We start from the raw sequence: 55,676 nt of genomic DNA on the forward strand, positions 1-55,676 counted from the left end.
ATATCAACCATAGTTTCTGCACTTAAGGCAGACTTGCCATTAGAACAAGATGGAATTAGGACAACTGTAAAGCTCATTAAACGTAGGCTAAAATGAACCTTACCTGGCTGTCGTCAGCCATTATGTGTAGCCCGTTAATTAAGGCTCTGAGCCTCTGATACTGCAGCTGTTCTGATAGGCTACTGTAGCTGTTCAGTAACTGTTAAACTAGTCTAATCGTATCCGTTGGAAACTGGTCAGTGAACCGTCCTCAAACACAATGAACTGATGTCAATATGGACATGAACCTTCACATAAAGATATCAAATACATGACGTCAGATATATCGACAGTCCAGCAGGCATCAGCTTTGTAGCCAAGTGATAATAGTGTCCAGAAGGCAGCAGTAGATGGAACAGGGAAGGCGCCATTACGCTAGCACGCGGGCTACACGGCGTTTAAAGTTAGTAGCCCTCCGACGGAGGCCGGTTGAAGGCACAGCGGATGGAGTATTCGTCGGCAGACCAGTCGTGGTGGTGCGGCGGGGGGCCTTGTCGACAGAGAATCCAAGCCAGATGGCGAAAGAGGTATTGTAGAATTTAGAATGCTAGCAGGGAGATGCGCCTGGCTCACGGCTAACTGGTGCTACCTTCTTGGCAGTGGCGTTATCCACTATAGATCCACTATAGCCAATCGGTAGCAGCGATGAACCGGTGCCAAGGTCCAGAGTTTGCAGCAAGGATCAGGTGGAGTATTGGGCTCTAGCCGTGTATGAGTGGGGTTCGGGAGAACAGCTGAGTAGGCCGGGAGGTGGGCCTCAGGGATAGCTTCGGTACTGGATGCCACGATGAGTGCAAGCTAGCTGTGAGCTAGTTAGCTGCAAGTTGTGATCTAGCTGTGAAGATCAGAAGTAGAGGTCCAGGGATTACGGCAGGAATCCGGCGTTGTTGTGGAGAGACAGTCCGATACTAGTAGACTGGCGAGTATTATCCAGGCTAAGAACAGGGCTGGTATCTGTGCAGAAGGTAAAAGCCGCTAGCATTGGCTAACTATGACTAAATAGCTTTTAGCTAATTAGCTAGTTAGCTTCTGGAGGTTCTTGAATGTGTTCTAAAAATTTTAAAAAATAATAATAATAGCGATACCGTATCACATTGGGTGAAGCAGGGTACCGGAACAAAGAGTGTTACCTCTTTACTATTAAAGTGTATTGCTCTCTGTTTATGACTGATAATAGGACGTAACACAGGGATGAGGAGAAAACAATCATTTGGATCCTACACAACACGTTGTTGTACCTAAATAATTCCACAAGAGGGCGACATATAAACATTTCTTAAAACCAATTAACCTCTACTGCCTTCAGTCCATGACGTCCCCGATTAACTAAAAGTCTGCGTCTGCAAAAATGCTCTTTTATCATAACTCGACATGAAAGTAGCAAAGCCAAAACAGTCAATGACATGCTTTTCGGGATATACAATTCGCTATGGTGGAAGAAAACGTAAGTGAAATATAGGGGAAGGTAGAACATGTTTTACAGTAAGTTTAAAGTTGTTATCACCAATTTAGCTCTGATAGGCCTTCTGCAATCCAAGCTTTTGGGATCGTACTCAAGGCTACTTGGTTTAGGCCTGGCTATAGCCTAGGGATACAGTCCAATAATATCTCCCTTCTCCTGAAGTGTACACTCGTTCGCTTCTTCCTACAAATCTAAAATCATTGGATTGGTGGAGGCATGGGCTAGAGAGGAATATGCTACCAAATAGCACCTTATTCACTAATGTAGGCCTACTTTTAAGGAATGCACTATAAGGAATAGATCAATCAACTGGCTCACTAAATGGGGTACCGAAATAAATCCAAAAGAGGTCGACACGAAATTAGACTAGGTTTATTTCTGTTTTGACCTGCTGAGTCGCAGTGCTTAGTGAACAGATTTTGGGCCTAGCTGTATCGAAAACGGTTGATGGGGAAAGTGTGTAATCTGATCAATATATTTCCCCCCAATATTAATGAGAGAATGGGAATGTGCATAAAGGTCTAACATTCCATGACGTGGTATGAAGTTCTTAATTCGTCAGTGGCTGCAATATTGTCCTCAGTAAACTCAACATGAGTGAAAACAACACAGACAAGGACAAGTTTTTCGAGATATAAAAAATACTGTATGCTATTATGGATGAAGAAAAGGTAGGTTAAATGACACTAAATATTTGGGAATGTAACTAAGGAAAACGTCATTTAAGATAACATAGTCTATTGCAAAACAAATGTCTAATTCTCTCTATTAAGTCAATCACCAGTTTAGCTCTGCTGTGGCTGTAGCTCTATGATGTCCTTTGCAAGAATCTAATCTGACATTGACATGAAATTCCTATGTCCTTCAGGTAGTACAGAGAGATGATGATGATCCCCAGAGGGAGGGGAGGGAGGTTGTTGAGGAAGAACCAGTGGCCCAGCTCAAGAAGGAGCCCAAGAAGACAGGAAAGGTAAAATGTCAGGAGTGACAGGGCAACTACTAGACTAGTAACACTCAATTGTCACAATAGCTGCATTGACCTGGATAGTTTTATTCAATAGTCCTATTGTAGCAATTTTATCAAAGTATTGTATTAAGAGAAAAGCGTCTGACTTATCCTGAATTGTCCTATATGGTAATAACATATTTAGGATTGTGGAATAAACACCCGGACAGAGGATCTGTTATTGAGCTCTTGGAGAAGAATGCTCTTAAGGCTGCATTCGGCCCAGGCAACAAAGATGAGATGGAGGACTGCTACCCAATCCTCATCTCATTCATGCGCAATCTTACTGATAGTATGTTAGAACCATGTTTTGCTCTAGCCTCACATATTTTGTGCAGAAGGAAATAAAAAGTAAGTAAAACACATTTCTTTTTTCTTTTCTAGGCAATGGCAAGTGATCTATAAAGGATTTTAAAAAACCTGTACGTTTCTCCATCAGCCTTTGACCTTTGATTTGGGAATGTTGTGTTGAATCAAGAGAGAGGAATTAACCATAGTTCTATTCTGCTATTACGTTCATTAATCTGTCATACTTCATCCAACTTTGAATTCAGTCACAGATAAGGAAAACGATGTTGGTGAAATGCATTCTGTTCAATCTAGAATACTTTACATCAGTTTCATTGCCAAACCTGCTGTGTTCTGTTTTTGTTTGTGCAATGCAGATGACAAAGGAACAGCTTGCAAAATTGTGCAAGACCATTGTCAACTTCATTGCACAGACCACCCTGCAGATCCTGCTGCCGGCCCTGGCCCGCATTCTATGGGTGACGGGCTTTTATGACAACGCTGACACACTCGAGGGGTGGATCCTTCACTGCCTTTGAGCAGAAAAGACTGGAGCTCATCCAGGAAGTTAAATATTTGGCGAAGTAACTGTGGCGGCAGGGTTCTCCGACCAAGGTCTAGCACACCCTCTTCCAAGAGGTACTGTATGTTCCCCATAATGTGTGTGTGTGTGCAGTTAATCCTAACCCTCAAACTGATGAACAATAATTTCCCCATTTCAATATTTTCCAGCTTTCTAACAGGTGTGTTTTGCAATATCTAATGCACACATATAAATTACATTTAGAATACTCAATTATAATGCTTGTTAGATTTGTTAGCACTAAGATATCGATTTTCCAACTTCAGACAGCAATTAACATGCTTTGCTTGTTCATTTTAAAGTTCCCAGACCTCACTGAAAGTCCACCTGGGAATGCCAGAGGACAGTATCATCAGCAGTGTCCAGGAGCAACTGTCAAAATCTGACCAAATGGTGGCTGCAGGACAGCTTTCACAAATAGATAAAGTGGTTGGAACTATGCTGGAGAACATTGAGAAGATAAGCAGCGAATGTGGCGAGGAATTGGTCTATCAAGAGTCACTGCGGTCTTCCTCCTCGTTGTCATTCTCAACTGCCAAATCACAGAAGACAGAGTGGGAATTTGCACTCCCATTCCTTCTGAGTTACCCGAGAGTACTGCTCAGCCCATTGTAAGATGCTCAGTCATTGACATGAGCGAATCTACTAAGCCAAAAACAATGGTGTGTGATGCCAGAACAAGCATGTTTGCCATAGCCGATACCATCATGAAGAAGGTATATCCAGAGGCAGAAGGGCAGGTTACATCTCACCCTGATCTAACAGATCCAATAGCTAGACTGGAGGAGCTCATATCTCAGGGTAGGATTGGTGCTCTCTCCCGTGATCTCAGTCACCAAGTCAACCGCATAATTTCCGATAGCAACTTGACCCCTCTGGGACTGACAGTGGCGGCTGGAAAGAGTGCATCTGATACCATCCTTTCGAAGCTGAAGAGGAATGACAAGGTGGGGAAGCCCACAACTTACGAGCTGGTTCAGCTGTTTGTAGAGGAGTCTGTTAAGTGCCTCCTGCTTCCTAGTTTTGTGCCCTATTCAACTTCAATGAGTTTGGCTCAGGGGGCCAAGGTGTTGGCTAGAGTGTCTGAAGATAGAATTTCATGCTCTTCTTCTTCTTCATCAGTATTTAGTGACAGTCAGTCTCTTTACCAAAGTTATGGTAAGCCAGGTCATGTACTCTGTGGATTCTGATGCAGAAAGTAGAGGATCCTCTCCAACTGAATCTCTCCAAACATCTGAACCCACTATATCTGATGTAGGCAATCTATTGAGTGGCAAGTCCTCCCCTCGGCTGTCTCCTTCTGGCACCATTATGGCAACAAGCGAGACCTCCAATGCAGCACAAATCTTGAAGGCCAACATTGATGGAGAGGAAGTGGATACCACCAGTCATTCTGGTGTAGCTCAAAACATTGTCAGGGACGATATGTCAACCAGCCCAGACATGGTCAAAGATGTCACACTTCCAACCCCATCCTCTGATAACTTGGGCAGTGATGATGACGTCACCTGCCTCATCAGCATGTTAGTAATGAGAATTCTAACAGAAATCCAAACCCCAGCAGAAGATTACCCAGTTGACGTCACACGCAAGTCACAAGACCTGATCCCTAAAGTTATGGAGGTCTTCTGTGCATGGTCAGGCTGCTCTGAGACACAAGCCTATCCAGAGAACTTGAGGATTCATAAAGTCTACAGAGTCGTCTATAAAAATCTGTTGGAGGAGTTTGGCTCGGAGAAAATCCTCCAACAGGCCGTGTCGACTCAGGACTCTTCATTTGATAGGATTCTTGTCAAGTCTTTGAGTGAAGCGCTTCTCCACAGATGTAATGAGGCAGTGAGGGCAGCCTCAAGAACATCAGTCAAAACCACCGGGCCTAAGGCTCTTCCACTGGCTGAGGATGTGAGGGCTAGCAGCGGGAAACTATCTTTTCTACAAAGGCTGGTCAGGCTGACAAGCAACTTAAAGGTACAGCGAACGTATTTAAATGAACAGTTGTGGGAGATAATGTGAGTAAACAATGCTATTCAGTGTAAAAATATAAAACCATCCGTTCATTCCAAAACCAATCATAAATGTTGTTGTGCTGGTGTGGTAGGTGTGATTGTTATCATCATGAGGTTGGTCAGCTGTGACATTTTTTAAAACATGTTTTTCTCTTTAAATACTTAGCTATTCAAGAAGGGGAACAAGAAGGATTCCCACCTCTCTGAATCAGAACAAGTACGGACCACTGCTGAATATGGCATGCGTAAGTTCACACAACAGGACAACAGTCTGTTTGAGATATTGGTGTACAAAGAAATGCCATTTCAAAATAACCTTACAAAGGTTATATACGCAATCATTAGTCATCTCTTATGTAAAAGTAATTATATTCTCCAAAACTCAAGCTGTTGGTTCTCATTTATCAGTGTCAGTTATGTTGAGTTGTAACATACATTACATCATTTCTGAATTAAAGTGCATGTAAACGCTCTCTCTCTCTTCTGTAGTGCCCAGCATAGTGCCACATGCTGCCATGTCTGCACTGCCAAACGATCTCCCCGCCAGCTCCCGACAGGAGACGCCTCACAAACGTCCACTTCTCGTCAGGATGTTTTCTGCCATTTCCAAAGGCCTGTTCAAGCCCTTCAAACAGTCCTTAAAGACCAAGTAACTTCAGACAATTTATTAAACGTCATTCATTGCATTAAATTGGCCTTTGTCTTCTTATGTGCTCCCGTTAACAGACCAGATTACAATACTGGTCTTTTAAATGTTAGCAGTGATAGCAACATTGACTATAGTGGTGTGTGTATAGCCCTTCTACACAGTCTGACTCTTCTGACACTGTGTGACATGCCCTCTGATCCAGTGATCTAGGATCTTCTGAGTGGCTTTAGGCCTGAATCTCTGCCCTCCTGCCCAAATAAATGTTTTCTCTTCTGATATATCTGCCACTGTCAGCAGCCAGCAGGGGAAAACAGACAGCGCTGTTGAGAGCTTTCTTTTCTCCCTCATGACTAAAACACTGAGAAAGGCTTTTATCTATTGCAGCATATTCCATCTTTTGATTTAACCTATTATACGGTAGAAGTACCCGTTATTTCCCAACGGTTATATCACAGGAAATGTGTTATAAAAAGTAAACTTACAGTGCATCCGGAAAGTATTCAGACCACTTGACTTTTTCCACATTGTTACGTTACAGCCTTATTCTACAATTGATACAATTATTTTTTCTTCTCATTAAGCTACACAAAACACCTCATGACAAAGCGGAAAGTGTAGAACATTTTAGCAAATTTATTAAGAATAAAAACAGAATTACCATATTTAAATAATTATTGAGACCCTTTGCTATGAGACTCGAAATTGATCTCAGGTGCATCCTGTTTCCATTGATCATCCTTGAGATGTTTCTACAACTTGTTTGGAGTCCTGTGGTAAATTCAATTGATTGGACATGATTTGGAAAGAAACACAGACCTGGGGGAAGGGTATGAGAAACAATATTCTCTGATCTGATGATACCGAGATTGAACTCTTTGGCCTGAATCAGGATCCTGGGAAAGGAGGAGCAAAGTACAGAGATCCTTGATGAAAACCTGTTCCAGAGGTTCACCTTCCAACAGGACAACGACCCTAAGCACACAGCCAAGACAATGCAGGATTGGATTTGGGACAAGTCTCTGAATGTCCATGAATGGCCCAGCCAGAGTCCGGACCTGAACCCAATCGAACATCTCTGGAGAGACCTGAAAAAACTGCAGCGACTCTCCCCATCCAATCCGACAGAACATGAGAGGATCTGCAGAGAAAAATGGGAGAAACTCCCCAAATACAGGTGTACCAAGCTTGTAGCGTTATACCCAAGAAGACTCGAGGCTGTAATCGCTACCAAAGGTGCTTCAACAAAGTACTGAGTAAAGGGTCTGAATATTTGTAAATGTGATCAGTATTTTATTTTTAGTACATAGATTTTTGATTTAAAAAATCAGTTTTTAATTTCTTATTATGGGTTATTATCTGTAGAAGGGGGGGACGATTTAATCCATTTTAGAATAAGGCTGTAACATAACAATGTGGAAAAGGTCAAGGGGTCTGAATACTTTCTGAATGCACTTTATGTAATGAAAATATCAGCTGGTTGCCACTAGATAGCTAGGTTATCCAGTGCAGTGGTAATACTGCCTGCCTTGGGAGATAACGTAGGATGCGTGCTTATCCGGGTGCCAGAGACACAATCACAAGCTTTCTTCAGAATACATAGCTCGATCTTACAACGTAAAGATATGATTATCACTACATAGGTTTTTTTAACAAGAAGGGTGTTTTCTATATCTACCAACTATGAAATTACAGACATCATAAACGGTAAGCATGAGAATAATATCATCAAGGCGGACAGGGACAATGTATGAATACACAAAACATTATTCAAATGGACATTCCCCAAATGAGCTATGCACCAGCCCATAGCCACAGGATATCTATGGAGTAACATTAATATATTCATCAATTTAAAAAAAGGCATGAATATTGTTTTTCTGCTTTTCTGATCTTAAATCTCCCCCTGGATGTTGGTCCAGGTTTCCTCCAGGGGAGACCTTCTGAAACAGTCGCGAAGGAAACAGCCGACAGTTACAGTACTGTGTTGAAGATAGATGATGACACTCTTAAAATACAGGTCATTCCTTTACATGGAGCAGTTCCTTAAACCAGATTAGATTCAACACAGCCACCTCAAACTGGACTCCACCACTCCTTCATAACGCTGGATCTCTTCATAATGCTGCTCCTCAGTCACTGAGTGCATTTACACTGATGAGATGTCCTGCTTAGCCTAGCTGAAAGGGGAGTTCTAACTAGTCCTGTGGGCACCTAGCTGCTGCCCCCGCTGGGCTTGGACTGGGTCTTGCCCCTCATGGCCCCTCCGCGAGCCTGGCCCTTGGCTGGCTGCTGCTGTACTGGGGACTCTGCTGCAGCGGAAACTGGGGCCTGTTGGGCCGGGCTGTGAGGAGGGGGGGTCTGTATCTGAAACGAGGCAGCTGCAGTCACCACCTGCTGCTGGAGGAGCCTGTGCTGAACTACCTGGGCTGGGCTGTGCCTGCTGGAATCATCTGGATCTGGGGATGTAGTCTGGGTCAGGGCAACCGTCAGGGGCTGGATCTGTTACGAGACAGGAAGAGGGTCACATTAAATCAACTATGACAGACAAAATGAGAAATTGTAGGATTTTTAATGAATTTATTTGAAATTATGGTGAAAAATAAGTATTTGGTCAATAACAAAAGTGTATCTCAATACTTTTGCAATGACAGAGGTCAAACGTTTTCTGTAAGTCTTCACAAGGTTTTCACACACTGTTGCTGGTATTTTGGCCCATTCCTCCATGCAGATCTCCTCTAGAGCAGTGATGTTTTGGGGCTGTTGCTGGGCAACACAGACTTTCAACTCCCTCCAAAGATTTTCTATGGGGTTGAGATCTGGAGACTGGCTAGGCCACTCCAGGACCTTGAAATGCTTCTTACGAAGCCACTCCTTTGTTGCCCGGGCGGTTTGTTTGGGATCATTGTCATACTGAAAGACCCAGCCACGTTTCATCTTCAATGCCCTTGCTGATGGTAGGTTTTGTTACTTTGGTCCCAGCTCTCTGCAGGTCATTCACTAGGTCCCCCCGTGATCATTTTGACCCCACGGGGTGAGATCTTGCATGGAGCCCCAGATCAGTGGTTTTGTATGCCTTCCATTTCCTAATATTTGCTCCCACAGTTGATTTCTTCAAACCAAGCTGCTTACCTATTGCAGATTCAGTCTTCCCAGCCTGGTGCAGGTCTACAATTTTGTTTCTGGTGTCCTTTGACAGCTCTTTGGTCTTGGCCATAGTGGAGTTTGGAGTGTGACTGTTTGAGGTTGTGAACAGGTGTCTTTTATACTGATAACAAGTTCAAACAGGTGCCATTAATACAGGTAACGAGTGGAGGACAGAGGAGCCTCTTAAAGAAGAAGTTGCAAGTCTGTGAGAGCCAGAAATCTTGCTTGTTTGTAGGTGACCAAATACTTATTTTCTACCATAATTTGCAAATAAATTCATTAAAAATCCTACAATGTGATTTTCTGGATTTTCTTTTCTCATTTTGTCTGTCATAGTTGAAGTGTACCTATGATTTAAATTACAGGCCTCTCTCATCTTTTTAAGTGGGAGAACGTGCACAATTGGTGGCTGACTAAATACTTTTTTGCCCCACTGTATGTATGTATGTATGTATGTATGTATGTATGTATGTACACTGCTCAAAAAAAGAAAGGGAACACTAAAATAACACATCCTAGATCTGAATGAATGAAATATTCTTATTAAATACTTTTTTCTTTACATAGGTGAATGTGCTGACAACAAAATCACACAAAAATTATCAATGGAAATCAAATGTATCAACCCATGGAGGTCTGGATTTGGAGTTACACTCAAAATTAAAGTGGAAAACCACACTACAGGCTGATCCAACTTTGATGTAATGTCCTTAAAACAAGTCAAAATGAGGCTCAGTAGTGTGTGTGGCCTCCACGTGCCTGTATGACCTCCCTACAACGCCTGGGCATGCTCCTGATGAGGTGGCGGATGGTCTCCTGAGGGATCTCCTCCCAGACCTGGACTAAAGCATCTGCCAACTCCTGGACAGTCTGTGGTGCAACGTGGCGTTGGTGGATGGAGCGAGACATGATGTCCCAGATGTGCTCAATTGGATTCAGGTCTGGGGAACGGGCGGGCCACTCTGAAACACTCCAGCCACATGAGGTCTAGCATTGTCTTGCATTAGGAGGAACCCAGGGCCAACCGCACCAGCATATGGTCTCACAAGGGGTCTGAGGATCTCATCTCGGTACCTAATGGCAGTCAAGCTACCTCTGGTGAGCACATGGAGGGCTGTGCGCCCCCCCCCAAAGAAATGCCACCCCACACCATGACTGACCCATCGCCAAACCAGTCATGCTGGAGGATGTTGCAGGCAGCAGAACGTTCTCCACGGCGTCTCCAGACTCTGTCACATCTGTCACGTGCTCAGTGTGAACCTGCTTTCATCTGTGAAGAGCACAGGGCACCAGTGGCGAATTTGCCAATCTTGGTGTTCTCTGGCAAATGCCAAACGTCCTGCACGGTGTCGGTGTTGGTGTAAGCACAACCCCCACCTGTGGACATCGAGCCCTCATACCACCCTCATGGAGTCTGTTTCTGACCGTTTGAGCAGACACATGCACATTTGTGGCCTGCTGGAGGTCATTTTGCAGGGCTCTGGCAGTGCTCCTCCTTGCACAAAGGCGGTGGTAGCGGTCCTGCTGCTGGGTTGTTGCCCTCCTACGGCCTCCTCCACGTCTCCTGATGTACTGGCCTGTCTCCTTGTAGCGCATCCATGCTCTGGACACTACGCTGACAGACACAGCAAACCTTCTTGCCACAGCTCGCATTGATTTTTCCATCCTGGATGAGCTGCACTACCTGAGCCACTTGTGTGGGTTGTAGACTCCGTCTCATGCTACCACTAGAGTGAAAGCACCGCCAGCATTCAAAAGTGACCAAAACATCAGCCAGGAAGCATAGGAACTGAGAAGGGGTCTGTGGTCCCCACCTGCAGAACCACTCCTTTATTGGGGGTGTCTTGCTAATTGCCTATCATTTCCACCTGTTGTCTATTCCATTTGTACAACAGCATGTGAAATGTATTGTCAATCAGTGTTGCTTCCTAAGTGGACAGTTTGATTTCACAGAAGTGTGATTGACTTGGAGTTACATTGTGTTGTTTAAGTGTTCCCTTTATTTTTTTGAGCAGTGTATGTGTGTGTGTGTGTGTGTGTGTGTGTGTGTGTGTGTGTGTGTGTGTGTGTGTGTGTGTGTGTGTGTGTGTATGTATGTCCTCTCACTGTCAACTGCAATTATTTTCAGCAAACGTAATACGTGTAAATATTTGTACGAACATAAGATTCAAAAACTGAGACAAACTGAATAAGTTCCACAGATATGTGACGAACAGAAATTGAATATTGTGTCCCTGAACGAAAGGGGAAGGGCAAAATCAAAAGTAACAGTCAGTATCTGGTTTGGCCTCCAGCAGCATTAAGTACTGCAGTGCATCTCCTCCTCATGGACTGCACCAGACTTGCCAGTTATTCCTGTGAGATGTTACCCCACTCTTCCATCAAGGCACCTGCAAGATCCCAGACATTTCTAGGGGGGAATGGCCCTGTCCTCTCCATCCGATCTAACAGGTCCTAGACATGCTCAATGGGATTGAGATCCGGGCTCTTTGCTGGCCATGGCAAAACACTGACATTCCTGTCTTGTAGGAAATCAGCCATACTGCTCGTTCTGTGCGTTGTTGCATTGTCATGCTGCAGGGTCATGTCAAGATGAGCCTGCAGGAAGGGTACCACATGAGGGAGGATGATGTCTTCCCTGTAACGCACAGCATTGAGATTGCCTGCAATGACATCAAGCTCAGTCCGATGATGCTGTGACACATCGCCCCAGCCCATGACGGACCCTCCAACTCCAAATCGATCCCGCTGCAGAGTACAGGCCTCTGTAACGCTCATTCTTTCAACGATAAACGCAAATCCGACCATCACCCCTGGTGAAACAAAACCGCGAATCGTCAGTGAAGAACACTTTTTGCAAGTCCTGTCTGGTCCAGCGACGGTGGGTTTGTGCCCATAGGTGACGTTGTTGCCGGTGATGTCTGGTGAGGACCTGCCTTACAACAGGCCTACAAGCCCCCAGTCCAGCCTCTCTCAGCCTATTATTCAGTCTATTCAGTCTGAGCACTGATGGAGGGATTGTGCTTTCCTGGTGTAACTCGGGCAGTTGTTGTTGCCATCCTGTACCTGTCCCGCAGGTGTGATGTTCGCATGTACCGATGCGGGTGTTGTTACACGTGGTCTGTGCAGGTGTTACACGTGGTCTGCCACTGCGAGGACCATCAGCTGTCCGTCCTGTCTCCCTGTAGCGCTGTCTTCGGCGTCTCACACTACGAACATTGCAATTTATTGCCCTGGCCACATCTTCAGTCCTCATGCCTACATGCAGCATGCCTAAGGCATGTTCACGCAGATGAGCAGGAACCCTGGACATCTTTCTTTTGGTGATTTTCAGAGTCAGTAGAAAGGCCTCTTTAGTGTCCTAAGTTTTCATAACTGTGACCTGAATTGCCTACCATCTGTAAGCTGTTAGTGTTCTACAGGTGCATGTTCATTGTTTGGCGCCCCGGATAAACCTCCAGTAGCCGGATGGACAGGTCCACCAGCTGGTCGAAGGTGAGGATGGTGTCTCTGCAGACCAGCTCCCGATGGAGGTCCTTACGTAGACTACAGCGGTAATGGTCGATCAGGGCCCTGTTGCTCCATCCAGCGCCGGCAGCCAGGGTCCTAAACTCCAGCGCAAACTTCTGTGCGCTCCTCATCTCCTGCCTCAGATGGTAGAGTCGCTCACCCACCGCTCTGCCCTCGGGTGGGTGGTCGAATACTGTCCGGAAACAGCGGGTGAACTCCTCAAAATCGTCCAACGCCGCATCTCCCCCTCCACACACAGCGCTGGCCCACTCCAGGGCTTTCCCAGTGAGGCACGAGACAAGGGCGAAACTCTTCTCACGGTCCGATGGAGCTGGGTGGACCGTGACCAGGTACATGCTTAGTTTTTGGAGGAAACCCTGGCATCCGGCAGCATCTCCGTCGTATCCCTGTGGTATGGATAGATGGATCCTGCTAGGTTCAGGTGGGAAAGGGGTGTTCAGGGTAGACCCCGGTTGTGCTGGTAGAGGCGCTGGGAAAACTCCCTGTGTCTCCCAGCGGTCCATATTCTGGACAACGCGATCCATGGCTGCGCTCAGTTTGGAAATCATCGCCACATGTTCCATGACGCGCTCCTCCACCTCCACGGCTGGGGTACCTTCTCCTGCTGACTTCATTTTGGTCAGAGATTCTATCACAGTCGTGTGTATAGGTGGCAGGGAAGTCAGGCACAGGATAATTAAAACTTGGTGGAATGGAGTAGTTTAATAACTTAAAACACATAACTCCAAAACCATGAAATACAATGAAACAAAGTGGGTACGAGGACCCGTCGCGCACCAAATACAAAACACGAATACTGAACATAAAACAATCTCTGACAAAGACATGAGGGAAAACAGACGGTTAAATACACAACAGGTAATGAATGGGATTGAAACCAGGTGTGTAGTAAGACAAGATAAATCCAATGGAAAATGAAAAATGGATCAATGATGGCTAGAAGACCGGTGACGTCAACCGCCGAGCACCGCCCGAACAAGGAGAGGCTTCGACTTCCGCAGAAGTTGTGACACCCACAGGGTGGGCTTTTTCATACATGCAGGATTTTCTTTCCCAATGTACCTCTAAATGTATTCTGCTCAACCAGTATCTCCATCTCAGACAGATGACAACAAATCCCCAGCCGCGATGCTATCCTGACTGAAGCAGTAGGGTATGTGTCAACACAAATATTGATAATATCTCTCTGACTGGAATAAGGTTCTCAATGGCAAGGCTTTTCTTCGGCAAAGAGAGACATCCATACAACGGTAAAAGAGCAAACTGACTCTGAAAGCCCCACCAGCTCTACCCAGTACTGCTTTATCTGCTACGTCGTTATGCGGGAGACTCTGTCAAAGGAGATGAGGATACCAAAACACAATGCTACACTCCAAAGTGCTGCCGTGGGGCCTTCCTGAGCTGAACAAACTAGCTGTAAAACCTCTCGCTTTCACTGGCTTCTAGATCAGAGCGCTTGCATCATTGCTATTTTACAAGAGAATGAGAAATCGACTGAAGGGAAACAGTCAACCATGTTTCTTGTTTGAGAAATTTGACTTCATCTTGCCTCATTCTTAAAAAGTTAGGGATGAAAATGATCTAATACAACAATAAAAAGCTACAACAAACGAACGCACAATTCTGTATTTCATCACTTTCTACCTCTGTCAAGACACACACACACACACACACACACACACACACACACACACACACACACACACACACACACACACACACACACACACACACACACACACACACACACACACACACACACACACACACACACACACAGGGAACAAGAGCAAAAAAGTGCGGTGATTCATCTACTGTCCTTAACACCATGTCAGCTCCTGTCCTCTGAGGTCTGCTCAAACTCCTCCCCCAGGTTTAATGGGACCAGCCATTATGACCCTCAGAGGTTTCCTCTGTGCTGTGGTTTCTGGTTTTATGTCATGCCACAAAAATCCTTCATGCTTAGCTCTGCATTGACCCACAGTGAAATCCTCAAATCCCTCTCTAACACTCACACTCATAACTACAATGACCTGTTACTCTGTTCATGCCTGTGATCAGCCTGATCTCATAGACTAGACATAACATAGTAAATGTAAATCCGGGACACTCAAATTAGTATAATATGTTATGTTTGGTATGGTTATATAAGACAAATGGTTATTTAAGGCAAAAACGAAAGTAGGGTGGTTGGTCAGGGTGGAGGGGTGGGCATACAGTATAACACGGATGTCTAACGATCCAAAGGTTATGATTTTGAATCTCATCACAGACAACTTTAGCTAATTAGCAAACTTTCAACTCCTTACCACTTTTTAGCTACTTTGTAACTACTTAGCATGTTAGCTAACCCTTCCCCTAACCCTTATAGCTAACCCTTCCCCTAACTCTAACCTTAACCCTTTAACCTAACTCCTAAACTTAACTCTAACCTTAACCCTAACCCCTAGCCTAACTAACTTTAACCAGGTAATTTGTTTTTGATGGAAGAGGGAGGTGCAGACATGGGATAGATGGTAGAAGAGCAATGATAGACGCTGCCATCGGTTTTCTGAAAAAAAGTGCCTGATTTTTATTTTTATTTCACCTTTATTTAACCAGGTAGGCTAGTTGAGAACAAGTTCTCATTTACAACTGCGACCTGGCCAAGATAAAGCATAGCAGTGTGAACAGACAACAACACAGAGTTACACATGGAGTAAACAATAAACAAGTCAATAACACAGTAGAAAAAAAAGAAAAAAAGAGTCTATCTACATTGTGTGCAAAAGGCATGAGGAGGTAGGCGAATAATTACAACTTAGCAGATTAACACTGGAGTGATAAATGATCAGCTGGTCATGTGCAGGTAAAGATACTGGTGAATAAGTAGTTCTTCATGCAGCGTAACAGGTTACAGGTTCTTCTTGGTGAAGCGCCTGAATGGCTTCATCATTGCTGAAAAGACCCTGACAATCAAGGATCGTTTTTTGACACGCTGAGATATGGAGGGAGAAACCGCTCCAACTGGAGCTAGAAACACAAGAGAAATGGATGGGGTAAGAGAGAGAGAGAGAGAAAGAGAGAGATGCAGTATAGTAACGTTGAAAAATAACAGTGCTATGAGTTTGGTAGGCATTCCTATGTTTCTAACACACACCTAAACAAAACTACAAGCTATAGCAGAGCTCTAAAACATCCTTACCTATGCAATGTCCATCAGTAGAGGGAATCTCAGTCTGGTCCTGGACTGAATGGCAGTCATTTTTGTTTCCTCTCTTGGAACGCTAACAAAGAAAGGTAAAGAAAATGGTACAGAGAATAAATAAATGGAACACTTCTGAATCCAAGGCAACAATTTAGTGGTGAATAAAAAATATTTATTTCATGTATTTGTCTTATCATAGCCACATCAATAACATCAGCACCTAACTGGAACAAAAAACATATGCTAACTCCCTGCTATACCTTGAAGTTGATCCTGAGTTTGGTCATTGAAAAGCAAAGGAAGCTCCTTCTTGCTTTCTGCTCAGCCCCCCTCTCTGTCTCAGCCTGGTCTGATGGGTTTGGTCTTGACGCCTCCTTGCATCCCTGTACCAGCTGCTGGGTCAAGGACTTTACCAGGACTCTGTCAAATGCAGGGTCCTGGGAGGAAATAGCTGCTTGCAGGGTGTTATAAGAGCCAAACTCCTCCATGAGGTTTTTATGTACACCTCTGAACACCCTTTGGATGTTCAGGTTCTGGGAATATGCCTGTGTCCTGGATAATCTGGATGCAGCACAGAACTCAGACAGGACTTGTCTGATGAGTTGCTGAGATGTTTCTGTCAGATCTGCTGCCTGTTGGGAGGGTCCATCTAGGGCTGAGGGTCTGATCTCCGATAGCAACCTTATCACCAGTATGGTGACAAAACAGATGCCATCATCTTTGCTGGAATCCATCAAGTACTGCAGTGGGAATGCAGTGGCACTGCTGATGTCCGGGATGATTAAGAGCTCCCTCAGATGGCCAGAGCTGCTAGGGATACACACCTCCTTCTCTTCAATGTCAATCCCCTCTCCCTTTGGTACCAAAAAGGTTCCCTTGCTGGTGAAAGACGGAGTGGAGGATCGAAAAGAGACTTTAGCACTCGGTGGTCGGCTGCTGTCAGTCATTGGACTGTTACGATGCAGGGGTTCATCTGTGTGTGCCATCATCTTTGTCTTTAGGTCACTTGTAGAAATCTCTGGCATTTTAGATTCCCTGGTGTCGATGCAGGAGCTCCTGACGATGGGGCAGGTCAGATCAAAAGGCACTTCAGGATGGGAGTGCCAGGGAGGTTGATCTCTAACTCACACTCTGACCTAGGACCCTTTGAAGAGCTGGACAAGGAACTACGACCATTTAAAGAAGTGGATAAAGATGAACAGGTTCGAGGGATGTCTTGGCAGACTTGTTCACTGTCATCCTCACTTTTCTCAATCTCCTTCAGCATAGTTCCTACCATATCATTGATCTGAAGGAGCTCCCTGGAATCCTTCATTCGCCCGAAGTTTGAGATTTCACTCTGGATAGCAACCAGGATTTCCCCAAGGGTCTCTTTGGAAGAAGCCATTTCTGTCCTTTCGGATCCGGATGGCTTCAGCCCTGTGAAGAAATCCTTAAGTGTGTTCTTCATACTGACGCAGATGTTCTTAGCTGTTGACCAAAGCTTCTCCTCTGATATTTTAACACTCAATTCAGTATCATCCAGTTGGGAGCCCCCGTGGGAGCACTGTGAAACTCTCCCACTTCTTTCCAGTAGCACAGTGTCAGTGGACTCATTTTTCTGGAAAATAGTCGCCATTCCTTTGACAAAGGTTTCCACTAATCCAGAGGCTGTATTCTCAGAGGACATGGAGGACATGGATTCTGAAAGGACATGGATCTCTGATGGTGAGCTAGATGATAAGCCAGCCTGCAGACTTTTCTGAAGACCAGTATGGCTGATCTGTGTGATAAAGGAATGACTGGATCTCATCAGCACTTTACTCACTGCCTCTTCTGCCTGAGTCTGAAAGTCATTGCTAGAGAGCTTCTTAATGCTCTGAATCAGACTAGTTGAGGACTCTGTGATTCTGACACTCTCTTCTGAGCTCAGTTGAGAATATTGAGTACTCACGCTCAAGCCTTCATTGGGTGAGGGTGACTGGGAAATAGTATAGTCATCAAGCTTTGATAGGACACCATCAACAAACCAATCAAGCCTCTAGGGACTCATCAGATGAACTGACAACGGCTAAGGATTTACTCTCCACTTTTGATAACTCTGACTTGTAGATGGAAAAAACACTGCTAAGAACTTCTTGAGTACTGGTATCCAGATTGGAGAGACAGAGAGCTGGTATTGGTTGGCTCTCTCTGGGAACTCTACTGTGTTCGGTGCTGGGTAACTGGACCTCAACAGTTGAAACAGTTGCCTTTTCCAGGGTGTCTGAAGACTCCCGAAGAGAAGCATCCTTTGACACACCTTCTTCTCGAGCGGCTAGAGTTAAAAGGTCCCTCAGCTTTGCTCGTATACGGCCATAGAGTGTGCCGGCTAGAGAGAAGGTTATCTTCTGTGAAGACCCTGTTTTGTGGTCATTTACAGGAACTGGCCAATCAACTGCTTCACATGTGTCTTCAAATGATGCTATCGTCTCCATGCCTCCCACAAATGCCTTAACAATCACTGTGGCAGTGGAGGTTACAGATGTCAGGGCTGTGCAGCTGGTATTCAGCGGGGCTTCAGTAAGGCTAGGAGCAGCACTAGAAGGCCTAGAGGAAGGAGCCATGCCAGAAGAGCTGCTGACTTTCCTTGTAAGGATGGTGCTCACCGCCTTCAGGGCTTTAGACTGAAAGTCGGGGCTAGAGAGGGTCTGAATCTTTCTGGCCACCACACTGGTAGAGGATCCAGTCTCTTTGAGAAAGTGAGTGGTCCCTTCCTTCCCAGATGGACACTCAACATCTAGGTCACATTGAAGATTGGTCAGAAATTTAGACCCCAAGATTGTCATCTTCTTGGCCAGATCCAATAGGATGTTGAAGTCCTGTGCCATTTTGTCCATTGTGCCGACAATGGCCTCCAGCACATCATCGGTCACAGGGTCCATGAGGGGCTCGATAAACCCTACCCACTCTGGCTCAGATGTTTGGCTCTGTAGCTCGGCCAGGATCTGAACCGAGGCTACCCGAATGACCTCCTTGCCTGCTGCTATGTCCTGACTGTCCATAGGGGGGCAACTCCCCGGGCTGGCCTGAATGGCCACTGAGAGGCCAGAGTTAAGCTGGTGTACCACCTCCCCCACGATAGCACAGCTCAACTCGGAGGAGCTGGAGGAGGTGGGGTTGGAGTGACCCTCAACCAGGGATATCAGAAGGCTCTCTTCCGTTACCCCAAAAAGAGCCTTCAGAGGCTCCTCCATGAGGGGAGCCTCTCTAGTTGCAGGCAAGCTCTGCAATGAGGTCTGGGACCTTGAAGATAAACACACAATCACCACTTAAGCCATGCAAATGTAACCAACTGTATCTAATCTGGGTCATTAGTGAGCCTGAAAACCAAATTAGAGCAATGATGGATTACTTCTCATACCACCTTAGTTCTAGAAGCCTAAAGCCAACTGACACGATTTTTTGCCTGATTTTTATGTTTGTACGACATCAGAATATGATTATTTCTGAATGGCATGTACCTGATCTATTTATTCATAGATGACTTCATGGCTTACCCAGTTAAAAATGACTTTCACCTGGACCCACCCCCAGTGGCAACATTTCTGAACAGAACTTAAAACTACAAGGTGTGAATTCCAAGTTAATAATGTATGATAAGTATGGATCAGGTCTTGCAATTATTATGTTGAAATATTGCTGTGAACATACCTCTTAGGCGAACAGCATGGTGATGAGGTTCTGCGAGTGGATTTTTGGCGGCATCCTGCACTGCCATTACTCCTCCTCTCCTTAGTCCAGTAGTTCATCTCACTGATCAGCAGCCTTTTCTCTCTCTCATCCAGACCGCCTAAGGAATCCTCAGACCCTGTCAGAGAGCACTGTGATTCTGGGGAGGTTGCCCCACTCCTCAGGTTCACCCCCATGATACGAGCTAGCGCTGGTAGGAGAATGCGGAGGGCTGTCTGGGTCACGACTTTAACAATCTTCAGACACAGCATGGAGAGCTGCTCGAATGTGAGCTATGGCCAACAAACAGAGTAATGTTTTTGTCAATCAAGCAATTCCATGACACCATTCCCTATATAGCGCACAACTTTTGACCAGAACCTTATGTGGAGAGACTTACATTATTTTTCATGCCCTGCTGAATCACTCTCCATTGGCTAGAGAAAAGAAAGGAAACATATTTTACCTGCACACTGGTGTTGAGTTAGTGGAGTCACTAGATAGCCATGTCAGGGAAAATAAACGTGTATTTATTTAAGCAATTAGCAAGTCCATGAGATATTTTGTTCTTGATTTACAGGAAGAGTTAGGTGTGTGGTTACAGTGATGTTAGGGTTAGGTGTAGTGTTTGAAATCCCATTTGTGGTTAGAAGGTGCACTATGACTATAAATTCAGAGTTGTTGTATGTGAGGTTGGAAAAAGACATGGGACTTGCTCATCAGTTAGACTCCTCAGGAAGGAGAGGAGGATTGGGGCACAGCATGTCCCAATCTTGAGAGAAGGCATTAGAGTCCTCTGAGCCTCCTTCTCCAGCTGCTCAATGATAGATCCCCTTTCCCGGAAACCACACCCGGGTGTCTGAGAAGACTCTGGGAAACCGCAAAGAGAAATCTAAAGTTGAATCTGAACTTGATCCCTAATTTCCTTCACCTTTAGGGATTTGATTGCACTGGACAGGTAAAAGCACATCTCTCTGCAGGCCTCCACTATATTGCTTTCACCTATATAGATACTATCTACTCAGATCGGTGCTGATGAATTTGAACACAACCTGCACCCAACATGAAGTAATCTCGGACCTGCACCAATGCTGCTGTCCTCCTCCACGGAAGTCTTCTTGGCACCGCCACTGGACTTACGTTTAGCCTACATGACAACAGATTATAGGTCTAATAGCAGATCTAAGGTCAGTGTAGCGTCTCCTCCTAATGCTTTAAGGCTAGGATTTAGTGATAGTAAACTAATCCTAGATCTGTGCCTAAGTAGGCAGAGCATGTGTAAAGGACAGCATATTTCTTACCTTGCCTCCTGTCCTGTTCTTGTTGGTCTCATGTGTCTCTGTTTCATCCTTCATGTTCTCCACGACTTTATTTTGGTCATCCGGGGGATCGTCCCATTTCACGCTCTGGTGGATAAATAAGAGGTCAATATCAGTCCTAGGTTGTGACTTTATGAAACAACTTATTCGCTCCTATTTTAAACAAAACGGCAATAGTGGTCAGATTTCAGGCCATGGATCAAACCAGTGAGACCTATTGCTGTGTTGGTGACCTACTATATTGTTAGTAATTTATCCTCTAAACTCAAAATAGGCAAATGAACTATACCTTGCTGTCATCTGACATGATGAGTGGCTTATTGTTGTAGGCTGTTTAGAGGAAATACTAATACCTCCTTTGAAAAAACGTCAGTGAACCATCGGCAGACAACTGAAGTGAATATGAACGTCCTTGAATTATGCCAAAGCATTGTTGAATACTCGATTCTGATTGGCTGAAGCCAGAGCATTCTTCAAAGATGTCATACACACATGATGTCACAATTAGGCCTAAGTCTAATATCTATATGAATTGTCAATTTCATTAGAAAACAAATCAAAGCTTGTCAAAGTTCTGCCAAACGAAAATATGTCTAAGTGCACGTTTTTGCGTTTAATTTATGGTTTATCATGCATCGTCATTCATAACCATATACAAAAACGTAACTCGCTGCCATCCATTAGCTATAATTCTGAGGTTGTAGATCTGCAAAACTAGAACGTGCAATAAATTATAACCACTTGCAGAATAATTTCAAATCAAAGACGTTCCGCTGCATAGAGCTGACACGTTTCTTGGCGTCAGGGGACAGTGCCATGGTTCTGAAATGTTTCGAGTCTGGGCAGCACCTGAGACCGCGGCATGGTGCTGAAATGGAGCAGGGCTCAGTTCTATGGATATCTCATGCGGATTTTCCTGCTAGCCTATGTATAACGATACTATAATTACATTATTTTCATCCATCCGTCAACACAAATGGCATGTCAACGTTCCCCAAATAATAATGCAATGAAGCCAAGCCGAGATGTATGGTTCTTCATCCAGAGTACGAAGCACCACTGTATCATCTAAAACCTTCAGAGAGATCCCTTAAAACTGTAGTATAAATTCTCCACGGCTGTTATGGTAGCTAGGTTAATTTAGCGAGACATGGACAAATCCAACACATAGCGTTTCTACTGAGTCCTGCTTAGAGGTGACTGACCGTCATGTTGCTAGTTGTAATGACGCTTTTAAAACAAGAATAGTTATTTGTAATTGCTCTGGGAGCTAATTATTGCAGAGCCCAGCTACACATCCTGCTCGCTGGGCTCATTATGGACAGCCATTGAGCAGTTCAGGTGAAAAAGTCAGCCAGATCTGATCCCTATAACATACATGATACTAGGATCCTGTAGCAACCTGCCGGCCTGCACAATCCTCCATGGCACGAATGCTACACGCGCAATATGGTATGCTAACATCCCACAACAATTCCCCAATTGGAATTACTTGCCTAAACTTCCAATCATACTTATTTTCTAATATCAACCATAGTTTCTGCACTTAAGGCAGACTTGCCATTAGAACAAGATGGGATTAGGACAACTGTAAAGCTCATTAAACGTAGGCTAAAATGAACCTTACCTGGCTGTCGTCAGCCATTATGTGTAGCCCGTTAATTAAGGCTCTGAGCCTCTGATACTGCAGCTGTTCTGATAGGCTACTGTAGCTGTTCTGTAACTGTTAAACTAGTCTAATCGTATCCGTTGGAAACTGGTCAGTGAACCGTCCTCAAACACAATGAACTGATGACAATATGGACATGAACCTTCACATTAAGATATCAAATACATGACGTCAGATATGCCTAGAGGTATTGTTGACTTATCATAGTGTCACAGTACGTGCTGTTGACAGCCTGCCCCGAAATCAAAAAGGAACATGGATTTTGTGAAATCTGTTGTGAATGTATCGGGAATGTTTTTGCAATTATATAACTGCCTTCATTTTACTGGACACCATGAAGAGTAACTGCTGCAGCTAAAGGGGATCCACAATAAATACAAACCCAATGCACCATGTATCAACTTGTTTTGACATATCACATGGGATATGACAGTTCCTGATTCTGAGATACTGTAAATCAACAGACCTTGAGAGGAGATAAAACATCATCTGTTGATCTATTTCACAGGTTGCCATGCATGTGATAATGTTATGCACCACGTAAATATACATTGCCTAAGGCTGCAGTGCTATACTCCATGGAGACAGTGCTCAATGTTCATTTTACATGATGGATATATGCTACTCCATTTCATACAATCAATCATCAATCAATCAGTACAATTTATTTATAAAGCCCTTTTTACATCAGCAGATGTCACAAAATGCTTATTCCGACACCCAGCTTAAAACCTCAAATAGCATGCAATGCAGATTTAGAAGCACGGTGGCTAGGAAAAACTCTCTAGAAAAACAGGAACCTAGGAAGAAACCTAGAGAGGAACCAGGCTCTGAGGGGTGGCTAGTCCTCTTCTGGCTGTGCCGGTGGAGATTATAAGTGTACATGGCCAGATCGTAAGGCCAGATCGTTATTCAAGTACTGTAGTTCAAACATTCTTCATAGATGACCAACAGAGTCAACAACATAATGTGGTTACAGAGGGTGCAACAGGTCAGCACCTCCGGAGTAATTGTCAGTTGGCTTTTCATAGCCGAACATTCAGAGGTCGAGACAAAAGGTGTGGTAGAGGGAGAGAGAGAGGTGGGGGAGAGGGAGAGAGAGAGCGAAGATCGAAACAGCAGGTCCATGACAAGGTATCACGTCTGGAGAACACACATGCCTCTTCATGTGATACATGATGTTTGGCTGTGCTAAGTGTTATCTTATGGGTTTGGTGATTGTTCTGTGTGAAGCCGTATTCTGCATTGCATCATGGAATGTGATGTGAAATCCCTGGGCCTATGGCTGTTGAAGATACTCCACTGCACTGCCCTTCTCCCCCGATTGCTCAGTTTGGCCTGGCGGCCAGCTCTAGGAAGAGTCTTGGTGGTTCCAGACTTCTTCCGTTTAAGAATGATGGGGGCCACTGTGTCCTTGGGGACCTTCAATATTGCAGAAACGTTTTGGTACCCTTCACCAGATCTGTGTCTTGACACAATCATGTCTCTGAGCTCTGGACAATTCCTTCGACCTCATGGCTTGGTTTTTGCTCTGACATACACTGTCAACTGTTGGACCTTATAGTTTCAACATATAGAAAACATCTCAGAGGGTTGATCTAGCTGCAGATAGCTAATTCTCCTCTATGTGTTTTCCCCTTGCTGCTAATAAGCTCTTACCAATCTAACTAAATTAATAGAGAACATCTGGTTATCTGACAGTCTATGCAGCAACTATTGTATTAGAGTCAAGCTGTGGTTATTTTATTTATTTTCCTAGACAAGTCAGTTCAGAACAAATTCTTATTTACAATGACAGCTTAGGAACAGTGGGTTAACTACCTTGTTCAGGAGCAGAACGTCATATTTTTACATGGTTAGCTCAGGGATCTGACCTAGCAACCTTTCAGTTACTGGCCCAATGCTCTAACCACAAGGCTACCTGCTGCCCCAAGTCCTGCCAACTCAAAAACTGCACAATAAATGTGTAACCAAGGGGGAACTAGTGCATTTCTCTGAGAAAATCTGCTTCAGTATTATCAATCTTCCAAAACACTTGAAATTCTTGTAAAATCAATGGCATTTATTTGATCAAATAGACTTTGAAAGGGTAGACATGCAGAAATTCCTCTTGTCAAAAGTCTTGCTGTTACATAAGTAGTTCTTCATGCAGCGTAACAGGTTACAGGTTCTTCTTGGTGAAGCGCCTAAATGGCTTCATCATTGCTGAAAAGACCCTGACAATCAAGGATCGTTTTTTGACAGATATGGAGGGAGAAACCTCTCCAACTGGGGGGGGGAAGAGATGCAGAATAGTAACGTTGAAAAATAACAAGTGCTATGAGTTTGGTAGGCATACCTATGTTTCTAACACACACCTAAAGCAAAACTACAAGCTATAGCAGAGCTCTTAAACATCCTTACCTATGCAATGTCCATCAGTAGAGGGAATCTCAGTCTGTTACTGGACTGAATGGCAGTCCAGCTGAGTAGGCCGGGTAGGCGGGGAGGTGGGCCTTAGGGATAGCTTTGGCACTGGATGCCACGATGAGTGCAAGCTAGCTGTGAGCTAGTTAGCTGCAAGCTGTGATCTAGCTGTGAAGATCAGAAGTAGTGGTCCAGGGATTACGGCAGGAATCCGGCGTTGTTGTGGAGAGACAGTCCGATACTAGTAGACTGGCAGTGACATGCTTTTCGGGATATACAATTAGCTATGGTGGAAGAAAAGGTAAGTGAAATATAGGGGAAGGTAGAACATGTTTTACAGTAAGTTTAAAGTTGTTTTCACCAATTTAGCTCTGATAGGCCTTTGGCAATCCAAGCTTTTGGGATCGTACTCAAGGCTACTTGGTTTAGGCCTGGCTATAGCCTAGGGATACAGTCCAATAATATCTCCCTTCTCCTGAAGTGTACACTCTCGTTCGTATCTTCCTACAAATCTAAAATAATTAGATTGGTGGAGGCATGGGCTAAAGAGGAATATGCTACCAAATAGCACCTTATTCCCTAATGTAGGCCTACTTTTAAGGAATGCACTATAAGGAATAGATCATACAACTGGCTCACTAAATGGGGTACCGAAATACATCCAAAAGAGGTCGACACGAAATTAGACTAGGTTTATTTCTGTTTTGACCTACTGAGTCGCAGTGCTTAGTGAACAGATTTCAATGTGGGCCTAGCTGTATCGAAAACGGTTGATGGGGAAAGTGTGTAATCTGATCAATATATTTCCCCCCCAATATTAATGAGAGAATGGGAATGTGCATAAAGGTCTAACATTCCATGACGTGGTATGAAGTTCTTAATTCGTCAGTGGCTGCAATATTGTCCTCAGTAAACACAACATGAGTGAAAACAACACAGATAAGGACAAGTTTTTCGAGATATAAAAAATACTGTATGCTATTATGGATGAAGAAAAGGTAGGTTAAATGACACTAAATATTTGGGAATGTAACTAAGGAAAACGTCATTTAAGATAACATAGGCTATTGCAAAACAAATGTCTAATTCTCTCTATTAAGTCAATCACCAGTTTAGCTCTGATATGGCTGTAGCTCTATGATGTCCTTTGCAAGAATCTAATCTGACATTGACATGAAATTCCTATGTCCTTCAGGTAGTACAGAGAGATGATGAGGATCCCCCGAGGGAGGGGAGGGAGGTTGTTGAGGAAGAACCAGTGGCCCAGCTCAAGAAGGAGCCCAAGAAGACAGGAAAGGTAAAATGGCAGGAGTGACAGGGCAGCTACTAGACTAGTAACACTCAATTGTCACAATAGCTGCATTGACCTGATGTAACATGTCTATTATTTGTGATCTGGAATCTATTCTATTCTATCCAAGGCGAAGAGGAAAAGTAGTGCCAAGAAGTCAGGGGAGCAGGGCACTGATACGGATCCAGGTCATAGATTTTCCCTCTGTAGTATGTTGGTTCTCTAAACTTTAATATCATAGATAAAGGTCATGTTAGAAACTGTAGTCAGTAAGAAATGTTGCATGGGTAGTTTTATTCAATAGTCCTATTGTAGCAATTTTATCAAAGTATTGTATTAAGAGAAAAGCGTCTGACTTATCCTGAATTGTCCTATATGGTAATAACATATTTAGGATTGAGGAATAAACACCCGGACAGAGGATCTGTTATTGAGCTCTTGGAGAAGAATGCTCTTAAGGCTGCATTCGGCCCAGGCAACAAAGATGAGCTGGAGGACTGCTACCCAATCCTCATCTCGTTCATGCGCAATCTTACTGATGAGTATGTTAGAACCATGTTTTGCTCTAGCCTCACATATTTTGTGCAGAAGGAAATAAAAAGTAAGTAAAACACATTTATTTTTTCTTTTCTAGGCAATGGCAAGTGATCTATAAAGGATTTAAAAAACCTGTAAGTTTCTCCATCAGCCTTTGACCTTTGATTTGGGAATGTTGTGTTGAATCAAGAGAGAGGAATTAACCATAGTTCTATTCTGCTATTACGTTCATTAATCTGTCATACTTCATCCAACTTTGAATTCAGTCACAGATAAGGAAAACGATGTTGGTGAAATGCATTCTGTTCAATCTAGAATACTTTACATCAGAGTCTCATTGCCAAACCTGCTGTGTTCTGTTTTGTTTGTGCAATGCAGATGACAAAGGAACAGCTTGCAAAATTGTGCAAGACCATTGTCAACTTCATTGCACAGACCACCCTGCAGATCCTGCTGCCGGCCCTGGCCTGCATTCTAGGGGTGACGGGCTTTTATGACAACGCTGACTCACTCAAGAGGGGTGGCAGTGCAAGATCCTTCACTGCCTTTGAGTAGAAAAGACTGGAGCTCATCCAGGAAGTTAAATATTTGGCGAAGTAACTGTGGCGGCAGGGCTCTCCGACCAAGGTCTAGCACACCCTCTTCCAAGAGGTACTGTATGTTCCCCATAATGTGTGTGTGTGTGTGTGTGCAGTTAATCCGAACCCTCAAACTGATGAACAATAATTTCCCCATTTCAATATTTTCCAGCTTTCTAACAGGTGTGTTTTGCAATATCTAATGCACACATATAAATTACATTTAGAATACTCAATTATAATGCTTGTTAGATTTGTTAGCACTAAGATATCGATTTTCCAACTTCAGACAGCAATTAACATGCTTTGCTTGTTCATTTTAAAGTTCCCAGACCTCACTGAAAGTCCACCTGGGAATGCCAGAGGACAGTATCATCAGCAGTGTCCAGGAGCAACTGTCAAAATCTGACCAAATGGTGGCTGCAGGACAGCTTTCACAAATAGATAAAGTGGTTGGAACTATGCTGGAGAACATTGAGAAGATAAGCAGCGAATGTGGCGAGGAATTGGTCTATCAAGAGTCACTGCGGTCTTCCTCCTCGTTGTCATTCTCAACTGCCAAATCACAGAAGACAGAGTGGGAATTTGCACTCCCATTCCTTCTGAGTTACCCGAGAGTACTGCTCAGCCCATTGTAAGATGCTCAGTCATTGACATGAGCGAATCTACTAAGCCAAAAACAATGGTGTGTGATGCCAGAACAAGCATGTTTGCCATAGCCGATACCATCATGAAGAAGGTATATCCAGAGGCAGAAGGGCAGGTTACATCTCACCCTGATCTAACAGATCCAATAGCTAGACTGGAGGAGCTCATATCTCAGGGTAGGATTGGTGCTCTCTCCCGTGATCTCAGTCACCAAGTCAACCGCATAATTTCCGATAGCAACTTGACCCCTCTGGGACTGACAGTGGCGGCTGGAAAGAGTGCATCTGATACCATCCTTTCGAAGCTGAAGAGGAATGACAAGGTGGGGAAGCACACAACTTACGAGCTGGTTCAGCTGTTTGTAGAGGAGTCTGTTAAGTGCCTCCTGCTTCCTAGTTTTGTGCCCTATTCAACTTCAATGAGTTTGGCTCAGGGGGCCAAGGTGTTGGCTAGAGTGTCTGAAGATAGAATTTCTAGCTCTTCTTCTTCATCAGTATTTAGTGACACAGTCAGTCTCTTTACCAAAGTTATGGTAAGCCAGGTCATGTACTCTGTGGATTCTGATGCAGAAAGTAGAGGATCCTCTCCAACTGAATCTCTCCAAACATCTGAAACCACTATATCTGATGTAGGCAATCTATTGAGTGGCAAGTCCTCCCCTCGGCTGTCTCCTTCTGGCACCATTATGGCAACAAGCGAGACCTCCAATGCAGCACAAATCTTGAAGGCCAACATTGATGGAGAGGAAGTGGATTCCACCAGTCATTCTGGTGTAGCTCAAAACATTGTCAGGGACGATATGTCAACCAGCCCAGACATGGTCAAAGATGTCACACTTCCAACCCCATCCTCTGATAACTTGGGCAGTGATGATGACGTCACCGGCCTCATCAGCATGTTAGTAATGAGAATTCTAACAGAAATCCAAACCCCAGCAGAAGATTACCCAGTTGACGCAAGTCACAAGACCTGATCCCTAAAGTTATGGAGGTCTTCTGTGCATGGTCAGGCTGCTCTGAGACACAAGCCTATCCAGAGAACTTGAGGATTCATAAAGTCTACAGAGTCGTCTATAAAAATCTGTTGGAGGAGTTTGGCTCGGAGAAAATCCTCCAACAGGCCGTGTCGACTCAGGACTCTTCATTTGATAGGATTCTTGTCAAGTCTTTGAGTGAAGCGCTTCTCCACAGATGTAATGAGGCATTGAGGGCAGCCTCAAGAACATCAGTCAAAACCACTGGGCCTAAGGCTCTTCCACTGGCTGAGGATGTGAGGGCTAGCAGCGGGAAACTATCTTTTCTACAAAGGCTGGTCAGGCTGACAAGCAACTTAAAGGTACAGCAAACGTATTTAAATGAACAGTTGTGAGTAAACAATGCTATTCAGTGTAAAAATATAAAACCATCCGTTCATTCCAAAACCAATCATAAATGTTGTTGTGCTGGTGTGGTAGGTGTGATTGTTATCATCATGAGGTTGTTCAGCTGTGACATTTTTTAAAACATGTTTTTCTCTTTAAATACTTAGCTATTCAAGAAGGGGAACAAGAAGGATTCCCACCGCTTCTGAATCAGAACAAGTACAGACCACTGCTGAAGATGGCATGCGTAAGTTCACACAACAGGACAACAGTCTGTTTGAGATATTGGTGTACAAAGAAATGCCACTTCAAAATAACCTTACAAAGGTTATATATGCAATCAGTAGTCATCTCTTATGTAAAAGTAATTATATTCTCCAAAACTCAAGCTGTTGGTTCTCATTTATCAGTGTCAGTTATGTTGAGTTGTAACATACATTACATCATTTCTGAATTAAAGTGCATGTAAACTCTCTCTCTCTCTTCTGTAGTGCCCAGCATAGTGCCACATGCCGCCATGTCTGCACTGCCAAAGGATCTCCCCGCCAGCTCCCAACAGGAGACGCCTCACAAACGTCCACTTCTCGTCAGGATGTTTTCTGCCATCTCCAAAGGCCTGTTCAAGCCCTTCAAACAGTCCTTAAAGACCAAGTAACTTCAGACAATTTATTAAATGTCATTCATTGCATTAAATTGGCCTTTGTCTTCTTATGTGCTCCCGTTAACAGACCAGATTACAATACTGGTCTTTTAAATGTTAGCAGTGATAGCAACATTAACTATAGTGGTGTGTGTATAGCCCTTCTTCACAGTCTGACTCTTCTGACACTGTGTGACATGCCCTCTGATCCAGTGATCTAGGATATTCTGAGTGGCTTTAGGCCTGAATCTCTGCCCTCCTGCCCAAATAAATGTTTTCTCTTCTGATATATCTGCCACTGTCAGCAGCCAGCAGGGGAAAACAGACAGCGCTGTTGAGAGCTTTCTTTTCTCCCTCATGACTAAAACACTGAGAAAGGCTTTTATCTATTGCAGCATATTCCATCCTTTGATTTAACCTATTATACGGTAGAAGTACCCATTATTTCCCAACGGTTATATCACAGGAAATGTGTTATAAAAAGTAAACTTCCGGAAAGTATTCAGACCACTTGACTTTTTCCACATTGTTACGTTACAGCCTTATTCTAAAATTGATACAAATATTTTTTCCTCTCATTAACATCTCATGACAAAGCGAAAAGTGTAGAACATTTGAGCAAATTTATAAAGAATAAAAACAGAATTACCTTGTTTAAATAATTATTGAGACCCTTTGCTATAAGACTCGAAATTGATCTCAGGTGCATCCTGTTTCCATTGATCATCCTTGAGATGTTTCTACAACTTGTTTGGAGTCCTGTGGTAAATTCAATTGATTGGACATGATTTGGAAAGAAACACAGACCTGGGGGAAGGGTATGAGAAACAATATTCTCTGATCTGATGATACCGAGATTGAACTCTTTGGCCTGAATCAGGATCCTGGGAAAGATGAACGGAGCAAAGTACAGAGATCCTTGATGAAAACCTGCTCCAGAGGTTCATCTTCCAACAGGACAACGACCCTAAGCACACAGCCAAGACAATGCAGGAGTGGATTCGGGACAAGTCTCTGAATGTCCATGAATGGCCCAGCCAGAGCCCGGACCTGAACCCAATCGAACATCTCTGGAGAGACCTGAAAAAACTGCAGCGACTCTCCCCATCCAATCCGACAGAACATGAGAGGATCTGCAGAGAAAAATGGGAGAAACTCCCCAAATACAGGTGTACCAAGCTTGTAGCGTCATACCCAAGAAGACTCGAGGCTGTAATCGCTACCAAAGGTGCTTCAACAAAGTACTGAGTAAAGGGTCTGAATATTTGTAAATGTGATCAGTATTTTATTTTTAGTACATAGGTTTTTGATTAAAAAAATAAAACTGTTTTTAATGTCTTATTATGGGTTATTATCTGTAGAGGGGGGGGAAAGATTGAATCAATTTTAGAATAAGGCTGTAACATAACAATGTGGAAAAGGGGTCTGAATACTTTCTGAATGCACTTTATGTAATGAAAATATCAGCTGGTTGCCACTATAGACAGCTAGGTTATCCAGTGCAGTGGTAATACTGCCTGCCTTTGGAGATAACGTAGGATGCGTGCTTATCCGGGTGCCAGAGACACAATCACAAGCTTTCTTCAGACTACATAGCTCAAACTTACAACGTAAAGATATGATTATCACTACATAGATTTTTTTAACAAGAAGGGTGTTTTCTATATCTACCAACTATGAAATTACAGACATCATAAACGGTAAGCATGAGAATAATATCATCAAGGCGGACAGGGACAATGTATGAATACACAAAACATTATTCAAATGGACATTCCCCAAATGAGCTATGCACCAGCCCATAGCCACAGGATATCTATGGAGTAACATTAATATATTCATCAATTTAAAAAAAGGCATGAATATTGTTTTTCTGCTTTTCTGATCTTAAACCTCCCCCTGGATGTTGGTCCAAGTTTCCTCCAGGGGAGACCTTCTGAAACAGTTGAGAAGGAAACAGCCGACAGTTACAGTACTGTGTTGAAGATAGATGATGACACTCTTAAAAGACAGGTCATTCCTTTACATGGAGCAGTTCCTTAAACCAGGTTAGATTCAACACAGCCACCTCAAACTGGACTCCACCACTCCTTCATAACGCTGGATCTCTTCATAATGCTGCTCCTCAGTCACTGAATGCATTTACACTGATGAGATGTCCTGCTTAGCCTAGCTGAAAGGGGAGCTCTAACTAGTCCTGTGGGCACCTAGCTGCTGCCCCTGCTAGGCTTGGACTGGGTCTTGCCCCTCATGGCCCCTCCGCGAGCCTGGCCCTTGGCTGGATGCTGCTGTACTGGGGACTCTGCTGCAGCGGAAACTGGGGCCTGTTGGGCCGGGCTGTGAGGAGGGGGGGTCTGTATCTGAAGCGAGGCAGCTGCAGTCACCACCTGCTGCTGGAGGAGCTTCTGCTGAACCACCTGGGCTGTGCCTGCTGGAATCATCTGGACCTGGGGATGTAGTCTGGGTCAGGGCAACCGTTAGGGGCTGGATCTGTTACAAGACAGGAATCAGACAGAAGACAACATGTTATAAAGTGTAAGTTGATCACTCGTGGTTGTAATCTGTTGATCACTCGTGGTTGTAATCTGTTGGCACCGTCCCTGGGTGTCACTTCTGTAGCAGTATTGTTAAGAGTGTATGATTGTTTTTTTAAATTTTAACCTTAGGCAAGTCAGTTAAGAACAAACTCTTATTTACAACGACGGCCCTAGGAACAGTGGGTTAATTGCCTTGTTCAAGGGCAGAACGACAGATTTTTACCGTGTCAGCTCGGGGATTTGATCTGGCAACCTCTCGGTTACTGGCCCAATGCTCTAACCACGAGGCTACCTGCCGCCCCACATACATGTATGTATGTATGTATGTATGTATGTATGTATGTATGTGGGTCAAAAAACTATTTAGTCAGCCACCAATTGTGCAAGTTCTCCCACTTAAAAAAATGAGAGGCCTGTAATTTTCATCATAGGTACACTTCAACTATGACAGACAAAATGAGAAAAAAAATCCAGAAAATCACATTGTAGGTTTTTTTATGAATTTATTTGAAATGATGGTGGAAAATAAGTATTTGGTCAATAACAAAAGTTTATCTCAATACTTTGTTATATACCCTTTGTTGGCAATGACAGAGGTCAAACGTTTTCTGTAAGTCTTCACAAGGTTTTCACACACTGTTGCTGGTATTTTGGCCCATCCGGAGCAGCTCCTCCGGAGCAGTGATGTTTTGGGGCTTTTGGGGCTGTTGCTGGGCAACACGGACTTTCAACTCCCTCCAAAGATTTTCTATGGGGTTGAGATCTGGAGACGGGCTAGGCCACTCCAGGACCTTGAAATGCTTCTTACGAAGCCACTCCTTCTTTGCCCGGGCGGTGTGTTTGGGATCACTGTCATACTGAAAGACCCAGCCACGTTTCATCTTCAATGCCCTTGCTGATGGAAGGAGGTTTTCACTCAAAATCTCACGATACATGGCCCCATTCATTCTTTCCTTTACACGGAGCAGTCGTCCTGGTCCCTTTGCAGAAAAAACAGCCCTAAAGCATGATGTTTCCACCCCCATGCTTCACAGTAGGTATGGTGTTCTTTGGATGCAACTCAGCATTCTTTGTCTTCCAAACACGACGAATTGAGATTTTACCAAAAAGTTATATTTTGGTTTCATCTGACCATATGACATTCTCCCAATCTTCTTCTGGATCATCCAAATGCTCTCTAGCAAACTTCAGACGGGCCTGGACATGTACTGGCTTAAGCAGGGGGACACGTCTGGCACTGCAGGATTTGAGTCCCTGGCGGCGTAGTGTGTTACTGATGGTAGGCTTTGTGTGTGTGTGTGTGTGTGTGTGTGTATGTCCTCTCACTGTCAACTGCAATTATTTTCAGCAAACGTAACACGTGTAAATATTTGTACGAACATAAGATTCAAAAACTGAGACAAACTGATATGTGACGAACAGAAATTGAATAATGTGTCCCTGAACGAAAGGGGAAGGGCAAAATCAAAAGTAACAGTCAGTATCTGGTGTGGCCACCAGCAGCATTAAGTACTGCAGTGCATCTCCTCCTCATGGACTGCACCAGACTTGCCAGTTATTCCTGTGAGATGTTACCCCACTCTTCCACCAAGGCACCTGCACGATCCCAGACATTTCTAGGGGGGAATGGCCCTGTCCTCTCCCTCCGATCCAACAGGTCCTAGACATGCTCAATGGGATTGAGATCCGGGCTCTTTGCTGGCCATGGCAAAACACTAACATTCCTGTCTTGGAGGAAATCAGCCATACTGCTCGTTCTGTGCGTGGTGGCATTGTCATGCTGCAGGGTCATGTCAGGATGAGCCTGCAGGAAGGGTACCACATGAGGGAGGAGGATGTCTTCCCTGTAACGCACAGCATTGAGATTGCCTGCAATGACAACAAGCTCAGTCCGATGATGCTGTGACACACCGCCCCAGCCCATGACGGACCCTCCAACTCCAATCGATGCCGCTGCAGAGTACAGGCCTCTGTAACGCTCATTCTTTCGACGATAAACGCAAATCCGACCATCACCCCTGGTGAGACAAAACCGCGATTCGTCAGTGAAGAACACTTTTTGACAGTCCTGTCTGGTCCAGCGATGGTGGGTTTGTGCCCATAGGTGACGTTGTTGCCGGTGATGTCTGGTGAGGACCTGCCTTACAACAGGCCTACAAGCCCCCAGTCCAGGCTCTGTCAGCTTATTATTCAGTCTATTCAGACTGAGCACTGATGGAGGGATTGTGCTTTCCTGGTGTAACTCGGGCAGTTGTTGTTGCCATCCTGTACCTGTCCCGCAGGTGTGATGTTCGCATGTACCGATGCGGGTGTTGTTACACGTGGTCTGTGCAGGTGTTACACGTGGTCTGCCACTGTGAGGACCATCAGCTGTCCGTCCTGTCTCCCTGTAGCGCTGTCTTCGGCGTCTCACACTACGAACATTGCAATTTATTGCCCTGGCCACATCTGCAGTCCTCATGCCTCCTTGCAGCATGCCTAAGGCATGTTCACGCAGATGAGCAGGGACCCTGGACATCTTTCTTTTGGTGATTTTCAGAGTCAGTAGAAAGGCCTCTTTAGTGTCCTAAGTTTTCATAACTGTGACCTGAATTGCCTACCATCTGTAAGCTGTTAGTGTCTTAACGACCATTCTACAGGTGCATGTTCATTGTTAGGCGCCCGGGATAAACCTCCAGTATAAAGGATAAACCTCTAGTAGTTGGCAAACTCTAAAAATCACTGCACCTCTTTTACCGTGGTGGGAGTCAGCTAATTACGCACGGCTGCAACCCATACGGCATGACGAGGTACTCATAATGCCCTGAGGTGGTACTAAATGCCGTCTTACGCTCGTCTCCCTTCCGAATACGCACCAGATTGTACGCACTCCTGAGATCCAGTTTATTGAAGAAGCGAGCCCTGTGCATTGACTCAATCGCCATAGCAATAAGAGGTAGGGGGTAACTATACCTCACAGGCACAAACCTCCATCCTTCTTCTTCACAAAAAATAAACTCGAGGAGACAGGTGAAATGGAGGGCTGAATGTACCCCTGACGCAGGGATTCGGAGACATATGTCTCCATAGCCACCGTCTCCGCTTGCGACAGGGGATACACGTGACTCCTGGGAAGTGCAGCGTCTACTAGGAGATCTATTGCACAATCCCCCCGTCGATGGGGTGGTAATTGAGTCGCCTTCTTTTTACAGAAGACGAGAGCCAAATCGGCATATTCTGGGGGAATGCGCACGGTGGAGACCTGGTCTGGATTTTCCACCGTAGTAGCACCAACGGAAACCCCTAAACACCTACATGAGTACTCTCGCGACCACCCCGTGAGAGCCCTCTGTGGCCAAGAAACAGTGGGGTTATGACAAGCTAACCAGGGTAGGCCAAGCACCACGGAATACGCAGGAGAATCAATAAGAAAAATACTCATCTTTTCCCTGTGACCCCCCTGCGTTACCATACTCAAAGGAGCGGTTGCCTCCCTGATAAACCCTGACCCTAATGGTTGACTATCTAAGGCATGAACGGGGAAAGGCATATGCACAGGAACAATGGGGATCCCTAAACTATGAGCTAATCCTTTATTACTGAAATTCCCAGCCGCGCCTGAATCTACTAGCACCTTATGCTGGGAACACAGGGAAATTTCAGGAAAAGTAACAGAGACAAACATATGTGCAACAGAGGGCTCTGGATGAGAATGGTGCCTACTCACCTGGGGTGACGCCAGAGTGCCCTGTCTGCTACCTCGATTCCCAGAGGAACCAACCCGGCACCGACCAGCAGTGTGACCTCTGCGGCCACATATGGTGCACGAGAGGGAACCCCCTCCGGTCTCCCTGTGCACCGCACCTCCCAGCTCCATGGGTATCGGAGAGGGTGTGCGGGAGGATGGAACAACCAGACCCCGATCTGGACGTCCGCGAGTAGCCAGCAGGTTGTCCAGCCGGATGGACAGGTCCACCAGCTGGTCGAAGGTGCGGGTGGTGTCTCTGCAGACCAGCTCCCGACGGACGTCCTCACATAGACTACAGCGGTAATTGTCGATCAGGGCCCTGTTGCTCCATCCAGCGCCGGCAGCCAGGGTCCTAGACTCCAGCTCAAACTTCTGTGCGCTCCTCATCTCCTGCCTCAGATGGTAGAGGCGCTCACCCGCCGCTCTGCCCTCGGGTGGGTGGTCGAATACTGTCCGGAAACAGCGGGTGAACTCCTCAAAATCGTCCAACTTCGCATCTCCCCCTCCACACACAGCGCTGGCCCACTGCAGGGCTTTCCCGGTGAGGCACGAAACGAGGGCGAAACTCTTCTCACGGTCCGATGGAGCTGGGTGGACCGTGGCCAGGTACATGCTTAGTTTTAGGAGGAAACCCTGGCATCCGGCAGCATCTCCGTCATATCCTTGTGGTATGGATAGATGGATCCTGCTAGGTTCAGGTGGGAAAGGGGTGTTCAGGGTAGACCCCTGGTTGTCCTGGTAGAGGCGCTGGAAAAAACTCCCTGTGTCTCCCAGCGGTCCATATTCTGGACAACGCGATCCATGGCTGCGCTCAGTTTGGAAATCATCGCCATATGTTCCATGACGCGCTCCTCCACCTCCACGGCTGGGGTACCTTCTCCTGCTGACTTCATTTTGGTCGGAGATTCTATCACAGTCGTGTTTATAGGTGGCAGGGAAGTCAGGCGCAGGATAATTAAAACTTAAAACAACTCCAAAACCATGAAATACAATGAAACAAAGTGGGTACGAGGACCCGTCGCGCACCAAATACAAAACACGAATACTGAACATAAAACAATCTCTGACAAAGACATGAGGGAAAACAGACGGTTAAATACACAACAGGTAATGAATGGGATTGAAACCAGGTGTATAGTAAGACAAGATAAAACCAATGGAAAATGAAAAATGGATCAATGATGGCTAGAAGACCGGTGACGTCGACCGCCGAGCACCGCCCGAACAAGGAGAGGCTTCGACTTCCGCAGATGTTGTGACACCCACAGGGTGGGCTTTTTCATACATGCAGGATTTTCTTTCCCAATGTACCTCTAAATGTATTCTGCTCAACCAGTATCTCCGTCTCAGACAGATGACAACAAATCCCCAGCCGTGATGCTATCCTGACTGAAGCAGTAGGGTATGTGTCAACACAAATATTGATAATATCTCTCTGACTGGAATAAGGTTCTCATTGGCAAGGCTTTTCTTCGTCAAGAGAGACATCCATACAACGGTAAAAGAGCACCCGGATCCCACTTTCTCTCACATTTGACACCGTTCAGAGGTAAATCAGGCACTCCTGAGATAAACAGTTCATAGGATGCCTGCCCTGTGCCTGAGCAGAAAGATGAAACTGACTCTGAAAGCCCCACCAGCTCTACCCAGTACTGCTTTATCTGCTCTGTCGGAATGCGGGAGACACTGTCAAAGGAGATGAGGATATCAAAACACAATGCTACACTCCAAAGTGCTGCCGTGGCGCTTTCCTGAGCTGAACAAACTAGCTGTAAAACCTCTCGCTTTCACTGGCTTCTAGATCAGAGCGCTTGCGTCATTGCTATTTTACAAGAGAATGAGAAATCGACTGAAGGGAAACAGTCAACCATGTTTCTTGTTTGAGAAATTTGACTTCATCTTGCCTCATTCTTAAAAAGCTAGGGATGAAAATGATCTATTACAATAATAAAAAGCTACAAAAACGAATGCACAATTCTGTATTTCATCACTTTCTACCTCTGTCAGACACACACACACAGACACACACACACACACAGGGAACAAGAGCAAAAAAGTGCGGTGATTCATCTACTGTCCTTAACACCATGACAGCTCCTGTCCTCTGAGGTCTGCTCAAACTCCTCCTCCCCCAGGTTTAATGGGACCAGCCATTATGACCCTCAGAGGTTTCCTCTGTGCTGTGGTTTCTGATTTTATGTCATGCCACAAAAACCCTTCATGCTTAGCTCTGCATTGACCCACAGTGAAATCCTCCAATCCCTCACACTCATAACTACAATGACCTGTTACTCTGTTCATGTCTGTGATCAGCCTGATCTCATAGACTAGACGTAACATAGTAAATGTAAATCCGGGACACTCAAATTAGTATAATATGTTATGTTTGGTATGGTTATATAAGACAAATGGTTATTTAAGGCAAAACGAAAGTAGGGTGGTTGGTCAGGGTGGAGGGGTGGGCATACAGTATAACACGGATGTCTAACGATCCAAAGGTTATGATTTTGAATCTCATCACAGAGGACTTTAGCTAATTAGCAAACTTTCAACTACTTACTACTTTTTAGCTACTTTGTAACTACTTAGCTAACCCTTCCCCTAACTCTAACCTTAACCCTTTAACCTAACTCCTAAACTTAACTCTAACCTTAACCCTAACCCCTAGGCTAACTAACTTTAACCAGGTAACTTGTTTTTGATGGAAGAGGGAGGTGCAGATATGGGATAGATGGTAGAAGAGCAATGATAGACACTGCCATCGTTTTTCTGAAAAAAAGTGCCTGATTTTTATTTTTATTTTATTTCACCTTTATTTAACCAGGTCGGCTAGTTGAGAACAAGTTCTCGTTTACAACTGCGACCTGGCCAAGATAAAGCATAGCAGTGTGAACAGACAACAACACAGAGTTACACGTGGAGTAAACAATAAACAAGTCAATAACACAGTAGAAAAAAATAGTCTATATACATTGTGTGCAAAAGGCATGAGGAGGTAGGCGAATAATTACAATTTAGCAGATTAACACTGGAGTGATAAATGATCAGATGGTCATGTGCAGGTAGAGATACTGGTGTGCAAAAGAGCAGAAAAGTAAATAAATAAAAACGGTATGGGGAAGAGGTAGGTAAATTGGGTGGGCTATATACCGATGGACTATGTACAGCTGCAGTGATCGGTTAGCTGCTCAGATAGCAGATGTTTAAAGTTTGGTGAGGGAGATAAAAGTCTCCAACTTCATAGATTTTTGCAATTCGTTCCAGTCACAGGCAGCAGAGAACTGGAAGAAAAGGCGGCCAAATGAGGTGTTGGCTTTAGGGATGATCAGTGAGATACACCTGCTGGAGAGCGTGCTACGGGTGGGTGTTGCCATCGTGACCAGTGAACTGAGATAAGGCGGAGCTTTACATAGCATGGACTTGTAGATGACCTGGAGCCAGTGGGTCTGGCGAAGATTATGTAGCGAGGGCCAGCCGACTAGAGCATACAGGTCGCAGTGGTGGGTGGTATAAGGTGCTTTAGTAACAAAACGGATGGCACTGTGATAAACTGCATCCAGTTTGCTGAGTAGAGTATTGGAAGCTATTTTGTAGATGACATCGCCGAAGTCGAGGATCGGTAGCACCCCCATAGAGACTGCCAGAGGACCGGACAACATGCCTTCCAATTTGACACACTGAACTCTGTCTGCAAAGTAGTTGGTGAACCAGGCAAGGCAGTCATTAGAAAAACCGAGGCTACTGAGTCTGCCGATAAGAATATGGTGACTGAAGGAGTCGAAAGCCTTGGCCTGGTCGATGAAGACGGCTGCACAGTACTGTCTTTTATCGATGGCGGTTATGATATCGTTTAGTACCTTGAGCGTGGCTGAGGTGCACCCGTGACCGGCTCGGAAACCAGATTGCACAGCGGAGAAGGTACGGTGGGATTCGAGATGGTCAGTGATCTGTTTGTTGACTTGGCTTTCAAAGACCTTAGATAGGCAGGGCAGAATGGATATAGGTCTGTAACAGTTTGGGTCCAGGGGTGTCTCCCCCTTTGAAGAGGGGGATGACTGCGGCAGCTTTCCAATCCTTGGGGATCTCAGAACATCTGCTATCTGGATTTGGGTAAAGGAGAAGCTGGGAAGGCTTGGGCGAGTAGCTGCGGGGGGGGTTGGAGTAGCCAGGAGGTTGGAGTAGCCAGGAGGAAGGCATGGCCAGCCGTTGAGAAATGCTTGTTGAAGTTTTCAATTATCATGGATTTATCGGTGGTGACCGTGGTACCTAGCCTCATTGCAGTGGCATTGTGGAGGAGGTGCTCTTGTTCTCCATGGACTTTACAGTGTCCCGGAACTTTTTTGGAGTTAGAGCAGGATGCTAATTTCTGCTTGAAAAATCTAGCCTTTGCTTTCCTGACTGACTGCGTGTATTGGTTCCTGACTTCCCTGAACAGTTGCATATCGTGGGGACTATTCGATGCTATTGCAGTCCGCCACAGGATGTTTTTGTTCTGGTCGAGGGCAGTCAGGTCTGGAGTAAACCAAGGGCTATATCTGTTCTTAGTTCTGCATTTTTTGAACGGAGCATGCTTATCTAAGATGGTGAGGAAGTTACTTTTAAAGAATGACCAGGCATCCTCAACTGACAGGATGAGGTCAATATCCTTCCAGGATACCCCGGGCCAGGTCGATTAGAAAGGCCTGCTCGCAGAAGTGTTTTAGGGAGCGTTTGACAGTGATGAGGGGTGGTCGTTTGACTGCGGACCCGTAGCGGATACAGGCAATGAGGCAGTGATCGCTTGAGATCCTGATTGAAGACAGCGGAGGTGTATTTGGAGGGCCAGTTGGTCAGGATAACATCTATGAGGGTGCCCTTGTTTACAGATGCAGGGATGTACCTGGTGGGTTCCTTGATTATTTGTGTGAGATTGAGGGCATCTAGCTTAGATTGTAGGACTGCCGGGGTGTTAAGCATATCCCAGTTTAGGTCACCTAACAGAACAAACTCTGAAGCTAGATGTGGGGGCGATCAATTCACAAATGGTGTCCAGGGCACAGCTGGGAGCTGAGGGGGGTTGGTAGCAGGCGTCAACAGTGAGAGACTTATTTCTGGAGAGAGTAATTTTTAAAATTAGTAGTTTGAACTGTTTGGGTATGGACCTGGAAAGTATGACATTACTTTGCAGACTAACTCCTCCCCCTTTGGCAGTTCTATCTTGACGGAAAATGTTATAGTTGGGTATGGAAATCTCAGAATTTTTGGTGGCCTTCCTAAGCCAGGATTCAGACACGGCAAGGACATCAGGGTTGGCAGAGTGTGCTAAAGCAGTGAGTAAAACAAACTTAGGGAGGAGGCTTCTGATGTTGACATGCATGAAACCAATGCAATCACAGAAGTCAACAAATGAGGGTGCCTGGGGACATGCAGGGCCTGGGTTTACCTCCACATCACCCGTGGAACAAAGGAGGAGTAGTATGAGGGTGCGGCTAAAGGCTATCAAACTGGTCGCCTAGAGAGTTGGGGACAAAGAATAAAAACACCACACCTTCCAAACCCCAGGAAAGTTACTCTGTCCTCTTCCACCCTAACTTTGAAAAAACTGTGGATACCCCTAAAACAATATTGCATTAACCCTCCACCATAGAAAATAACATGTAAAGAAAATAATCAAAGAAAGTTAGTTAGGATAGAGCCCTCCACACCAAACACTCAAACTCCAAAAAACTCCCAGCATGCATTGCAAGAGAGAGAGAGAGAGAGAGAGAGAGAGAGAGAGGTGGGGGAGAGGGAGAGATAGAGCGAAGATCGAAACAGCAGGTCCGTGACAAGGCATCTCGTCCGGAGAACACACATTTCTCTTCATGTGATACATGATGTTTGGCTGTGCTGTGCGAAGTGTTATCTTATGGGTTTTGGTGATTGTTCTGTGTGAAGCCGTATTCTGCATTGCATCATGGAATGTGATGTGAAATCCCTGGGCCTATGGCTGTTGAAGATACTCCACTGCACTGCTGCTGTGAGCAGGAGTGGGAGGAAGTCATGCTTTTATTATACTCTTGTTCTGTCACTCCTTCTCCTGCCTCTCCATCTCAAAGGCTGCCAAATATTTTGAAGAGTGGTTAAAGAGGTGGCTGTGTGTACACACACTCAGACTCCAACTCTATGTATAGGGTTTGTCTTATTCCAGATACACCCATAATTGTGATCAACACAGTATGGTTCTATGTTTTCCACTCTGTGATTAAAAGTAGTTCTCAGAGTAGAGCTATTTTGAATTGACCAAAGCCCTTTCTCCCCCGATTGCTCAGTTTAGCCTGGGTGGCCAGCTCTAGGAAGAGTCTTGGTGGTTCACAAACTCTTCCGTTTAAGAATGATGGAGGCCACTGTGTCCTTGGGGACCTTCAATATTGCAGAAATGTTTTGGTACCCTTCACCAGATCTGTGCCTTGACACAATCATGTCTCTGAGCTCTACGGACAATTCCTTTGACCTCATGGCTTGGTTTTTTGCTCTGACATACACTGTCAACTGTTGGACCTTATATTTTCAACAAAATGCTCCAAGATGACATAGCAGTCAGACGCCTTTTGTCCTCGTCTTGTCGTGTCCCGTGTATATACATATATATACATATATATTTACAACTTTCTTCCTTGTTATATATATATTTTTTTTCCATAAACTCATCTTCAAAACACTCTCCTGCAACCCGCCTCACCAATTATATTTAAAAAAAAGAAAGTATTATTTACCTCAAATCTGTAATCCATAGAAGCTAACCAGAAGCCATGCCAGAAGCTAGGCCAGAAGCTAGCCTGAAGCTAACCAGAAGATAGTTAGCTTCTTTACTGGCTAATCATTAGTATTCAGCTAACCACGGTTTGTGGTCATCAGTTATCCTTTAGCTCGAAAATCTATCGTCAGTTTTGTACGGCGCGGCTCGGACCGGAACATACCGGACCTTATTTTCTCTCCATGTCCCGGATTTCAACCGCTAACTCTGGACATTATACCTGGATCTCGCAGCTAGCTAGCTGCTATCCATGTGACTATCGGCTTACGTCGATTCCGGAGCAAACATCAATTATTCCGGAGCTAGCCAGCTGAAGAGTTCCATCAGTCACTCCTGGGCTACAATCACCTATCCGGACCGTTTTACTGCCAACGTGGAGCCCCACCGGGCCATCACAACTGGAGTACTGACGTTATCTACCCAAGGGAGTTATCCGGCTGGCTCCTCCGTCGCGACGTTACCTGAACTTCCATCTGCGGTCCGCTAATCGTTAGCTGTCTTATCGGCTGCTATCTGAATAGACCTATCGGACAAAAAAATGTATAATGTTTTTTTTTTTCTCTTGGGCTTCTATAACTATATCTATTTTTTTTTGCGAATTGGATTGATCCCCGCTAACCACAAGGAACCCCCACTAATCCTACTGACGAAACGCACGAGGTGGCTAAAAACAGACCTCCATCCTATGCTAGCTTGCTACCGATGGCCCGGCTAGCTGTCTGAATCGCCGTGACCCCAACCAACCTCACTACTTTCTGGACCCTTTTGATCATTCGACTAAGCATGCCTCTCCTTAATGTCAATATGCCTTGTCCATTGCTGTTCTGGTTAGTGTTTATTGGCTTATTTCAATGTAGAGCCTCTAGTCCTGCTCACTATACCTTATCCAACCTATTAGTTCCACCACCCACACATGCGATGACATCTCCTGGTTTCAATGATGTTTCCTAGAGACAATATCTCTCTCATCATCACTCAATACGTAGGTTTACCTCCACTGTATTCACATCCTACCATACCTTTGTCTGTACATTATACCTTGAAGCTATTTTATCGCCCCCAGAAAACCTCCTTTTACTCTCTTGTTCCAGACGTTCTAGACGACCAATTCTTATTGCTTTTAGCCATACCCTTATCCTACTCCTCCTCTGTTCCTCTGGCGATGTAGAGGTGAATCCAGGCCCTGCGGTGCCTAGCTTCCACTCCTATTCCCCAGGCGCTCTCTTTTGATGACTTCTGTAACCGTAATAGCCTTGGTTTCATGCATGTTAACATTAGAAGCCTCCTCCCTAAGTTTGTTTTATTCACTGCTTTAGCACACTCTGCCAACCCGGATGTTCTAGCTGTGTCTGAATCCTGGCATAGGAAGACCACCAAAAATTCTGAAATTTTCATCCCAAACTACAACATTTTCAGACAAGATAGAACTGCAAAAGTGGGGCGGTGTTGCAATCTACTGCAAAGATAGCCTGCAGAGTTCTGTCCTACTATCCAGGTCTGTACCCAAACAATTTGAACTTCTACTTTTAAAATCCACCTCTCTAAAAACAAGTCTCTCACCGTTGCCGCCTGCTATAGACCACCCTCTGCCTCCAGCTGTGCTCTGGACACCATATGTGAACTGATTGCCCCCCATCTATCTTCAGAGCTCGTGCTGCTAGGCGACCTAAACTGGAACATGCTTAACACCCCAGCCATCCGACAATCTAAGCTTGATTGCCCTCAATCTCACACAAATTATCAATGAACCTACCAGGTACCTCCCCAAAGCCTTAAACACGGGCACCCTCATAGATATCATCCTAACCAACTTGCCCTCTAAATACACCTCTGCTGTCTTCAACAAGATCTCAGCGATCACTGCCTCATTGCCTGCATCCGTAATGGGTTCAGCGGTCAAACGACCTCCAGTCATCACTGTCAAACGCTCCCTGAAAACACTTCAGCGAGCAGAGGCCTTTCTAATCGACCTAGGCCGGGGTATCCTGGAAGGATATTGATCTCATCCCAGTCAGTAGAGGATGCCTGGGTTATTTTTTTTTAAATGCCTTCCTAACTATCTTAAATAAGCATGCCCCATTCAAGACATTTAGAACCAGGAACAGATATAGCCCTTGGTTCTCCCCAGACCTGACTGCCCTTAACCAACACAAAAACATCTCTATGGCGTTCTGCATTAGCATCGAACAGCCCCCGTGATATGCAGCTGTTCAGGGAAGCTAGAAACCATTAACACAGGCAGTTAGAAAAGCCAAGGCTAGCTTTTTTTATTTGTTTGAATTTTTACCCATTTTTCTCCCCAATTTCGTGGTATCCAATTGTTGTGGTAGCTACTATCTTGTCTCATCACTACAACTCCCGTACGGGCTTGGAGAGACGAAGGTTGAAAGTCATGCGTCCTCCGATACACAACCCAACCAAGCCGCACTGCTTCTTATCACAGCGCGCATCCAACCCGGAAGCCAGCCGCACCAATGTGTCGGAGGAAACACCGTGAACCTGGCAACCTTGGTTAGCGCACACTGCGCCCGGCCCGCCACAGGAGTCGCTGGTGCACGATGAGACAAGGACATCCCTACCGACCAAGCCCTCCTAACCCGGACGACGCTAGGCCAATTGTGCGTAGCCCCACGGACCTCCCGGTCGCGGCCGGTTACGACAGAGCCTGGACGCGAACCCAGGGACTCTGATGGCACAGCTGGCGCTGCAGTACAGCGCCCTTAACCGCTGCGCCACCCGGCTAGGGCCAAGGCTAGCTTTTTCAAGCAGAAATTTGCTTCCTGCAACACCAACTCAAAAAAGTTTTGGGACACTGTAAAGTCCATGGAGAACAATAAACACCTCCTGCAGCTTGCCACTACACTGAAGATTGGAAACACTGTCACCACTGATAAATACACTATAATTGAGAATTTCAATAAGCATTTTTCTACGGCTGGCCATGCTTTCCACCTGGCTACTCCTACCCCCGGTCAACAGCACTGCACCCCCCACAGCAACTCGCCCAGCCTTCCCCAATTTCTCCTTCTCCCAAATCCAGTCAGCTGATGTTCTGAAAGAGCTGCAAAATCTGGACCCCTACAAATCACCGGGCTAGACAATCTGGACCCTTTCTTTCTAAAATCTATCTAATATCTAATATATCTGCCGAAATTGTTGCCACCCCTATTACTAGCCTGTTTAACCTCTCTTTCGTGTCGTCTGAGATTCCCAAAGATTGGAAAGCAGCTGCGGTCATCCCCCTCTTCAAAGGGGGGACACTCTTGACCCAAACTACTACAGACCTATATCTATCCTACCCTATCCTACTCTGAGGTCTTCGAAAGCCAAGTCAACAAACAGATTACTGACCATTTCGAATCTCACCATACCTTCTCTGCTATGCAATCTGGTTTCAGAGCTGGTCATGGGTGCACCTCAGCACGCTCAAGGTCCTAAACGATATCTTAACCGCCATCGATAAGAAACATTACTGTGCAGCCGTATCATTGATCTGGCCAAGGCTTCGACTCTGTCAATCACCACATCCTCATCGTCAGACTCGACAAGCCTTGGTTTCTCAAATGATTGCCTGCTGGTCACCAACTACTTCTCTGATAGAGTTCAGTGTGTCAAATCGGAGGGTCTGCTGTCCGGACCTCTGGCAGTCTCTATGGGGGTGCCACAGGGTTCAATTTGGACGATTCTCTTCTCTGTATACATCAATGTGTCGCTCTTGCTGCTGGTGAGTCTCTGATCACCTCTACGCAGACAACACCATTCTGTATACTTCTAGCCTTCTTTGGACACTGTGTTTAACAACCCTCCAGGCAAGCTTCAATGCCATACAACTCTCCTTCCGTGGCCTCCAATTGCTCTTAAATACAAGTAAAAACTAAATGCATGCTCTTCAAACCGATCGCTGCCTGCACCTGCCCGCCTGTCCAACATCACTACTCTGGACGGCTCTGACTTAGAATACGTGGACAACTACAAATACCTAGGTGTCTGGTTAGACTGTAAACTCTCCTTCAGACCCACATCAAACATCTCCAATCCAAAGTTAAATCTAGAATTGGCTTCCTATTTCGCAAAAAAGCATCCTTCACTCATGCTGCCAAACATACCCTTGTAAAACTGACCACCCTACCAATACTCGGCTTTGGCGATGTCATTTACAAAATAGCCTCCAATACCCTACTCAACAAATTGGATGCAGTCTATCACAGTGCAATCCGTTTTGTCACCAAAGCCCCATATACTACCCACCATTGCGACCTGTACGCTCTCGTTGGCTGGCCCTCGCTTCATACTCGTCGCCAAACCCACTGGCTCCATGTCATCTACAAGACCCTGCTAGGTAAAGTCCCCCTTATCTCAGCTCGCTGGTCACCATAGCATCACCCCCTGTAGCACGCGCTCCAGCAGGGTATATCTCTCTGGTCACCCCCAAACCAATTCTTTCTTTGGCCGCCTCTCCTTCCAGTTCTCTGCTGCCAACGACTGGGACGAACTAAAAAATCTCTGAAACTGGAAACACTTATCTCCTCACTAGCTTTCAGCACCAACTGTCAGAGCAGCTCACAGATTACTGCACCTGTACATAGCCCACTATAATTTAGCCCAATCAACTACCTCTTTCCTACTGTAATTATTTTATTTATTTATTTAGCTCCTTGGCGCCCCCATCATTTTTTACTTCTACTTTGCACATTCTTCCACTGCAAATCTACCATTCCAGTGTTTTACTTGCTATAATGTATTTACTTTGCCACCATGGCCTTTTTTGCCTTTACATCCCTTCTCTCACCTCATTTGCTCACATCGTATATAGACTTGTTTATACTGTATTACTGTTTGTTTTACTCCATGTGTAACCCTGTGTCGTTGTATGTGTCGAACTGCTTTGCTTTATCTTGGCCAAGTCGCAATTGTAAATGAGAACTTGTTCTCAACTTGCCTACTGGTTAAATAAAGGTGAAATGAAAAAATATAGAAAAAAATATAGAAAGCATCTCAGAGGGTTGATCTAGCTGCAGATAGCTAATTATCCTCTATGTGTTTTCCCTTGCTGCTAATAAGCTCTTACAATCTAACTAAATTAATAGAGAACATCTGGTTATCTGACAGTCTATGCAGCAACTATTGTATTAGAGTCAAGCTCTGGTTATTTTATTTATTTTCCTAGACAAGTCAGTTCAGAACAAATTCTTATTTACAATGACAGCTTAGGAACAGTGGGTTAACTACCTTGTTCAGGAGCATAACAACATATTTGTTCAGGGCTCAGGGATCTGACCTAGCAACCTTTCGGTAACTGGCCCAATGCTCTAACCACAAGGCTACCTGACGCCCTATGTCCTGCCAACTCAAAAGCTGAACAATAAATGTGTAACCAAGGGGGAACTAGTGCATTTCTCTGGAAAATCTGCTTCAGTATTATCAATCTTCCAAAACACTTGAAATTCTTGTAAAATCATTGGCATTTATTTGATCAAATAGACTTTGAAAGGGTAGACATGCAGAAATTCCTCTTGTCAAAAGTCTTGCTGTTACAAAAGTAGTTCTTTATGCAGCGTAACAGGTTACAGGTTCTTCTTGGTGAAGCGCCTGAATGGCTTCATCAGTGCTGAAAAGACCCTGACAATCAAGGATCGTTTTTTTGACAGGCTGAGATATGGAGGGAGAAACCTCTCCAACTGGAGCTAGAAACACAAGAGAAATGGATGGGGTAAGAGAGAGAGAGAGATGCAGTGTAGTAACATTGAAAAATAACAGTGCTATGAGTTTGGTAGGCATACCTATGTTTCTAACACACACTAAACAAAACTACAAGCTATAGCAGAGCTCTAAAACATCCTTACCTATGCAATGTCCATCAGTAGAGGGAATCTCAGTCTGGTCCTGGACTGAATGGCAGTCAGTCATTTTTTTTCCTCTCTTGGAACGCTAACAGAAGAAAGGTAAAGAAAATGGTACAGAGAAAAATAAATAAATAAATGGGAACACTTCTGAATCCAAGGCAACAATTTAGTGGTGAATAAAACATATTTATTTCATGTATTTGTCTTATCGTAGCCACATCAATAACATCAGCACCTAACTGGAACCAAAAACAAATGCTAACTCCCTGCTATACTTGAAGTTGATCCTGAGTTTGGTCATTGAAAAGCAAAGGAAGCTCCTTCTTGCTTTCTGCTCAGCCCCCTCTCTGTCTCAGCCTGGTCTGATGGGTTTGTTGCAGCAGAAGCTGGTCTTGACGCCTCCTTGTATCCCTGTACCAGCTGCTGGGTCAAGGACTTTACCAGGACTCGGTCAAATGCAGGGTCCTGGGAGGAAATAGCTGCTTGCAGGGTGTTATAAGAGCCAAACTCCTCCATGAGGTTTTATGTACACCTCTGAACACCCTTTGGATGTTCAGGTTCTGGGAATAAGCCTGTGTCCTGGTGAATCTGGATGCAGCATAGAACTCAGACAGGACTGTCTGATGAGTTGCTGAGATGTTTCTGTCAGATCTGCTGCCTGTTGGGAGGGTCCTATCTAGGGCTGAGGGTCTGATCTCCGATAGCAACCTTATCACCAGTATGGTGACAAAACAGGATGCCATCATCTTTGCTGGAGTCCATCAAGTACTGCAGTGGGAATGCAGTGGGAATGCTGATGTCCGGGGTGATTAAGAGCTCCCTCAGATGGCCAGAGCTGCTGGGGATACACACCTCATTCTCTTCAATGTCAATCCCATCTCCCTTTGGTACCAAAGTTGTTCGCTTGCTGGTGAAAGACGGAGTGGAGGATCGAAAAGAGGCTTTAGCACTCGGTGGTCGGCTGCTGTCAGTCATTGGACTGTTACGATGCTGGGGTCATCTGTGTGTGCCATCATCTTTGTCTTAGGTCACTTGAAGAAATCTCTGGATTTAGAGACCCTGGTGTCGATGCAGGAGCTCCTGACGATGGGGCAGGTCAGATCAAAAGGCACTTTGTCAGGGATGGGAGTGCCAGGGAGGTTGATCTCTAACTCACACTCTGACCTAGGACCATTTGAAGAGCTGGACAAGGAACTACGGCCATTTAAAGAAGTGGACAAAGATGAACATGTTCTAGGGATGTCTTGGCAGACTTGTTCACTGTCATCCTCACTTTTCTCAACCTCCTTCAGCATAGTTCCTACCATATCATTGATCTGAAGGAGCTCCCTGGAATCCTTCATTCGCCCGAAGTTTGAGACTTCACTCTGGATAGCAACCAGGATTCCCCAAGGGCGCTTTGGAAGAAGCCTTTTCTGTCCTTTCGGATCCGGATGGCTTCAGCCCTGTGAAGAAATCCTTAAGTGTGTCTTCATACTGACGCAGATGGTCTTAGCTGTTGACCATAGCTTCTCCTCTGATATTTTAACACTCAATTCAGTATCATCCAGTGGGGAGCCCCCGTGGGAGCACTGCGAAACTCTCCCACTTCTTTCCAGTAGCACAGTGTCAGTGACTCATTTTTCTGGAAAATAGTCGCCATTCCTTTGACAAAGGTTTCCACTAATCCAGAGGCTGTATTCTCAGAGGACATGGATTCTGAAAGGACATGGATCTCAGATGGTGAGCTAGATGATAAAGCCAGCCTGCAGACTTTTCTGAAGACCAGTATGGCTGATCTGTGTGATAAAGGAATGACTGGATCTCATCAGCACTTTACTCACTGCCTCTTCTGCCTGAGTCTGAAAGTCATTGCTAGAGAGCTTCTTAATGCTCTGAATCAGACTAGTTGAGGACTCTGTGATTCTGACACTCTCTTCTGAGCTCAGTTGAGAATATTGAGTACTCACGCTCAAGTCTTCATTGGGTGAGGGTGACTGGGAAATAGAATAGTCATCAAGCTTTGATAGGACACCATCAAACAACCAACAAGCCTCAAGGGACTCATCAGATGAACTGACAACGGCCAAGGATTTACTCTCCACTTTTGATAAAACTGACTTGTAGATGGAAAAAAACACTGCTAAGAACTTCTTGAGTACTGGTATCCAGATTGGAGAGACAGAGAGTGGTATTGGTTGGCTCTCTCTGGGAACTCTACTAAGTTCGGTGCTGGGTAACTGGACCTCAACAGTTGAAACAGTTGCCTTTTCCAGGGTGTCTGAAGATCCTTAAGAGAAGCATCCTAGCCACACCTTCTTCTCGCGTGGATAGAGTTAAAAGGTCCCTCAGCTTTGCTCGTATACGGCCGTAGAGTGTGTGGGTTAGGAGAAAGGTTATCATCTGTGAAGATCCTGTTTTGTTGGTCATTTACAGGAACTGGCCAATCAACTGCTTCACATGTTGCCTTCAAATGATGCTATCGTCTCATGCCTCCCACAAATGCCTTAACAATCACTGTGGCAGTGGAGGTTACAGATGTCAGGGCTGTGCAGCTGGTATTCAGGGGGGCTTCAGTAGGCTAGGAGCAGCAATAGAAGGCCTAGAGGAAGGAGCCATGCCAGAAGAGCTGCTGACTTTCCTTGTAAGGATGGTGCTCACCGCCTTCAGGGCTTTAGACTGAAAGTCGGGGCTAGAGAGGGTCTGAATCTTTCTGGCCACACACTGGTAGAGGACCCAGTCTCTTTGAGAAAGTGTGTGGTCCCTTCCTTCCAGATGGACACTCAACATAAGGTCACATTGAAGATTGGTCAGAAATTTAGACCCCAAGATTGTCATCTTCTTGGCCAGATCCAATAGGATGTTGAAGTCCTGTGCCATTTGTCCATTGTGCCGACAATGGCATCCAGCACATCATCGGCACAGGGTCCATGAAGGGCTCGATAAAACCCTAACCACTCTGGCTCAGCGTTTGGCTCTGTAGCTCGCCAGGATCTGCACCGAGGCTACCCGAATGACCTCCTTGCCTGCTGCTATGTCCTGACTGTCAATAGGGGGGCAACTCCCCGGCTGGCCTCAATGGCCACTGAGAGGCCAGAGTTAAGCTGGTGTACCACCTCCCCCACGATAGCACAGCTCAACTCGGAGGAGGTGTGGTTGGAGTGACCCTCAACCAGGGATATCAGAAGGCTCTCTTCCGTTACCCCAAAAAGAGCCTTCAGAGGCTCCTCCATGAGGGGCCTCTCTAGTTGCAGGCAAGCTCGCAATGAGGTCTGGGGACCTTGAAGATAAACACACAATCACCACTTATGCCATGCAAATGTGACCAACTGTATCTAATCTGGTCATTAGTGAGCCTGAAAAACCAAATTAGAGCAATGATGGATTACTTCTCATACCACCGTAGTTCTAGAAGCCTAAAGCCAACTGACACGATTTTTTGCCTGATTTTTATGTTTGTACGACATCAGAATATGATTAATTCTGAAAGGCATGTACTGATCTATTTATTCATAGATGACTTCATGGCTTACCAGTTAAAAATGACTTTCACCTGGACCCCACCCCTCAGTGGCAACATTTCTGACCAGAACTTAAAAAAACTACAAGGTGTGAATTCCAAGTTAATAATTTATGATAAGTATGGATCAGGTCTTTGCAATTATTAAGTTGAAATATTGCTGTGAACATACTCTTAGGGAACAGCATGGTGATGAGGTTCTGCGAGTGGATTTTTGGCGGCATCCTGCACTGCCATTCCTCCTCCTCTCCTTAGTCCAGTAGTTCATCTCACTGATCAGCAGCCTTTTCTCTCTCTCATCCAGACTGCCTAAGGAATCCTCAGACCCTGTCAGAGAGCACTGGGATTCTGGGGAGTTGCCCCACTCCTCAGGTTCACCCCATGATACGAGCCAGCGCTGGTAGGAGAATGCGGAGGGCGGTCTGGGTCACGACTTAACAATCTTCAGACACAGCATGGAGAGCTGCTCGAATGTGAGCTATGGCCAACAAAACAGAGTAATGTTTTTTGTCAATCAAGCAATTCCATGACACCATTCCCTATATAGCGCACAACTTTTGACCAGAACCTTATGTGGAGAGACTTACGTTATTTTTCATGCATGCTGAATCACTCTCCATTGACTAGAGAAAAGAAAAGAAAGGAAAAATATTTTACCTGCACACTGGTGTTGAGTTAGTGGAGTCACTAGAAGCCAGGTCAGGGAAAATAAACATGTATTTAAGCTATTAGCAAGGACATGAGACATTTTGTTCTTGATATACAGGAAGAGTTTAGGTGTGTGGTTACAGTAATGTTAGGGTTGTGTAGTGTTTGAAATCCCATTTGTGGTTAGAAGGTGCACTATGATTATAAATTCAGAGTGTTGTATGTGAGGTTGGAAAAGGACATGGGACTTGCTCATCAGTTAGACTCCTCAGAAGGAGAGGAGGATTGGGGCACAGCATGTCCCAATCTTGAGAGAAGGCATTAGAGTCCTTTGAGCCTCCTTCTCCAGCTGCTCAATGATAGATCCCCTTCCCGAAACCACACCCGGTGTCTGAGAAGACTCTGGAAAGCGCATAGAGAAATCTAAAGTTGAATCTGAACTTGATCCTAATTTCCTTCACCTTTAGTGATTTGATTGCACTGGACAGGTAAAAGCACATCTCTCTGCAGGCTCTCCACTATATTGCTTTCACCTATATAGATACTATCTTAGATTAGTGCTGATGATTTGAACACAACCTGCACCCAACATGAAGTAATCTCGGACCTGCACCAATGCTGCTGTCCTCCTCCACGGAAGTCTTTCTTGGCACAGCCACTGGACTTACGTTAGCCTACATGACAACAGATATAGATCTCATAGCAGATCTAAGGTCAGTGTAGCGTCTCCTCCTAATGCTTTAAGGCTAGGATTTAGTGATAGTAAACTAATCCTAGATCTGTGCCTAAGTAAGCAGAGCATGTGTAAAGGACAGCATATTTCTTACCTGCCTCCTGTCCTGTCTTTGCTGGTCTCATGTGTCTCTGTTTCATCCTTCATATTCTCCACAACCTTATTTTGGTCATCTAGGGATCCTCCCATTTCACGCTCTGGTGGATAAATAAGAGGTCAATATCAGTCCTAGGTTGTGACTTTATGAAAAAATTATTCGCTCTATTTCAAACAAAATGGCAATAGTGGTCAGATTTCAGGCCATGGATCAAACCAGTGAGACCTATTGCTGTGTTAGTGACCACTATATTGTTAGTAATTTCTCCTCTAAACTCAAAATAGGCAAATGAACCATACCTTGCTGTCATCTGACATGATGAGTAGCTTATTGTTGTAGGCTGTTTAGAGGAAATACTAATACCTCCTTTGAAAAACGTCAGTGAACCATCGGCAGACAACTGAAGTGAATATGAACGTCCTTGAATTATGCCAAAGCATTTGAATACTGATTCCGATTGGCTGAAGGCAGAGCATTCTTCAAAGATGTCATACACACATGATGTCACAATTAGGCCTAAGTCTAATGTCTATATGAATTGTCAATGTCATTAGAAAAACAAATCAAAGCTTGTCAAAGTTCTGCCAAACGAAAATATGTCTAAGTGCACGTTTTTGGCGTTTAATTTATGGTTTATCATGCATCGTCATTCATCACCATATACAAAAACGTAACTCGCTGCCATCCATTAGCTATAATTCTGAGGTTGTAAAGCTGCAAACTAGGACGTGCAATAAATTATAACCACTGCAGAATAATTTCAAATCAGACGTTCAAGGGGGATTGAACTATTTCAGCACTGTGGAGCTGTCCGCTGCATAGAGCTGACACGTTTCTTGGCATCAGGGAACCGTCCCATCTCCCCCTCTGGGCAGCACCTGAGCAGGGCTCAGTTCTATGGATATCTCATGCGGATTTTCCTGCTAGCCTATGTATAACGACACTATAATTACATATAAATCATCTAAAACCTTCAGAGAGATCCTCTAAAACTGTAGTATAAATTCTTCACGGGCTGTTATGGTAGCGAGGTTAATTTAGCGAGACATGGACAAATCCAACACATAGCGTTTCTACTGAGTCCTGCTTAGAGGTGGCTGACCACATGTTGCTAGTTGTAATGACGCTTTTTAAAACAAGAATAGTTATTTCTAATTGCTCTGGGAGCTAATTATTGCAGAGCCCAGCTACACATCCTGGCTCGCTGGGCTCATTATGGACAGCCAATGAGCAGTTCAGGTGAAAAAGTCATCCAGATCTGATCCCTAAACATACATGATACTAGGATCCTGTAGCAACTGCCGGCCTGCACAATCATCCATGGCATGAATGCTACACGCGCAATATGGTATGCTAACATCCACAACAATTCCCAATTGGAATTACTTGCCTAAACTTCCAATCATACTTATTTATAATATCAACATAGTTTTCTGCACTTAAGGCAGACTTGCCATTAGAACAAGATGGGATTAGGACAACTGTAAAGCTCATTAAACGTAGGCTAAAATGGAACCTTACCTGGCTGTCAGCCATTATGTGTAGCCCGTTAATTAAGGCTCTGCGCCTCTGATACTGCAGCTGTTCTGATAGGCTACTGTAGCTGTTCTGTAACTGTTAAACTCGTCTAGTCGTATCGTTGAAAAACTGGTCAGTGAACCGTCCTCAAACACAATGAACTGATGTCAATATGGACATGAACCTTCACATAAAGATATCAATACATGACGTCAGATATGCCTAGAGGTATGTTGACTGATCAGAATATATATCATAGTGTCACA

At 44.9% G+C, this 55,676-nt stretch overlaps 2 protein-coding genes and 1 long non-coding RNA gene across 9 annotated transcripts; 2 read left to right on the plus strand and 1 right to left on the minus strand.

The window, feature by feature from the left end:
• Window positions 1–226: 226 nt before the first annotated feature.
• LOC118964881 lies at window positions 227–6,069 on the plus strand. 3 transcript variants are annotated; one of them, XM_036980286.1, is made up of 7 exons: window positions 227–566; window positions 2,370–2,471; window positions 2,892–2,929; window positions 3,173–3,434; window positions 3,681–5,346; window positions 5,551–5,629; window positions 5,874–6,069. In XM_036980286.1, exons 5-7 carry the CDS (start codon window positions 4,534–4,536, stop codon window positions 6,035–6,037), a joined length of 1,056 nt encoding a protein of 351 aa, XP_036836181.1. In that variant the 5' UTR covers window positions 227–566; window positions 2,370–2,471; window positions 2,892–2,929; window positions 3,173–3,434; window positions 3,681–4,533; the 3' UTR covers window positions 6,038–6,069. The 3 variants fall into 3 exon arrangements, with proteins under 3 accessions (XP_036836181.1, XP_036836179.1, XP_036836180.1); XM_036980284.1 differs by having other exon boundaries at window positions 227–725; window positions 3,173–5,346; XM_036980285.1 differs by lacking the exon at window positions 2,892–2,929 and having other exon boundaries at window positions 3,173–5,346.
• Window positions 6,070–20,410: 14,341 nt separating this feature from the next.
• Window positions 20,411–21,121, minus strand: LOC118964883. Its single transcript, XR_005052130.1, has 3 exons — window positions 20,887–21,121; window positions 20,666–20,732; window positions 20,411–20,455 (listed from the first exon to the last, which is right to left on the minus strand). It is a non-coding gene; the product is annotated as an uncharacterized LOC118964883 (long non-coding RNA).
• A 4,794-nt stretch (window positions 21,122–25,915) lies between these two features.
• Window positions 25,916–29,597, plus strand: LOC118964880. Of its 5 annotated transcripts, none has more exons than XM_036980281.1 (4): window positions 25,916–26,276; window positions 26,905–26,941; window positions 27,186–27,458; window positions 27,711–29,591. In XM_036980281.1, exon 4 carries the CDS (start codon window positions 27,879–27,881, stop codon window positions 29,004–29,006), a length of 1,128 nt encoding a protein of 375 aa, XP_036836176.1. In that variant the 5' UTR covers window positions 25,916–26,276; window positions 26,905–26,941; window positions 27,186–27,458; window positions 27,711–27,878; the 3' UTR covers window positions 29,007–29,591. The 5 variants fall into 5 exon arrangements, 4 of the variants coding, with proteins under 4 accessions (XP_036836176.1, XP_036836175.1, XP_036836177.1 ...); XM_036980280.1 differs by lacking the exon at window positions 25,916–26,276 and adding an exon at window positions 26,745–26,812; XM_036980282.1 differs by lacking the exon at window positions 25,916–26,276 and adding an exon at window positions 26,745–26,812 and having other exon boundaries at window positions 27,718–29,591.
• Window positions 29,598–55,676: the final 26,079 nt, after the last annotated feature.

The sequence above is a fragment of the Oncorhynchus mykiss genome, chromosome 6 (assembly GCF_013265735.2).
Source record: "Oncorhynchus mykiss isolate Arlee chromosome 6, USDA_OmykA_1.1, whole genome shotgun sequence".
Taxonomy (NCBI): Eukaryota; Metazoa; Chordata; class Actinopteri; order Salmoniformes; family Salmonidae; genus Oncorhynchus; species Oncorhynchus mykiss.

Excerpts from the sequence above, each read along its gene's own strand:
- LOC118964881 (XM_036980284.1), top strand. The coding sequence starts at position 4,534 with ATGGTAAGCCAGGTCATGTACTCTGTGGATTCTGATGCAGAAAGTAGA. Across the intron at positions 5,347-5,550 it reads GGCTGACAAGCAACTTAAAG|CTATTCAAGAAGGGGAACAA; the intron begins GTACAGCGAACG and ends TTAAATACTTAG. Across the intron at positions 5,630-5,873 it reads CACTGCTGAATATGGCATGC|TGCCCAGCATAGTGCCACAT; the intron begins GTAAGTTCACAC and ends TCTCTTCTGTAG.
- LOC118964880 (XM_036980281.1), top strand. The coding sequence starts at position 27,879 with ATGTGGCGAGGAATTGGTCTATCAAGAGTCACTGCGGTCTTCCTCCTC.